Source organism: Eschscholzia californica, unplaced genomic scaffold (genome assembly GCF_041429995.1).
Source record: "Eschscholzia californica isolate CP2 unplaced genomic scaffold, dmEscCali1.0.p SCAF_3, whole genome shotgun sequence".
Classification (NCBI taxonomy): Eukaryota; Viridiplantae; Streptophyta; class Magnoliopsida; order Ranunculales; family Papaveraceae; genus Eschscholzia; species Eschscholzia californica.
Genome location: NW_028238420.1, coordinates 38,943,592 through 39,015,680, shown reverse-complemented (window position 1 = coordinate 39,015,680; position 72,089 = coordinate 38,943,592). Strand labels below are relative to the sequence as shown.

At 36.5% G+C, this 72,089-nt stretch overlaps 5 protein-coding genes across 9 annotated transcripts; 2 read left to right on the top strand and 3 right to left on the bottom strand.

Annotated features, from left to right (window-relative positions):
- Positions 1-711: 711 nt before the first annotated feature.
- On the top strand, positions 712-1,656 carry LOC147550145 (L10-interacting MYB domain-containing protein-like). The gene is made up of 3 exons (XM_086668427.1): positions 712-792; positions 913-1,032; positions 1,111-1,656. The coding sequence occupies exons 1-3, from the start codon at positions 712-714 to the stop codon at positions 1,654-1,656; spliced, it is 747 nt and encodes a 248-aa protein (XP_086524553.1).
- A 13,119-nt stretch (positions 1,657-14,775) lies between these two features.
- Positions 14,776-17,099, top strand: LOC147550144 (uncharacterized). The gene is made up of 5 exons (XM_086668426.1): positions 14,776-14,928; positions 15,216-15,305; positions 15,636-15,978; positions 16,478-16,613; positions 16,697-17,099. Exons 1-5 carry the CDS (start codon positions 14,776-14,778, stop codon positions 17,097-17,099), a joined length of 1,125 nt encoding a protein of 374 aa, XP_086524552.1.
- An 11,654-nt stretch (positions 17,100-28,753) lies between these two features.
- LOC147550143 (homeobox-leucine zipper protein REVOLUTA-like) lies at positions 28,754-37,216 on the bottom strand. 5 transcript variants are annotated; one of them, XM_086667131.1, is made up of 20 exons: positions 36,550-36,968; positions 36,332-36,465; positions 35,630-35,939; positions 35,095-35,254; positions 34,585-34,667; positions 34,408-34,498; positions 34,203-34,298; positions 33,474-33,587; positions 33,277-33,360; positions 32,713-32,868; positions 32,561-32,635; positions 32,102-32,208; positions 31,808-31,991; positions 31,438-31,626; positions 30,848-30,928; positions 30,426-30,560; positions 29,909-30,246; positions 29,628-29,733; positions 29,374-29,523; positions 28,754-29,077 (listed from the first exon to the last, which is right to left on the bottom strand). In XM_086667131.1, exons 3-20 carry the CDS (start codon positions 35,884-35,886, stop codon positions 28,931-28,933), a joined length of 2,553 nt encoding a protein of 850 aa, XP_086523257.1. In that variant the 5' UTR covers positions 35,887-35,939; positions 36,332-36,465; positions 36,550-36,968; the 3' UTR covers positions 28,754-28,930. The 5 variants fall into 5 exon arrangements, with proteins under 5 accessions (XP_086523257.1, XP_086523254.1, XP_086523255.1 ...); XM_086667128.1 differs by having other exon boundaries at positions 36,323-36,430; positions 36,517-36,966; XM_086667129.1 differs by having other exon boundaries at positions 36,323-36,465; positions 36,550-36,953.
- Positions 37,217-50,512: 13,296 nt separating this feature from the next.
- On the bottom strand, positions 50,513-55,530 carry LOC147550142 (double-stranded RNA-binding protein 2-like). The gene is made up of 3 exons (XM_086670694.1): positions 54,849-55,530; positions 52,068-52,287; positions 50,513-51,631 (listed from the first exon to the last, which is right to left on the bottom strand). Exons 1-3 carry the CDS (start codon positions 55,092-55,094, stop codon positions 50,730-50,732), a joined length of 1,368 nt encoding a protein of 455 aa, XP_086526820.1. The 5' UTR covers positions 55,095-55,530; the 3' UTR covers positions 50,513-50,729.
- Positions 55,531-66,216: 10,686 nt separating this feature from the next.
- Positions 66,217-67,130, bottom strand: LOC147550141 (protein S40-4-like). The gene has a single exon (XM_086671713.1). It carries the CDS (start codon positions 67,039-67,041, stop codon positions 66,520-66,522), a length of 522 nt encoding a protein of 173 aa, XP_086527839.1. The 5' UTR covers positions 67,042-67,130; the 3' UTR covers positions 66,217-66,519.
- Positions 67,131-72,089: the final 4,959 nt, after the last annotated feature.

The following is a 72,089-nucleotide window of genomic DNA, read 5'->3' as shown; positions in this document are numbered from 1 at the left end:
CAATTTCTCTACCTTTTTACCACATGTAGCACAAACCCATGTTGAATCAACAAAAAAGTAACCAAATTTCAGTTCTAACAAGAAAGTAGAACAAACCCATAAAATCAATTCTTGTAGAAATAGCAAAAAATGAACCAATTCTTGTATTTACTTCTTTTTTTTTGACAAGATCAAGTTCTTTAAAGAACTACCCACAAAAGGATTTTAAGAGATCTGAGCTTTGAAGATGAACCAAGCTAGAAAGAGAGAGAAATATACACAACACCCATAAACCCATAAGTTAAAGTGATGATTTTAGCCTCTCTCTCTCCTTCCTCTCTCCCTCTCTCTTAAGAGAAAAGAATGGACTACTAGACTAGTACAGTGATGGATAAAGATGGGAGAGGGGAGTGTCCCATATCTCATTAATATATTTACATAAATTCTAGTGGTATAATACAAAATATGTTTACTGCATATCTTTTTTTTGTGTTGAACTTATTTATTGCCTACTTGTTCTAACATGGTTGTTTCAATAGAGTTTTTTCGTTTATTAATAATGAGTACTGACTACAATGGTCTCATTGAAGTCATCAATACGATGGGATAAGCACAATAAGTTTGAAATTATAATGTCTACTTGTTGTTCTTTTTGTTTGTAATTCAATTAGACAAAAATAAATTTGATTTATTATTTTTTAACACTTACCAAAATTTAATTACCAATTCGAGATGGCGGGAACTAGTACTGCAAATAGGGCACACTGGACTACTGAACTTCACAAAGCATTTGTTTACTTGTGTTTAGAACAAGTACAACAAGGTGACAGACCCGGTACACACTTGAACAGAGAAGGGTATCAAAATCTTGGCGATAAATTTTTCACCAAGACAAAGAAGTCATACGATAAAATACAAATGAAAAATCACTAGGATAGCACAAAAAAATTATGGAAATTATGGAAAAAGTTGATTAGCAAGACTGGTTCCGGTTGGGATCCGATAGCTGGTACAATATCTGCTGAAGATGATTTCTGGCGTGATTTTATCAAGGTAAATTATTGTATTAATAATTATTTTAATGTTTAATATTTTGTATTCTAATCTAATTTATATTCATCTTGATCGCAGACATATCCAAAGGTTGCACAATTTCGAGACACCGGACTACAATTTGAAAAGGAACTTGACTATATTTTTGGTGGTACAACTGTTGTTGGTGAAATGGCCTTTACTCCTAATTCTGGTGTAATGCCATCATTTCTTCAGAATTTAGAAGTAGAAACCCGAATTAATGCAGATCCCCATGAAACACGGTCTACGGTTGATACTCAAACGTATGAAACGCAACAACAATCTTCGGATGACGATGTTGTGTTAGAGACAAATGAAACTCAACGTGGTACTAAACAATCATCACAAAGTAAAAAGCGAAGAAAATTGTCTGGAGCCTCTAAGATCAGCAATTCAATGGAAAAATTAGTTGAGGCAGTTGAAAACAGGACTAAGAATAGTGAAAAAGTATATACAATTAAAGAATGCATTGAGACGTTAACCAGAATGGAAGATACGATACCAGTGGGGAGTGAATTGTATTTTGCAGTCGTAGAGAGTTTCATGGACAAAGATGTGAGGGAAGTGTTTATGTCGCTAATGGGCATAGAAAGGTTACCCTAAATAGGTCTACACCCGCAAGTGCACGGGTGTCAAGTTGTAATAAATTCCGGTAAGACCGGTTCGTTCCTCAGAGACTAAGTGAAACCTATTCTAAGACTTGGAAATAAATCGGTTTTGCTTAGAAAATTGTTTTTGGGTTTTTGGTGATAAAAATATTTAAATAAAATAACGGAAATAAAAATGAACTCAAATGGGGGAGAGGACCTAGGATTTTAGAAATTCACCACATAAAATCACCTTTAGAAACAAATACTTAAAATGGTTAATTCTCTTTTTTTTTATAACTCAGAATTTTGGATAATGAACTATCCTAATTCCGGGAGATGTTTTCGTTAAAACCGAATAATACATAACAATGTAATCATTTTATTTTAAATAAATAAATCTCTAAACTACTATTTATCAATTAATAAGTATGAACCGTCAAATGATTTAACATAAGCACGATGCATCAAATCGAAAAGTATAAATAGTGAAAAGAAAATCTATTTATCAAACTAAAACGAATTAAACTATGAAGCATCAAGAGTTAATCAATAAAAATTATATCTCTAAAAGATCAAAAATGGGTTTCATCGTAAAACCTAGATGGAGAGTCTTAGCTAATCATGATCGAGATTTAAATAAATATGAATAATAAAAGAGAATGGAAGAAAACTTAACTTTTTCGCTATTTCCAAACCAAACAGGGCCTTAGGGAAATGATTTCCTTCTGTTTTTCCCAAAATTCTGCCAAACAGACCCTTAGGGAAAATAATTTTCTCGTCTTCCCGGAAACGATTTCCTGGTGAGAAAATTATTTCCCCACTGTTTTCTCGTCTTCTCCAACTCTTTTTTCTCTCTCTACTTTCTGAAATCTCCACTGTTTTCTTCTTCTGTTTCTTTCTTCTTAAATCACTCTCTCTTTCTCTCTCTACTATATCCGAAAGGATCAGAGAAAATAATGAAGAAGCAAAAGAAAACTATAAATATCAAACACAATTTCTTATTCAACTTTCTGTTACAACTCTCTCTTTACAATTCTTTCTCTCTTTCTTTATTGATAATTCTTTCTCTCACTAAAAGATTAACAACAGAAGAAGAAGAAGAAGAAGAAAAGATAAATGGTATAATGATGAACCTTCTTTCTCTCTCTCTAATGTTTCTGTTAGTTGAGCTAAAGGAGAGAATTCGACCTCCCCAACCGAGATCCCCTTCTTCTCTGTTCTCTTTCCTCTAAATAACCAAACCAACTGAGAAGATCCAAGAGAATATGTCTTTCCAAAATAGAACCTATATCTCTTTCTAGATTTAACTTTGTCCACTGTCAAGATCATCTCCATTGTTTATTTTCATTTTCCAGCCATAATGGAATCAATTCCACAATCTCTATAAATCCCTGTTTCAAACCGAGCCAACCAACCAAGCTTCCTCCCTCTTTGCTATATTTTCTTTCTCTTAAAAAGATTTGATACTCTTTTAAAATCTAATCTCAGCCAAATCTCTATACCTTTCCCGCTCTTTAGTTGTTTCTATCTTTATCTAAGAAGATAAAGACAAGATAGAAAGAATAAAAGGGATAAGAATATGCCAATTAAATTGCCAGCTAGGTGTCACGTGAGAGAAAAGTGAGGAAAGGACCCAGCTAATCGATTAGCTAGTAGTACATTTGAGAAGATCCGCTGTAGCAGGGATTACCGACTTAGTGTACACCTGAGGAGGTTGACCGTCGGATGAAAGATGACGAACACGTACGACCTCGATCCTCCCGGACTACCTTATACACTGCATCGCGTCACATGGAAGCATCCCTCGGTGAAAATCCCGAATATCACTTACTGACCGAAGGTAGCCCGAAAACGTCCAGATGAACCGCGGTCTCCCATTAGTTCTGTGCCACGTGTCATTAAGGATCAATGTTGACCTTGCTTTTGACTCAATCTTTGACCCACTATAGTTTCCTCATCCAGACTCCGATTTGACATCTGTTTTCACCGACGGAGTCGTCATGGACTCTAGTTTTCATTTAAGCACTAACATTGACCAGAATACCCTTGTCATTAAAATGACCAAAATGCCCCTCAAATGTGTCTTGATCACGATGTTTTCGCATTGAACTCCGTAAATGAGACCTGAGAAAGAAAATCAAACAAATCATCAGAGTAACCGCTCGAACTGGACTAACTAACCCGAGTTAAGAGATTCAGATGGGACATTTTCATGTCTCATCAAACATCCCCAAACTTAGATTTTGCTAGTCCTCGAGCAAAACAGAAAAATAAAACCAAACCCATTTCACCACTTTCGTAGGGACCCACGATTGCACTTAGCACGTGCAACAAGCCGTTAAACCTCTAGGTTGCCCTAGAGGACGAGTTTTGTCTCGTGAGGGTTTGCAGTGAATATACCCACAAAATTCAAAAATTTCAAAAATGCAGAAGGGTCTAAATATGATGTGGACTAAAACTGTAAAGTCGATAGAAAATTTTGAAAGCTAATAGAAACGAAATCCAAGTCAACAAGACCACACAAATGCTAAAAACTCCTTCACTAGTAATCAAGACCCGAAGTGCACGTGACCAGCCAATATGAGCATCATTTCAGTTCCGAACAGACAAGACCTCGATTACTTTCTCAATACATTTCGCCTCGACTGCTGCCTCACAGTCATACACTCAAAAATTAAAGTCACTCAGAAATGGCTCACTCAATGTGCGAGTATGAGTATGAAAGAAAACTCAACACATTACAAAAGATGGACTAAATTTTTCGTAAACGACTGATCTCATAGAAAGGAAACAACCACTAATATGGAATAGGGAAGCTAACCAACTCTTCTCACCTGATCTACTATCTAACAGTGTTTCCTAGAGGTCAATAGAAACTAATGATAATGTGAACTAGAACTCCTGAGAACTCGACGTCTTCAAATATTCAAGAACTAATTCAAGGGATAAACACTTAAACTAAACAAACACACTTTTTTTCTTCTATTTTTTTTTTTTTTTTTTTTTTTTTCAACACGCTTCTGGTAATAAAACTCAAAATACACAACATACTTTCTTAACACTTTCCTTGGGTATAATTCTCTCCACTTTGCTTCATGCCTTATTCTCAGGGTTCTAAATGATGAGGTTCCTATCTTCCTCTAGTTGACACTGTTTTCAAATTTCTCAGACTACAAGAATAAAGTTCGCTTCTTGATGACATCCCTAGTGGTTGTAAAATTTGAACTCAAGAGATCAAATGAGTTCTTCTTTCAATATTGCGAGGTTGAGTAGCTCTTCACTCTACTCGGAATTAGCTCAGAAGAGATCACTCAAAACAAAAGGAAAGGCTCAGAATCTCACATAGGTTAAGTCTCCACTAATGATCGATTAAGTTCTCTCAGAAAAGTCAACTCTTCACCTATCTAACACTCACATGGCTAGTGCACAGACAACTTCAAGACTCGAAATTCGTGGAAAAACCTTTAGCAAAAGTGTAGTCCGACCAACTAGACTCTATAACTATTAACAAGCAAAAACAGCTAGACTCGCATTTTCAATCCAAAAAAAATTAAATTTTTGAAAAATTTTGAACCCTTTTGAATTTTTGAAATAAGGACTTAGCAAAAAAATTCATTCCCCTATCCCCAAACTTAAACCTAACATTGTCCTCAATGTTCTGAAGACTATGCAAAAAAAAAAAAATAACAGGGTGAACGGAAAGATATTACCTGATTCGGAAGTCCTAAGCGTGGGTTGCCTCCCAGAAAGCGCTAAGTTTAACGTCTTCAGCCAGACGAAACAGATGATTCAAAAATATATAAAAGATTTAACCTACTGGATTACAGATATGTGATTAACTGTAAACCAATATTCGATACATCTGTGGGTCCACCCAAAACACAAATTTTTCAGTAAACGATAGTCTCACATTTTTGTGAATTGCAGAGAGTGCATGTGAGATTATCAAAGAAGAGGGGCAATCCCCAAACTTAGTGGATGCACAGTCCACTAAGTAACTATAAATACTAGGACCAACGTCTAGAAAGTCATCAAAAGGATCGACATAACAATGAAGGGCCAATATATCCGTCGAAGGCAGAAAGTCATCTGCAAGTTTAGTGGATAGAATATCCACTATTTCCATAGACGTTCTCGAGGAGACATCTGAAGTGTCCCAAAAGGGATCAACAACCGAGTCTGAGACCATGTGAAAGGTCAAACTAGACTCTAAGGGTAAGGCAATATGCTTGGGGACCGCATCAAGGTCCATGGTTTCCTTAGGTAAACAGTCTGACAAACTATCCAACATGTCTCTAGCGTCATCAATGTCCTCAAAGACATCTGCGGCCTCGCAGTTATTCATAATATCATGCCTTCTTAGCTTTTCATCTAAGACTGACTCCTTACAAATCTCAAATGTCGGAAAGTTAAGAATTGTGTCATCCCCAAACTTGCTCATTGAGCCATCATCTTGAATATCAACGTCTAGTGTAGTCCGATCATGGTGAGGCGACACGAGTGGAGGAAACAAGTCAACATCAGACCTTTCAGGCTCTAGGGTATTATCAGTAAATTCATCGACATTTAACTTAGTACTAGGGTTAGACGTATTAACCTCGTCATCGTACCTAGTACCTTCCTGAGTTTGGGGTTGTGAAACCCCTTCCTCGTCGGCGAATGACTGTGACTTAAGCATCTTTACCTGTTGAGTCAAGGACTCGATCTCCTGCTTTGTTTGAGTCGCAAATTGTGACATCATCTCAATAAGACGACTCTCGGACTCTGATCGAGATCTATCTTCAAGAGTCTCCTCATAATAAGGCTCACTAGTGTAATTAAAATAAGACTCTTGATAAAAACTCCCACCGTACATATTAGGATCATCTTACCTAGTACCTTCCTGAGTTTGGGGTTGTGAAACCCCTTCCTCGTCGGCGAATGACTGTGACTTAAGCATTTTTACCTGTTGAGTCAAGGACTCGATCTCCTGCTTTGTTTGAGTCGCAAATTGTGACATCATCTCCCTGAGACGACTCTCGGATTCTGATCGAGATCTATCTTCAAGAGTCTCCTCATAGTAAGGCTCACTAGTGTAATTAAATGGAGACTCTTGATAATAACTTCCTCCGTACATATTAGGATCATACCTGTCTCTAAAGTCATTGGCCTCATAATAGTATGGACTATAAGGTCTCTCATACATATTTGGTGTCGGACCATATCCATCACTATTTTGACCATCTCTATACATTTGTCGGTGTTCTCCTAATGTCATACGAGATCGATCAGGTTCTGGTCTACTCCACTCACTAGTCGGACCGTTTCTAGACATTTGTTGATAATCTTCAAATGTGATACCAGGTCGGTTAGGCTCGGTTCTACACATTTTTTGGTATTCTCCTAGGGTCATTCCAGTCCGGTTAGGCTCAACTAGCCTATTCCCCTCGTTAATTCGTTGATAATCTCTTAGAGTCGTACCAGGTCGGTTAAGCCAGTCTTTACGCAACTGTTGGTATTCTCTTAAGGTTATATCAGTTCGGTTGATGATGGGTCCCTTTAGATCAAGGTCATCATCATCAACAGGGTACGTCCAACCATTAGAAAAATGTGCCATGATGGTCAGGCACGATCACAAGATGAGAATTGACACTTATGTAACTAAACTTGACTCCTTTCTTTTGGTCCAAAGTTTTTTTTTTTTTTAACACGAAAACTGAGGAAGCACTACTAAGATCTTATAAAAAGTACCCACTAACAGGGGATTCGTGGGTGATTAGAAAAATTACCTCCCGTTCAAGACGGGCGACGACCTTTGTAGACGACCCGGGCCACTCTTCCCTCAAGTGTTCGAACCCGAGGCTTCGTTGGATTTTCGGTTACAATTTATAAAAGCCCTCCAATTTAGGGTCAAAACAAAAGAAAGTACTAAAAAGTCTAAGTCTCTCTCTCACCAAAATAAATACAAAAAAATAAAAATAAAAACAGTAAATTTCTTCTTTTGAGGTCCTCCTCCTTGTTGCGCCTCCTCTTCAGCTCCTTAGTGTTCTGCACACCAAAAACAGAGAAGCAAGTCAAAGTATCCAAAATTCAAAACTTACCAAAAATAAAAACTTTCCAAAATTAGAATAAATTTAAAACATAGTCCCCGGCAGCGGCGCCAAAAACTTGATGGGCCTAGAAAGGTTACCCTAAATAGGTCTACACCCGCAAGTGCACGGGTGTCAAGTTGTAATAAATTCCGGTAAGACCGGTTCGTTCCTCAGAGACTAAGTGAAACCTATTCTAAGACTTGGAAATAAATCGGTTTTGCTTAGAAAATTGTTTTTGGGTTTTTGGTGATAAAAATATTTAAATAAAATAACGGAAATAAAAATGAACTCAAATGGGGGAGAGGACCTAGGATTTTAGAAATTCACCACATAAAATCACCTTTAGAAACAAATACTTAAAATGGTTAATTCTCTTTTTTTTTTATAACTCAGAATTTTGGATAATGAACTATCCTAATTCCGGGAGATGTTTTCGTTAAAACCGAATAATACATAACAATGTAATCATTTTATTTTAAATAAATAAATCTCTAAACTACTATTTATCAATTAATAAGTATGAACCGTCAAATGATTTAACATAAGCACGATGCATCAAATCGAAAAGTATAAATAGTGAAAAGAAAATCTATTTATCAAACTAAAACGAATTAAACTATGAAGCATCAAGAGTTAATCAATAAAAATTATATCTCTAAAAGATCAAAAATGGGTTTCATCGTAAAACCTAGATGGAGAGTCTTAGCTAATCATGATCGAGATTTAAATAAATATGAATAATAAAAGAGAATGGAAGAAAACTTAACTTTTTCGCTATTTCCAAACCAAACAGGGCCTTAGGGAAATGATTTCCTTCTGTTTTTCCCAAAATTCTGCCAAACAGACCCTTAGGGAAAATAATTTTCTCGTCTTCCCGGAAACGATTTCCTGGTGAGAAAATTATTTCCCCACTGTTTTCTCGTCTTCTCCAACTCTTTTTTCTCTCTCTACTTTCTGAAATCTCCACTGTTTTCTTCTTCTGTTTCTTTCTTCTTAAATCACTCTCTCTTTCTCTCTCTACTATATCCGAAAGGATCAGAGAAAATAATGAAGAAGCAAAAGAAAACTATAAATATCAAACACAATTTCTTATTCAACTTTCTGTTACAACTCTCTCTTTACAATTCTTTCTCTCTTTCTTTATTGATAATTCTTTCTCTCACTAAAAGATTAACAACAGAAGAAGAAGAAGAAGAAGAAAAGATAAATGGTATAATGATGAACCTTCTTTCTCTCTCTCTAATGTTTCTGTTAGTTGAGCTAAAGGAGAGAATTCGACCTCCCCAACCGAGATCCCCTTCTTCTCTGTTCTCTTTCCTCTAAATAACCAAACCAACTGAGAAGATCCAAGAGAATATGTCTTTCCAAAATAGAACCTATATCTCTTTCTAGATTTAACTTTGTCCACTGTCAAGATCATCTCCATTGTTTATTTTCATTTTCCAGCCATAATGGAATCAATTCCACAATCTCTATAAATCCCTGTTTCAAACCGAGCCAACCAACCAAGCTTCCTCCCTCTTTGCTATATTTTCTTTCTCTTAAAAAGATTTGATACTCTTTTAAAATCTAATCTCAGCCAAATCTCTATACCTTTCCCGCTCTTTAGTTGTTTCTATCTTTATCTAAGAAGATAAAGACAAGATAGATAGAATAAAAGGGATAAGAATATGCCAATTAAATTGCCAGCTAGGTGTCACGTGAGAGAAAAGTGAGGAAAGGACCCAGCTAATCTATTAGCTAGTAGTACATTTGAGAAGATCCGCTGTAGCAGGGATTACCGACTTAGTGTACACCTGAGGAGGTTGACCGTCGGATGAAAGATGACGAACACGTACGACCTCGATCCTCCCGGACTACCTTATACACTGCATCGCGTCACATGGAAGCATCCCTCGGTGAAAATCCCGAATATCACTTACTGACCGAAGGTAGCCCGAAAACGTCCAGATGAACCGCGGTCTCCCATTAGTTCTGTGCCACGTGTCATTAAGGATCAATGTTGACCTTGCTTTTGACTCAATCTTTGACCCACTATAGTTTCCTCATCCGGACTCCGATTTGACATCTGTTTCCACCGACGGACTCGTCATGGACTCTAGTTTTCATTTAAGCACTAACATTGACCAGAATACCCTTGTCATTAAAATGACCAAAATGCCCCTCAAATGTGTCTTGATCACGATGTTTTCGCATTGAACTCCGTAAATGAGACCTGAGAAAGAAAATCAAACAAATCATCAGAGTAACCGCTCGAACTGGACTAATTAACCCGAGTTAAGAGATTCAGATGGGACATTTTCATGTCTCATCAGTCTCTCCCGTCCGGAGTTCGATTTGAATGGTTGCAAAGGCGACACTACAATTAGAATATGTTATTTATTCTTAATTGACACACTTTAGATACACTTTATTATATATTGCTAATACTCACGTTTGATATTGTTTAATATTCTATTATATTTCTGGTTGTGTATTGAAATTATATATATATTTCCTATTAATTTGTTATTTCGTCATCGACAGATAAGATGGATTCAGACGAAGAAGATGCTATTATTCTCGCAGTTGCTAGTGTCGCAGAGTATTATAATTAGACATATATAATTAGGAATCCAGTTAGAAAAACTATTTTAAGAGGGCATGCATGCGTATTAGAACTCTTACATGGACACCCTCAACCATGTCGTGATTTGTTGCGAATGGATCAACATGTATTCATACGACTATGTCACACGCTTAGAGAACAAGGATTTTTGAAGAGCACCAGACATGTGTCCATTGAAGAGCAACTGGCAATATTTCTCATGACCATTGAGCATAACGAGAGAAACTCAATGATGTGCAATCGCTTTCAACACTCTGGAGAAACTATCAGTCGTCATTTCAATTTTGTTTTGAAAGCAATGACTAAATTTGCAACTTTGATCATAAAACCTCCTTCACTTGATGTCGTCCCCCCTCATATTCGTCATAATTCAACGTATTGGCCCTTTTTTAAGGTAATAACATTATTTAATTACTCTTATGTAAAATAGTTTAGAGTTAATATTATCTTGAATTTTAAATTACTTTTTTATTGTAGGATTGCATTGGAGCAATTGATGGGACACACATAAGTGCCCACATCCCTCTAGCAAAACAAGTACCTTTTAGAGGGAGGAAAGGTCAGTGCACACAAAATGTGATGGCAGTATGTTCTTTTGACATGAAATTTACTTTCGTAATGGCAGGATGGGAGGGGACATCTAATGATTATAAAGTTTTGTTAGAAACAATTAATAACCCTACAACAAATTTTCCTCATCCACCACCAGGTAATTTCTCACTTTGTCATTTTTCTTTTCACAACATAATCTTATCAGTAAATGTATATTGTCTTAGGTAAATACTATGTGGTTGATGCTGGATATCCTAATATGAACGGCTATATGGCTCCATATCGTGGTGTACGGTATCATCTTCCTGATTTTCGTCGTAGCGGTCAAGCAAGAAATCTAAAAGAATTGTTCAATCATCGTCATTCATCATTGCGTAGTGTTATAGAGAGGTGTTTCGGAGTATTAAAGGCGCGATTTCCAATTCTTAAATCGATGCCACCATATCCTTATGAAACACAAGTATTAATAGTTGTAGCTTGCATGGCAGTCCCCATTTTCATTCGCGAAGAGATGGCTAATGATTGGTTGTTGCAAGAATATGATGATGAAACAGTAGAAAATGATGATGATAATGATGAAGAGAATGAAGAAGGCCATGAGGACTCACAACCAATTAATCAGCAAAACCATATACAAATGGACACTATCCGTGATTCTATAGCAAATGATATAGTTACTGCAAATTGAGAATAATTAAGTCACGAATTTTCCTTATTTGGTTGTTTATTAAATTGAAACAATTAATTTAATAGATTTATTTTATAAGCATGTATGAAATTTCATTTAATATCTAATTGTTATAAAAGTCTTTTCAGCTTATTTTTGCCAAATGCGTCATAAAAAACTTATGTAACAAAAAGTGCTTTTGTATAACATTGCCAAACGATCAAATATAACTTTTTTAAAGCGCTCAAACTTAAAGCGCTAAAAGAAAAGCAGCTGCAGAAAAATTCCGCTTATCCAAATGAGGCCTTATACTTCATACCTATTATTGTTAATCCATTGATAATTATTAGCTAAGACTCTCCATCTAGGATTTTACGATGAAACTCATTTTTGATCTTTTAGAGATATATTTTTGATTAATTAACTCTTGATTATGCTTCATAGTTTAATTTGTTTTTGTTTGTTAAATGATTTTTCTATTCATTATCTATACTTTTAGGTTTGATACATCATACTTAGGTTAAATCCTTTGATGGTGTATACTTATCACTTGATAGATAATAGTTTAGAGGTTTGTTATTTCAAAATAAACACAATTACATTGTTATGATTTATCGGTTTCAATGACAACATCTCCCGGAATCAGGTTAGTTCATTATCCGAAATTCTGAGTTATAGGAAAAGAATTGACTAGATAATAATTGATTCTAAAAGTGATTTTATGGTGTGGATTCTAAAATCTTAGACTTCCCCCCATTGATTCGTTTACCGTTTTTATTCGTTTTAATATTTTAATATCTTTAATCACCAAAACCAATTTTCAAACAAAACCGTACTAATTCTAAGTTTTAGAATAGGTTTGACTAGTCTCTGCGGATCGACCCCGGTCTTACTGGGATTTTATTACTTGACCATCGTGCACTTGCGGTATAGACCTTTTAGGGAGACCTTTTAGGCCCATCAGGCTATTTGAAGCATTTCTTGAATGCATGATAATGTTGCTCCCTAGGGTATAATTACCGATCAAACAATGATATGTGCAATTACAGAGGTATTTCGTAATACTAGACACCGTTGGTGTTTGTGGCATATAATGAAAAAATATCTCAAAAATTGGAAAGTCAATTTTTTTTTGATTGTTTAGCGTGTCTCGAACCCTTGACCTCTAGGGTGGAAGATTATACCTCTTACCACTCTAACCAAGGGTTGTTGACTGGAAAGTCGAAGTTGTTGTCATGAAATAACTAGTGTTTTACAAAGGTTCGTATATGACATAGATGTTAGAGAATTTGATTATAGATGGGATGATATGATTGAAACTTTTGACTTGTTCGAAAATGAATGGTCAGATTTCTTATACATGGAGAGACATTGATGGGTACCATGTTACGTGAGGCCATATTTTTGGGCTGGTATATCTAGCACTCAGAGGAGTGAAGGTGTCAAGTTTTTTTATGCATATGTAAATTCAAAGACGACACTGAAATAATTTGTCGATCAATGTGAGAGTGCTTCAAAAAAAAGATATAAAACATGAAACATTGGATGACTTCAAGCCTGTGACACAGATGGTCCCATGTGCGACAACCCTTCAGATAGAGGAACAAATTCAAAGTGTATACACCATATCGAAGTTCCAAGAGTTTCAACTAGAATTAACTGGACGATTATATTGTTGTGTGATTTCAATTCATGAGGCGTATTTTGGGTGGAACATAAGATAGAAGAAGACATTAAGTTTGGAGGATACGAAAAGACCAAGTCATTTTTCGTTCGATTCATAAGCTCTACGAACGAAGTCCGATGTACTTGTCATTTATTTGAGTTCAAAGGGATATTCTTTAGGCATGTCGTTTTTGTGTTATTTCAAAATGGTGTTAAACTTTTACCCGACAAGTACATTTTGAGGAGGTGGAGGAGAGATGTACGTAAGTGTCACTCAAAGATGACAGTTGGAGCTGATCTTGAAAATACTGTAGAACAAAATCGATACAAAATGATGTATAGTAAACTTATTGAGTTTGCTGAGTTGGCGTCAGAGAATGAAGATCATTGTCGAAGAGTTTCTCAATGGGTTGATAATGAGATGGAGGTGTGTAGTACGATGGAGTCGACCGATGTTAATGCTTATAAGAGAATCAACAACAACAACATTAAGCAAAATGTGAATGTGAAAGATCCATTAGTAACTACCCGTAAATGACGCCCATGACAAAATTAACTGAAACCAACTGCGAGGATGAAAAAGAGAAAATTGATCCCTAAAAGTACCCCAACCAGATGAGGTATGTTTAAAAGTCAAATATTTGTAAATGATAGTTGTTGCCTTTGTTTTTTTATTGTTTTGGATGATTCTGATACGACACTTGATGAAATTGATTTAATATCAAATGACTATCCTGCTTTGCTATGCCTCTAAATTGACCGTAATTTAATATTTCCTCAAGTGATTTTAGAGTTTATTCTTAAACTTTAATTTTGTCTTTCCTGAACTTGCTTTTGCAAGTATGATCTTCACTTTGATTTATCATAAACACAACTTTTGATTCGTGTTCAAATTTGTACAGGTAAACAATGGTTATGATTTTGCTTCATGGAAACCTCCATGTAATGATATTTGAAGCTCAGGGCCGGCCCTGGCCTAGGCGACCCAGGTGGCTGCCTAGGGCCCCATAATTGAGAGGGCCCCCGATTATATAACATTATATATATATAATATTAGTATATGTATTTTTTTTTTTGCACAAATATATCAAATGGGTTTGACTCCCACGGCTGACATTATTTTTTAGTTAAGTTTTCTCCTTTAAAAAGAGGCACTAAAGAAAAAAAATGTAGATACCAAATAACAAAGCTTCCCCAAAAATCTACTTTAAACATACTAAAATGTTGTTTGGTGAAACTAATTTAAGGGAATAAGTCATAACTTTTAAAATCAATTAACTACACATGGAAGTCTAAAGGACACCTTAATAAGAGAACAAAATCAAATTCAATACACTTATATTTTAGTTTCTTCTCTTTTCTATCTCTCTTCGAACTTCAATCTCATTCTTTAGAATCTCTACAAGGGTTTATCACACAATTACGTAGAGGTGAGTTTTTTGTTCATTCAAATTTTCTATGTTTTTTCATTTAGATTATTATGGCTCGAAAAAAATATATATATATGGCTTTGAAAAAAGAAAGAAAAAGAAATTAGATCAAGATTTGGTTAAATTACAAGCGGGAGCTATGGATAAATTCGCGAAGAAAAAACAATCGGAAACTAATAACCCAAATGAAGTGTTGGTTGAGGATGATATTGTGATTGATGTTGAGAATGTGATTGATGATGATACAGTGATTGATGGTGACAATGAAAAATTAGATGATAAACAAAACTTGGTAAATGAAGAAATTAGTCAAATTGATAAAGAAAAATTTGTTGAGGAAGAAAAAACGTAGATATCGAAGATCCATTAAATTGGGACGAGATTGACCAAAGATGTAAAGATCTTATAATAGAGAGAGGTCCTCAAAGATGTGTGGATGTTGATTTTCATAATGATGATAATGGTAGACATTTTTCTCATAAACATTACATTCGGTATTTACCAAATGGTGAAAAAATTGATAGAAAGTGGTTAATTTATTCTAAGACTTTGAATAAGGTCTTTTGTTTTTGTTGTAAGTTGTTTAAACAAGATGGGGTTAGACTCCAATTGTCTAATGAGGGAACTAATGATCGGAAAAACATTAGTGAAAAGCTTAAAAGTCATGAGGTTAGCAATGAACGCATTTTGTGTATGACTAGATGGATTGAGGCGGACAAAAGGTTGCAAACTTGTGAAACAATTGAGAAAAGTATGCAAGAGCAAATAAAAAAGGAGAAAGAACATTAGAAACAATTGTTGAAACGAGTGCTAGCCCTTGTGCAAACTCTAGCCGAGTGTGATATGGCATTTCGGGGGACCAATGAGAGAATTTATCAAGAAAACAATGGTAATTTTTTGAATTTTTTTGAAATGATGGCTAAGTTCGATCCGATTATTTAAGAACATATTCGTCGTATTGAGAAACATGAAATTCATTATCATTATTTGGGGCATAAGATTCAAAATGAGTTGATCCAAATGCTTGCAAGTGAGATCAAGAGTTTAATGATTAAAATAATTAAGGATTCTAAATACTTTGGTGTTATTCTTGATTGTACAACTGATATAAGTCACAAAGAACAAATGGCTCTCATTATTCATTGTGTTAATACATCAACTACACCGATAAAAGTGGAAGAATTCTTTTTGGGATTTTTGAATGTTCATGATACTTCCGGATTTGGTCTTTTTAATGCACTTAAAGATGAATTGGAATCTCTTAGACTATCCATTGATGATATTAGAGGGCAGAGATATGATAGTGGCTCTAACATGAGGGGAAAATACAAAGGTGTTCAAAGTAGGTTACTTGAAATTAACTACAGAGCATTTTATACTCCATGTGGGTGTCACAGTTTAAATCTTGCTCTTTGTGACATGGTAAATTCTTGTGCTCAAGCCGAATCCTTTTTTGTAGTAGTACGTCGTCAATATTAATTCTTCGGTTCATCTACTAAGAGATGAAACATTCTTACAAGGTATGTGAATATAACTCTTAAGCCCGTTATCACAAGCAAGATGGGAAAGTCACAGTGAAAGTGTCGAAGCAATAAAATACAAGCTTTAGAAATTAGAGACGCTTTAGTCGAAGTATCGACTTCGTGTGATGACCTTAAAATAAAGAGTCAAGCGTCATCTTTAGCAACACATGAACTTGAGAGTTTTGAATTCTTGCTTGGCATGACTATTTGGTATAACATATTATACGCTGTGAATTTCGTAAGTAAGATCCTTCAAAAGGAAGATATGGATATTGAGCTTGCAATTAGTGAATTGTAAAATTTCACTTTTGTTTGAAGACTTTAGAGAAAATGGCTATGAGGAGGCTATGGTGGAAGCTAGGAAAGTTGCATCCACAATGGAAATAGAACCGGTTTTCCGAACGAGACGCGTATCGAAAGAAAGAGGCACTTTGATGAGAACGTTAGTAACGAGGTAACATTTACACCTGAATAATCATTTCGAGTCAACTATTTTTTGCATATTGTTGATCAAGCTATTTCTTTTATTAAAATTAGGTTTGAACAATTTCAAGTATATGCAAACATTTTTGGGTTTTTATTCGATTTAAAGAAGTTTGATAGTATTGACAATGACAGTTTAAAGGTATGTTGCACCAATTTAGAAAGCTTTCTTAAGGATGAACAACACGCCGACATTGATGGAGATGATTTGTATTCTGAACTGAAAGTCTTAAAAAGGATTTTGCCAGAGAATGCTGAAAGACCAATTGAAATGTTAGAGTATTTAAAATTAATTGAAGGGTGTCCGAATGCGTGGATCGCTTATAGAATTCTTTTGACCATTCCGGTTACTGCGGCTTGCGGAGAGAAGTTTTTCAAAGTTGAAGTTAATCAAGTCTTACTTGCGATCTACCATGTCTTAAGAAAGATTAAATGGGTTAGCTTTGTTATCTATTAAACATGAATTAGTTGAGAATATTGACTACACAACTATGATTAGTGATTTTGCATCAAAAATGCAAGAAGAGCGGTGTTTAAGTAATTTTTGTTTCATGTTTAATTTTAACAACTATAAATTTTATTAAAAAATGTCGATTTTTTATTTTTTAACGTCTTGAAGTGTAGGGGCCCGTCAATACGTTCGCCTAGGGCCCCTCAAAAGTTAGGGTCGGTACAGTTGAAGCTAGGTCAGTAGCTCATCCTAACAGAGTGATTATATAAGCTGAAATCTAAGGTTGGTCTTTTACTTGGATTTGATTAAAACTACTAATCTTAATACTAGAATTACTGTTAGAACTGAAAGTCGCGGAAGCTATCGAACCTATCCTAGAAATTGATCCGATTATGAAGATTAATCGAAAAGCTAAGCCAAAATCTAAATATGCGAACAGAATTTAACGAGGTTCGGCTTTAAAGCCTACGTCCTCGGGCGAACAAGAAATCTTTATTGAAGGATAGATGAAGACGACTAACACAATCCGCAAGTTCGTCCCAAGATGGTACCGTATAGTAATAACCTTCTATACTAAATCTTCGACGACCGAGAAATTTAACACCGCTCAAAAAACTATGAAAAATTTCTCTCACTCTTGCTCTCTCTCTAGCTCTCTAAAGAAGAGTTGTTGTTGCTTGTGTTGGTGTGTTGATTACAAAGCACTCAACCCCTATTTATATATATTATAAGCCAAAAAATTGGAAACTGCCTATTGAGCCAAAAAATTGAAAACCATCCCAATTTGGAAACTGCCTATTGCTGCCTCTTAAACCTCCTCTTCAATTTTTAGAAACTGCCTCTTACAATTCTCCACCTCGTACACAATTTGATACACCTCAAATTTTGGACGAACACCAGGATACTCCTTGTAAGATATATCTGCTTCTTGTAACTTCATCCGACTGCACCATATGACCATGGCTGCCTACGTACCCTTTTATAGGATCAAGCCTACCGTAGTTCTACCAACCCTTCACATAAAGATTACCTTGTCGCCATTACGCCCTTTCGGGCAACTTAACACGAGCCGATTTGTAGCAATTCCAGACAATGCTGAAACTTGCTACACGTCACCACTTTAGTCAACATGTCCGCGGGATTCTCATCTGTGTGTACCTTCATGAGAGAAACATCACCTTCCTCTATGACATCTCGTACAAAGTGATACCTGACATCGATATGCTTAGTACGAGCATGATGGACCTGATTCTTCGCCAAGTGGATCGCACTTTGACTATCACACCATAAATCTACGCACTCCTGCTTAATCCCTAGATCATCCAGAAGACCCCACAACCACAATGCTTCCTTCACACCCTCGGCCATAGCCATATACTCGGCCTCCGTAGTAGATAACGCAACTGTAGATTGTAACATCGATCGCCAACTAACTGGAGCACCATGTACCCTAAATACATAACCAGTAGTAGATCGTCTTCTATCTAGATCGCCAGCATAATCCGAGTCAACATAACCGCTTACCTGACATGTGTCTCCACCAAAGCACAAACCCGTATCAGTGGTACCCTTCAAGTACCTCAAAATCCACTTCACAGCTTCCCAATGTGTCTTCCCCGGGTTTGCCATAAACCTACTAACCACACTGACCGCTTGTGAAATATCCGGACGAGTACACACCATAGCGTACATCAAACTGCCAACTGCACTAGCATACGGTACACGATCCATATGATCCTTCTCCACCGTAGTAGTGGGAGATTGTTTTCCCGAGAGCCTGAAGTGTGGTGCCAAAGGTGTTGACACCGCCTTCGCATTCTGCATCCCGAACCGAGAAACTACTCGTTCGATGTAACCTTTCTGATTCAAGTACAGTTTCTTACTTGGCCGCTCTCTTTTAATCTCCATTCCCAGTATCTTCTTTGCAGCGCCCATGTCTTTCATCTCAAACTCTTGACCGAGTTGAGATTTCAACTTATCTATCTCTACCATGCTTCGAGAAGCAATAAGCATGTCATCCACATACAAAAGGAGATAAATAAAGTCACCTTCGCGAAGTTTCTTGATGTATACACAACAATCATAGTCACTTCTGCGAAAACCATGCTTTAGCATGAAAAAATCAAATCGTTTGTACCACTGGCGAGGGGATTGTTTTAATCCGTAAAGAGACTTCCTCAAACGACATACTTGATTTTCTTTACCCTCAACCTTGTATCCCTCAGGTTGAGCCATATAAATTTCTTCTTCCAAATCTCCGTGCAAGAAGGCGGTTTTAACATCGAGTTGTTCCAGCTCAAGATCACTATGAGCAACAATACTCAATAGCACCCGAATAGAAGTATGTTTCACGACCGGTGAGAAAATCTCATTGTAGTCGACCCCTTCTTTCTGTGCATAACCCTTGGCCACTAGTCTTGCCTTATACCTTGTACCCTTGATTTCGGAAGAATCCTCTTTCTTCTTGTACACCCATTTACAACCAATAACAGACTTACCTTCGGGCAATGGGACAACCTCCCATGTCTTATTCTTGTGGAGAGACTCCATCTCTTCTTGCATAGCAACCAACCAACTCTCTCTTTCCGCCGCGGTGATAGCTTGTTTGAAAGTGACCGGCTCGTCGTCTTCCACCGAGAGTGCATATTCAACCACATTTGCCTGCCCGTAATGCCTAAGAGGTTTGTCTGACTCTAACCTCTGTACCGGCTTATATAACCGTTTCGGCCTAGTGTGTACCGAAACATCCTGCTGTTGTTGTTGTAAAACTTGTGTACCTTCCCCTTGAACCTCCTCATGATCGGGTTCATCAATTTCCTCATCCTGAGTATTATCCTGATGCTCCACCTGATCATGATTCCTAGAAACCCGTTGGTCTTCGATTTCTACTTCCACTACTTGAGCTTTAGTAGACCCAACATCACCACAGCTAGGCACCGTAGCTTTCGCCATAGCTACAATAGATGACTCATCAAACACCACATCTCTGCTGATTACAAACTTCTTGTCTTCCGTACACCATAACCGATAACCCTTGACTCCTGTAGCATATCCTAAGAAAATTGCCTTCTTTGCTCTATTGTCAAGTTTGTTACCTTTAACATGGTAATAGGCCGTACAACCGAAAACCCTAAGTCTCCCGTAATCTGCATGTTCACCTGACCACACCTCGTAAGGTATGCCGCCATCTAAAGAAGAATGTGGAGACCTGTTCACAATATAACAAGCTGTAGCAACAGATTCTGCCCACCATTCTACGCCTAATCCCGAATTGGAGCGCATACATCTAGCCTTCTCAAGTAGTGTACGGTTCAATCTCTCTGCGACTCCATTCTGCTGAGGTGTGTTTACTACTGTCCAGTGCCTCATAATGCCTTCCTGATTACAAAACTCCTTGAATGCCCCATCCGTGTACTCGGTCCCATTATCCGACCTTAACGTCTTCAGCTTTCGACCAGTTTTGTTCTCAACCATTGCTTTCCACACCAGGAATGTGTTGAATACCTCATTCTTATGCTTCAGAAAATAAAGCCAGACAAATCTCGAATGATCATCAACGAATGTAACAAAATACCTGGAACCACCCTTGGAAGGTAACTTTGCCGGTCCCCAGACATCGGTGTGTACGTAGTCTAACACCTCTTTGCTCCTGTGCTTACTTGTAGAGAACGTCACCCTGTGTGCCTTCCCGAACACACAATGCTCACAAAACTCCATGCAAGGCTTCTTCATGTCCTTCAACAAGCCTTTCCCGCACATCAAAGATAGACCCTTTTCTGACATATGCCCAAGGCGCATATGCCAAAGCCTCGTACTAGCCGTTGGATCCCTTCCACTGATTCCTACTGCTACATCTCCCGTAATTGTTGTCCCCAAAAGTTTGTATAAATTACCGTAACGAGTACCTCTCATTACCACCAAAGAACCCTTAACGACTTTTATGGAGCCATTCTCTATAATTATCTTACAGCCGTTCCGCTCCAACACACCAAGGGAAATTAGATTTTTCCGCAAATCGGGTATGTGTCTTACGTCCGTCAATGTTCTCACCACTCCATCGTGCATCTTGATACGTATTGTTCCGAGTCCCACAGTTTTACATATACTATCATCACCCAGTAAAACTGTACCACCATCTATACTCCTATAGGTAGTAAACAACTCCCTATTTGGACACATATGGTGTGACGCCCCTGAATCAAGCATCCACTTATCGAAGATTTTCTCAGACACCTCTGTCACCGAGAAACATTCATCCGCCTCTTCTGACACATATCCCGCCTCTTGCATCTCTTGTTTCTCCTTGTAGCCTTCGTTCTTTTGCTTCAACTTTCTCTTTGGACAAGCCGCTTTAAAGTGGCCAAGCTCACCACAACTAAAGCACGTTTTCTTGAAAGAGCCTCTAGATTTGGATCTAGATTTCCCGCCCTTTCCCTTTCCCCTTTCATTACTCCTCCCCCTCGTTACAAACAACCCTTGTGCTTGTTCTTTGTCTACTCCACCCGACGCCATACTGCTAGTAGCAACCTTACGAAGGTCATCCGCTAATAGCGAATTTCTCGTCTCTTCCATGCTTAGACTATCACCAACAAGCATCAAAGTTTGAACAAGGTTCTCATAGGATTTAGGCAATGAAAGTAACAATATGAGGGCTTGGTCCTCATCCTCAACCTTAACATCAATATCCTTCAAATCTGAGATAATCCTGTCAAACCTATTCACATACTCCTGAATAGAAGAACCCTCTTCAATTCTACATGTGAATAATTTGGATTTTAAGTAGACCCGATTCGTTAAAGTTTTCGTCATGAAACTGCTTTCTAGCTTTAACCACACACCCGCCGCCGTTGTTTCTCCGTCTACTAGGAACGCCACGTCCCTCTCAAGACACAACATAATGGTAGCCCGTGCTTCGAGATCTAACTCCTCCCAATCCTCATCTGACATATCTCCTGGTTTCTTTCCCGTCAACGTCTTGTGTAATTTCTGCGAGATTAGCAGATTCTTCATCTGCATCCGCCAATAAGAAAAATCGTTTTTCCCATTGAACTTCTCTATCTCATATTTCCCTGATTTGACCGTACCACTTCTCGATCCCATCTTCTTTTCGTTCAATCTCAACAAGGCTCTGATACCAATTGTTAGAACTGAAAGTCGCGGAAGCTATCGAACCTATCCTAGAAATTGATCCGATTATGAAGATTAATCGAAAAGCTAAGCCAAAATCTAAATATGCGAACAGAATTTAACGAGGTTCGGCTTTAAAGCCTACGTCCTCGGGCGAACAAGAAATCTTTATTGAAGGATAGATGAAGACGACTAACACAATCCGCAAGTTCGTCCCAAGATGGTACCGTATAGTAATAACCTTCTATACTAAATCTTCGACGACCGAGAAATTTAACACCGCTCAAAAAACTATGAAAAATTTCTCTCACTCTTGCTCTCTCTCTAGCTCTCTAAAGAAGAGTTGTTGTTGCTTGTGTTGGTGTGTTGATTACAAAGCACTCAACCCCTATTTATATATATTATAAGCCAAAAAATTGGAAACTGCCTATTGAGCCAAAAAATTGAAAACCATCCCAATTTGGAAACTGCCTATTGCTGCCTCTTAAACCTCCTCTTCAATTTTTAGAAACTGCCTCTTACAATTACAATATGTGAAAAGTGATTATAATAATACTTGTTTATAATAAAACATGGGTGGTTATGATTCTTATAATTACTCTTTTTCTTTTCATATTTTTACAGGTCCGGATTTTATTGGAATGCAATTACAAGTAGGAGTCTAGAAATAAATGAACATCGCAAAAATCATTTTTGTTCTTCTCGTAGTCTACAATTATTTTTGTTGTTTTTAGGAGTTATTTGAATGTTTTGTATGGATTTGTTTGGGCACCTTCGTCTCAGGTTCATTGTTGCATAAACTTTCATTTTTACAGCTGAATGCAAGTTAAGATCTCAGAGTTACTTCCAATTTTACAAGTGCATGGATTTATTTTGTATGCATAAATTTTCATTAATACATAAACTTTCAAGTTTTCGATTACTCATATATTCTTTAGTTTTGATCTCTCTAGTAAAATTAGATAGAAAGACAAATCTTATTTCCAATTTCAGAATCACTTACATCCACGACTACTAGACGAACATTACGATGAAGATGCTATCAATTTTTAAATAAAAAATTTTGGGTTTGAAATCACCAATACTATCCAAAAACCACTTCTATTACATCCACAAACAACTATTTCAGGAATAGTACACCACCTAGAGATTTTGATATTATTTCCTCAACAAAAAAGGAACTTTTGATATTATGAAGCACACTGCCGGAGCAAATTAAATCCCAAAAGAGATTGAATCTCAACTTACTAAGGAAACTATCAAATTATGAACAAAATCATTTTGTACCTCCATGTTATTATGAACTTTCAATTAGAAAAGAAATTAAATTGAAGTTTGGTCCTCGCGTAGCATCTGGTTAATGACTCAAGTATTAATCAAACCTATCTTGGAGCACAGTAATTAGTATTCTTTCTCATAATCATCACCCAAGTTCGGCACTCTCTCCCCTATTTGATCGAATGAAGAAGGAGAAGAAGAATGCCCAAAGTTGTTCCTGCTCGTACTCTCTCTCTAAAGTCTGGAGTTTGGAAGGAATGAATAGAATGACCTGAGAAGTAATAGAATGACGTGGAAATGCTATCAAAATTAAATCTGGGTCATTCGTTTTTAACGGTCCAGATGTAGTCAACTTTTCAAATTTGCTTTGCCACCTCAGTCCGTGAATTCTTTCGTCATTTCCCTGAGTGAACTTAGCATTCCCGATTTGTATTTTCTCTTCACGACGTATCTTGTAATGATAACTCCTGTAGTCCATTTGCAAAAAAAAACATGGAACAAATAAAAGTTAAGAAATTATGTTCCACTTACCTAAGAAAATAAAATAAAATATTACTCTTACTCATGAAGTAAAACTCTATAACCCAACAGGAATTCTTGTCGTATTTCTTTTCAACAAAAGTAATAATCGACCACTTCCAATCTTCTCCTATGTTTATTCCCCTTGCTAATAACTAGATTAAAACCCTCCTTCAACAGTAAACCGTATCAAGATAATCAAGAATCAACCTGCAAATTTTAGAGAGAAAGAGGGGTTCGGTCGAGGACCTCGCTTGTGTCACCACCTGTTTCTCTCTCTCTTGGCCATTTTCGAAATGACCCTTGTTTAAGTTATCACCAAATTACTTATTTTTGCCCCTTTCTAATATTTTAGGGTGTAAATAAAATTTACAAATTTGTTAGGCCGCGGCTTTGGGGAATAAAGAATAATCTCCGGGGAATAAATTCTCTAGGGAATCCATGTTTTTTTGTACATTCTCGGGGAAATATTTTATTTTGAGTCCAAAAATTCATTTGATCTAACATTGCCCCCTAATCTTCGTCTTCTTTATCCCCTTCACCACCACAAGTTTACACCACCACCATTGTCTTTCCTCTCTTCTCCTCTTTAACTCACTGTTACTCTATATCTCTCTCTCTCTCTTTCTTGTTGCTTTCATTTCTCTATATATCTTTCATTATCTCTCTCTCTCTCTCTCTCTCTCTCTCTCTCTCTCTCTCTCTCTCTCTCTCTCTCTCTCTCTCTCTCTCTCTCTCTCTCTCTCTCTCTCTCTCTCTTTCTCCCTCTCTCAATGACTATCTCTATGTCGTTCATACTCTAGATCTCTCACTCTCTTTCATTGTAGATCACTCCCGTTATTTATCTCGGTGTATACATTTCTTTATCTTTCTCGCAGTCTCTCTCTCTCTCTCTCTCTCTCCCTCTGTGTCTGTGTGGAAATAACAAAGTTCATAGCCACGAAACGTTTTGTATCCACGAAACGTTTTGTGGCCACGAAACGTTTTGTAGCCACGAAATGGTCTTCGGCACAAAACGTTTTGTAGACACAAAATGTTTCGTGGCCACGAAATCATCAAGGAAAATCTCACCAGAAACCCTCTTCGATGTAAAATTTCGACGAAGTGAACAATTCCCTTTGTTGGAACAATGTTTGTGCGAGAGAGAGAAAAAAAAAACATGAGAGATTGATTGAGAAACAGTGAGAGATTAAGAGAAAAATAGTGAGAGATCGATAGACATAGTTAATGAGAGCAATAGAGAGATAAACAATGAGAAGTCGGGGGAGAGAGACTAAGAGAATAAGATGGAAAGAATAAGACAATAAGAGAGAGATGGTGAGAGACAGTGAAAGAGATAGAGAGAGGGAAGATGAAGATTAAGGGGCAATGTCCGATCAACCCAATTTTTGGACTAAAAGAAAAATATGTCCATGAATCAATATTTATTCACCAAATTTTATTCCCCAGAGAATTTTTTTAATTCTCCAGAGCCGTGGCCATTTGTTATTCCCACGAAGTGGTAATGACGGGCCTATAAGTTAAGTAATTGGAATTCTCCATTGTGAAGTTTGTTGTTACAAACTGGATCGCCTGGTAGACTCTTGTGAATAGAGAATCCGTTTAAACAATCTAAAGTCAAGTTCAGCCATATGTTCATAGTTGAGTACTCTCGGAATGGGACAATTACTAAAATAACCTCCCATCTTTGTTTGCCATATAACCTCCTTCCCACTCATTTGATACAAAAATGATAGGGGAACCGACAATTGTCTGTTGATATACGTCATTGATTTGGCTGATCCTTGGATACTAAAATTCTCCCTATAAATAATGGCTTTAGGTAATTTTTACATCTCTAAAGACAATTTCACTCACGAGTATTATAAGTATATATATTTCGTGGTTCGTCCTTGTATATCAAAACCAATTGATGTGTCCATGCAGTCGTGTAAGTAAGACAGTGAGAAATGTTTTTCAATTTTCAACGTACATCGAACCCTAGACATCTAAGGTGGAAGACTTAACCTCTTACCACTCTAACCAAGGGTTGCCCGTGACAAATGTACATAAAGCTCTCTTTTCTAAAGTGAAGTCCAATTTCAGTATCTTAAAATCCAACCAGCAACTTGGCAACTCTCCTCCATTCTTTCTCTTCCTAGCTACTGAATTTCTGTTATTTTCTCTTAACAAATTTTCTGCAAATTCCAAAATGAATTACCGTTATCATTCAAAATTATCCTTTTCCTTGTAAATCTGAAATAATGTCAGTTTGACAATCAATCAGAAGAAAGACTTAACGGTTTTGTTGTCTATGAATATCACGAGACTTTCATTTTTTAAGTACCCTAACTATTTTTACTGATCTTCTCTCTCTCTAATAACTAAGCTTTGCTAGGGTTGGTTTGTTATAGTCTTTGTGTAACGGTTCACACACTAATATTTCAACCCCCTCCCCATTAAAAAATTATCACGATTTTTTTCACTCCATGGATTAGTTATAAAGCAAACTTTTGTTTCTTTAATTTTCCATGCATGTAGGCCATGCATTTTCTCTCTTCTTCTATACCCTTCACTTAAAAAACAAACAAGAAACAAGAAATTGTATTTTTTTAAAACTTTAAAGAAGAAGAAGAAAAGTGATCATCATGTCTAAAGAAGAAGATGATACAAGGCAATATCATTGTTTGAGAAAATATGAAGCCATTGTTAAACAGGTACAGATCTTCCTAATTCCTATCAGCTACTAATTATATGCATTAATTCTTGACAAACTATGTATTTTTTATATACATAATACCGATCGAAAAGGGTGAAACTCGAGCTCATCCAGTTCGTTCCACCATTCGTATCGATATATCTTCTCTTCTTTTGTTTTCAAACCCTTGATTCAAAACATTGAAATTTTACCCGGCATAGTAGGGCTTCTTCTCTATGCGTACGTAATATCATAGACCCATAACTTGAAAGCAGTGAGGCACGTTCAGAGGCGAAACCAGAGAATTAGAAATTAAGGGTTTCGGGCGAAGTAATAAAAACTCATTGTTATTGTTCGACGATTTTCTGGTAGATTATTTTTACCATTTTTTTTAAACTATAAAATGATCTATAGTCTTATATTAAAATACTTTTGGTACGCAGTTTACATTTTTCTTCTATAAAATCAGTCTACTAGAACAAATTATTTATCTACATGACAAAGGAAGAATTTTATAGGAAGCTTAGGTCGAACCCAAGAGATCCCAATCCTAATAGAGATAAACTTGGTAAAGTAGTGGTGCTCAATTAACCAATTCGTAATTCTTAAATAGTTTGTACTAGGATTACTTTCAAATAATTTTGTGTGTTTGATTAATGAATTAATTCAAAAAACTGATTAGGTTTGTGGAAAATCTGTTTTCCGGTTTGATGAGCTGATCGAAATGATGGATGCAAGATCCAGACCTCCAAAACGTCGTCGACGAGTCTCCTCCTCTGTAAGTTTCTTTCTAAACTAATTTCTTGTTAACTAACCATGCTTAATAATTTTCTTAGGAGTTGTACATATTTAAATGTTTTCTTTCTCTCTATATACATAGAGCTCGAGAGGAAGCACGACGGCTGCCACCACTACTCCCACAGTACCCGATCAATCAAATGTCGACGAGTTGTTTGTGCAGACGATAACAAGATTTATCCATGATTTAAATCCTAACTCTACGACCCAAGAACACAGTGAATCCAAAGAAGAAGGTTGATTAATTAGTGTCCTTATTCACTTCACTACTAAGATGATTATAATGTGAATATTCATAAGATTATATGTAAATCCGTTCTCATTGTACATTATATTTAATCACTTGCTTAAGCCATTATGACTATGGTTGGATGTTTGAGATTCTGTTAGTTGTGAGAAGGTCTGACGTACACGTCTGATAGGGTTTTGTATTGCAAGAGCTCCATAGTGACCCAACCAATCCTTTAATTGTAAAACTATAGTAGACGGCCCGAAATGTCAAATGGTCCGATTTTGGGGGCCGACCACAGAAGGAAAGGTGATGTGGGTGGCTCCAATTGATCAAGACATTTCTCTTTCATCGACGCCTGACCAATCGAGGCCAGTCACATCACTTTTGGGCACGTGGTCAGCCCAAAAAATCGAGTCATTTAGCACTTCACAAATGGCAACACATCATACAATAGAATACTTTTTGGGACTCATTTGAAATTTTATGCCCATATACAAAATGTTACTTGTCTATGTGTGGTGATTCAGCCAGGAAGCAAGAAATCCCACCGGAAACGCCCGAGTTCCACTGAAAAACGTAACAGCTAGAAGCCTGCCCAACACAGGTAGTGCACACCTGACCCGCCTGTAGATAGTAGTCGGGCTTGGGTTTCATCCAGAAATCCCTTACCCGCTCATACAACCGAAATACTGGATCCACAAGTGTTGCTTGTCCAAGAAGCCAGTGCATCACAACAGTGTATAAGCACCCCCGGCTTAGGTTGTAATGTAGTAAGTTGTAATGCATAGATGGGGGCCGAGAAAGAAATACAAATGACATCTTAGTTACATTGTCTTTGTTCCGAAGAACTTATAAGCAATAATCTTTCACATTTAACTACATTCCTTTGGTGAGAAGAATAAAAAAACTACCTGCCTATAAACCATTTTTCAAAAAACAAAGAATGAAGACGAAAATAGACAATAGTTGATTTAAGTTAGCGATTCATCTGCAAAATACTCCTGAAACAACAAAAGGTTCTGCTAAAAATTTCAAAAATTTTCCACATCTATATATAAATAATTTATGTTTGCGATTCATAAATGAAACAAAATAAATACATATGGAAACAGATAAAGTTTTATACAAAACTTTCCTGTGTTGTTTTCTTTCGTCTCTTCCCTAATTCTTCTTGGTAATGGAATTTGGAGTTCATAAACAATTCTCTCAAACAAAAGACCAATTGATGAAAGCAAATGCAAGGCAATGCACACTGTTATCTTCGCCTACTACTTTCCAAGCGATGACTTGCTCATACGAAACATGACGTCCCATCGTCGATACACACAGTCCACCCGGTAGATAAGCAAAACCCTACACATTATAACTCAAGATAGTTAGCTACTTTTGATGTTTTTTTTTTTTCTTTTTGTCCAAATTTTAACTCAGACTTATAAATCAGCCAGATCTAGCCATTTACACGAGTAAGGTGCAAGGAATCTAAAAACATAAAAAACATTCTAAAATTTGAGTTGAGTGGTTCAAATCTCGATCTCGACTAAAAAAAACAATATATTTTACAAAACTACGCTTTGCTTCATAACGCAACACTATGTCGTTGTAGTTTTTAATGGACCAAATTTTGATAATGACGAGAGAAGTAGACTTACCTGTTCCATTAATTTGGCAAAGTCGGAGCACAGTGCTTTTCGACCTGCCTCGTCGAATATTTTATCCAACGTAATATCTTGAAGAGACACTAGTGTAGTTTCCAGCATGTCAAGTCCTGTTTGGTTGGCGAACGTGAAGACTGGTAGCGACTACAAACCAACAAAAAGAACACCCCATTAACTTTTTACGAGAGACAAAATAGATTTATGCAGACATCCATTTTTTCAAGCAAATACCTATAAGTCTAACATACCTTTACGGAGCAGCATAAAACGGCGTCTGGGTGGTGCCAAAGAAGTTTCAGTATAGAGTCACCTTCCTCACAATTTGATCGTAACAACTCTGCTCCTAAATGGAAACTGAAAATAGAGAAGAATGAGATAGTATATTAGTTAAAGACGGAAGTCGTGGACATTCCCAATCGAACCGAGGAAAGCAAGAGAATAGCCCTCATAAACTAAGAGGACTGAACTTGTAAAAGTAAAACCGATCATTGAACACAGAAGTGGAGTTTTTAAGATTAGTAAAACTTGCCTATAGCTCTGGCAGATCCAGTGAGCAAGGGTTAGAGCTTCTGGAGAACCTGGAGATAGCTTAGGCCCGACTTGAAGACCAGGTCCAGAAGGAGCTATAGCCATGGCGACTCTCTGAACAGACGAGATTACATTTCGTACATATTGTTGAGCCATGGCAGCAATACTATCCTGGAGATGGCTCTCGAAAGGAAATTGAAAAGCAATTGTCAACACTGAACGTGTGCTGTATGTACTTGGAGATGCATCTCCGTTGCCACGATTCGTAGATGGGCCCACTTCAAGGCTGGATGCAAGATCTAATGTTCGATGTGCAGGCAATGTTTCTTGCCCTTCACCCTGTAAAATTGTAAGAATTAGGTTAAAAAAATTCATCATTTACTTCTCTAACGGAAAACCTTGAAATGTGAAGTACTGGAAAAATGAATGCAGGTTTTATGAAAAATCATTCATCTTGGCGGTTAATAAACCAATTTGGCATGATCGATCTAAACAGAGGTTCAAGAGACGAACTCAACTGATCGTGTATCCAATGGTATGATTCGAAACCCAGAGGGTAGTAATGGAGCATCATCTGGAAACATTTCATCTATCGGAGCAAAAACAAGTTCAGAGCAAGCCCCTACTGCATTCTCATCCACTCCACTGCAAATCTGCCAGATAAAATATTAACATGACGGGTATGTTTAGCAATTGCAACCAAGAATTAACCCTCTTATTTAATCTCGTATTCATCATGCTCCCTACTCATTCTAATTAACATAATTTCTAAAATAATCACTAGAAAAAGCAGAGGCTCGGTCAATTGAAGCCTGTATTCCGATTTTTAAAGCAAAACCATGTTTTTCAAGATAAGATTTTATCAATTTCTGCAGATCGCAGTCATCTAAAGATATCCATAATATTATTCGGGAACAAAATCTGAGATAATTTGAGCAACCTGCAAGAGATGGATATCCCGCGACAAAACAGCTTCTTCCTGTGTAAGAGCGTGACCTTCGAGACGAATTATTTCGAGCATCTAGAAAAATATCACCAGATAAGAAAAGTTAATGCTTTGGAATCATGAAAATGATCTATAGGACTAATATCATAATCAGTATATGAAAACACACATTGAAGCATTAGTAATTCTATTATTTTTCTCTTGTATTTTTTTTTTTGACTGGCCTCCTCGAGGATGTGTAGCGGACTGGTTATTAGCAAAAGTAAAAGCAATCCATAAGTAGGAGCACAATGGCATCTCAATGGATCTCCGTAAGAAACATAATTTGCATTTCCTCGAAATCCCCAACTAGGGAATCATGTGGAAGATTCTGTTTTTAAAGGCTAACCTATAACACATCTGGGGATCTTGGACAGATCGCCATGCAGAATCATGAAGAGTAAGTCGACAAAATCTTGAAGACTGTGCATGTTACGTGGGACCTCTATGATTTAGGAACACCTAGATATTACTAGTAATAGATCCACTTAAGAAGGCGAGAGACCTAAATGTATGTATATATATATATATATGGAGAGAGAGACCTCTTCACGTTCCACAGTGTGACCAAGTGGCATGATGATTTGGCTCCCAGAGAATCTAGTCGACCTCAATCCGCCGAATGCGTAGGACCCAGATTTTAATGACGCAGCTGAATAAGCATCAAAATTGTAATCCGCCCACTCAGATCGGTGTTCTCTCAAGAACCGAACCAGCAACGCAGGATGAACATTCTAAAAGTAGGAAGAAACAATACCTCATTAGTTTTGGATCCAACATATCATCTTTACAGAATCTGTGCAACTCGATATAGAGGTACACCGTAGAAATTCATGTCAACAGTTGATGTGCTAACACTAAAAACCCCACCAAGCATTTGGAGATAGCAGTACGGGTAATGATAGATTAACTCACTTGGAGTAGCATGGATGCCTTCACACAGAGGACACCCCCAGGATATGTAAGGGCATTGGTTGGGTTTGTCATAGTGCCCAAGTTCTTGCCAGAGTTTACAGTAACTATAACATCTTCTGAATCATCATTATTCATCAATGACCATCCATCATCATTGAAGCCATTGACTGCATCATTGAATCCCCTACAAAAATGAGATTGATTCATTCAATAAGAAGTTTCAGGATGCTTACGAATTACAAATGTTGAGATACGCATAACTCTCTACTCCAGTAAACAATAAACACAAATCACCTGCTCAGTCTTTGACTAAAATTTCGTAAAACAGCAGGCTGCCGACCCAAACCATATACCACTTCGCCACTTGTCTCCTGAGCTATTTGTCTGACATGGCGCAGTGCCTTCAAGGAAGAGATTATAGTCAGGCCTTGTTATTTAATTTCTGCTTTGATTGTGGGAAATGCAATTGTCCAAAACACGAAATTATATGTTGTATGTAAGAGCGATAGCTGGTCTTACAGAACTTTCATCTAACAAATTAAAAAAAGTTGAAATGAAAAAAGAACCAAGTAGGGAAGTTCAAAAGGAGTCAGAAAGAGAAACGCGGTTTCCACCAGTAAATCACTTTTTATACAGCTTAGCCAGCAGGATCTAGTTTGTACCATCTCTTTACAGCTTCCATTTCACCCGCATACAGTAGGGCAACATGAAACAAAACAAATTGGTTGTAATGAAAGATAATAGATTACTTACAGCCACTGTCATTTTCTGAGCCAAGACATTTGACGACTGATAAAGTGGTCGCAACACCTCAGGCACGCTCCATGCCTGCACAAGAAGAGATTAGGAAAAGAAATTGTTGCGGCATAATGTGAAAATGTAAAGGTAGCAATGAGAAACCAAACCTCAAGATCCAAGTGATCAACAATATGTATGATAGATCCTCCTCCCTCACATGGTCGAATTAAGAAACCACTGGGCAGCATTTCAGCTCTAACAAATTGGGGGGAAGCAGGTGCATTTGGCCCCGTACCAGAACTGGATAGTGATCTTTCGCAGACCTTGAGTAATATATGCCAAAAATATGACGAAGGACCACCGTAAATTATGATATGTTCATATGCTTATTCACGCTAGAATTTATAAACAAAAGAACCAAACTGAAATATATATATATATATATATATATATATATATATATATATATATATAAGTTCAATGATCAGCATCAGAAGTTATTCCAATCCATATCCAAAACCAAATTGGTATGTATCATCAAGATATGAGCTTCACTTTTTACAGGCAGTTTTGGAGTACTATGTAGTAAACGAGTACATAGAAGAGGGTTGAAAGTTACATTTCTCCTTTTATGAATGCAACAGTTTTGGTTTCTTGTAACGAAATAATTCCACTACTTGCCAACAGAATTGCAAAAAAGCAAGCGAAAATCACTATGGGGAATAACATACCACAAGACTGCCATCTTCAAGACTTGTTGTGTATCTCAAAGTCCAAAAATCTCGAGCAGGAGCCAGTGTGGTTGGTGCATACATCTGAAAGCAACTGTTAGTTAAGTAGACAGATATCCCAGAATCCAGATTTCAGACAGAAAGTACTGAAACCAAAAGAAGAGGAACAATTAAAATATCATCTGTTCTTCTGTTACCTGCATGTATATGAGTTCAATTAAACCTCCATTTCCAGCTGGAAACATGTTATACACTTCAAGATTTCGGCATCCACGAAACCAAGATGGGCGGTCTTTGAGGATTCCCGCAATCTGGAAAATAGTTAAGACTAATATATTAGCCACGTGAACCAATAGTAGCTTGGAGTGAAGTATATAACATCCCAGGGATACTCCACTAATTGCAACTTGATTTGGAGTTGGAATTGCATGTGACTCTCCTCATGACACGTAAAGTCTGCGGTCTAGCGAGAAAACCTTAATTGGCGGCATCATTTATTACTCAAATATTTTTACAGAAATAGCTCTCGAAAGACCAAATAAGGATCTACAGATGATGTGGCCCCGACTGGATTCTCCCAGATGAATGTTCAAGACTTGGTACGAATGTGCTAAATGAGATGCTACTCCATCATAGGTAGCATATTTCTACGTTTATACCAAGTAGTTTTATTCTCACGGGAATATATTATCAAGATTAGATTAGCTATTACTGTTTAGTATATTTTCAAACAAATTGTTTTTAAAGGCCATACATTGTCTATCTGGAAGTAATTTAGAATGTAGAAAAGCTAATTATGAGTTTGAGAATTTCAAATAAAAGTAGACCTTTATTTCTTCTAGTGTTTGGTTTTTCAGAGTGTGATCTAATATTTTTGTTTATGCTGATTAATTCACACCAGAAGGGAGATCAAAGCCAAGTCTTACCTTTGTTGGCTCCAAACTTACTAAACCACAGGCTCTTGACGCCACTCCACTACAATTTTGCGAAATCGCAACGATTCCAACCGAATCCGGACCAGGCTAGACAAACAAAAGCAAAAAACACACAGAAATCATCCACATGCCTCGTGAGAATTGAGGATTTAAAAGAAAAAGTTATCTAATTTAGATTTGGGTAGTAATTAAAAACCTTCATCCCAGGCATTTGGAGCCAATTGACAGCAGTTCCTGTAGCCTTCGTAAGGAACTCTGCCAATGTCTCCTCCGCAATTGAAAGGAGTCTGCCAAAAAGATGGACCAGAAAGTCATCAAGATCAGCAAATCTCACAGAGAGAGAGAGAGAGAGAGATTAAGAGAGAGAAGTTACCCAGCAGGGTTATTAGCATCCCTCAAAGAATGCTGAGGAGTAGTAACCACAGACTCACAGCTTGTGTCGGTCGTAGCAGTTGCCTGCCAAGAAAAAACAAATTATATGTCAGAAAGCCGTGCAAATCTTCAACAAAAAAAAAACTTCTCTTTTTCACTTCATTTCATATAATCCCCTTTGTCCTCGCCTATTGTTTAAGATACAACAAAAATTTGAACTCCTCAAATGAAGAAGCCTCGTCCCTTGTGAATGTCATTGGGTTCTTTTTCTAGCAAGGCTAGGAATATCAAGAATGCTCACAACACCATAAAGTAACATCTCATTGTCCCAAAACACTTGAGAGAAAATAACTTTACAGGAAAATAAAAAAACTTTCATCTATTTCTAGCAAGGCTATTCTAACTCATCTAGATGAATAGAAGTGAGGAGGAATTTTGTAAAGAAGAGGAAATGATAAACTTAAATTTTCAACTTATAACAAACAGATAATATTGTATAGACAAAACTTACATTTTGAAGCTGTTGCCTCATGTAAGTGTTTTCGTAAACCAGTTGAGACACTTGTTTCTGAAGACGATCGTTCTCCTCCATCAACAGCTTGTTCATTGCCGTCAATTTCTTGTTCACCGTCTGCAATCTGGATGCCTCTTTTCTCTGCTTCTCTCTGCATCTGTAATTCAAACAAAAGAGCCATTTTACCTGGTTAGGGGCTTTTAACAATAGGAAACCCTAGAACTACAAACCATTCTCCTGACCTTCAACAAATCAAATCAGTCTTCGGCCAATCGGCCTAACCAAATACTCGTTTTCAGATAAATAGTTTGAGAGAACTCAATCTTTCCGTCCGAGTTATACCAGACTCAACAGAGATGGTTCTCCGTTCATTTTTGGGAAAAAATCGGCAAAACTCGGTTCGAATCGGTCATCAGCAACGACCGATTCAGAACAATACTCAAAACTTGATATTCTGCATGTAAGGAAATAGAAACAAAAAAACAGAAGATTATTATTTCTAGAGAGAGAGAAGTTTTCAGAAGAATCTTGCCTGCGATTTTGAAACCAGACTTTGATCTGCTTAGGCTCGATGTTAGAGAGAATAGGACATTCGCGAATGAGTTGTTGTCGTCTCATAGAACTAGGTTTTGGACATTCAGCATAAACTCGTTCAAGTGCTTCAACTTGTTCAGATGTGTATCGTACATACTTCCCTGAATCAAGATGATGATTATGATGTTGTTGTTTCCCCATACTCCCTATACTCCCACTGCTGCTCTCTCTATGTGGCACGAGAGCCATAGCCATTTTTCGAACTCAAAATCCAAATCTGTTTTTAGAGAGAGAAAGAATCTCTGAACCTGTAGTGAGAGAAAACAAAAAAAAAACTATGAAATGAGGAGTAAAACAGAGTTTCTCTCTCTAGAAAACTTCAGTCTGTGTAAAGATCAGAGAGAAATAGAGGTTTTGATTAGACTCCTCAATCAATCAAATATATAAAAAAAGAGATTCTTCTCTCAGACAAAACAGTTTTTGAACTTTGAAGGTTTTATATTTGAACTTGGTGCTGCTATCTACCAAAAGGAAGAAACAGGAATCCGTATAAAATACAGATCGAGACAGAGAGAAAGAGAAAGAAAGAGAGAGAGAATATCCTTCTTGACGAAATCTCTTTGTCCTTGAGCAATAAAGTTGCAGATAAGAACTACTTCGACAAACAAACAAACAAAATAAAAACTAGCACCTTTTTTACCCTAGGCTTCTACTTGTGCAGCTCTTGAGCTGAAAACAACTTCTTCTTCTTCTTTCTCTCACTAACTTCAAACCGATCTTACAAATTCTTTTGATTTGTCTGCTTTAATTTCGACCTTAAAATTCAGGTACGGACTGAAAAAAGTAACAGTTCATTAAAGTTGATATAAACAACACAAATCTCACCTTCAGAGAATCAAACAAGATCTTTGTATTTACTTCGTCTGAGCAAATAACTTCACATCAAATGCTATTAACTAGCTGAAAAATTCATAATCAAACCCTATTTCTAAACCAAATCTTCAACTTCTATATTCTGATTCGTTGAAAAATCACTTCGCCTTCTTTCCAACTTCAAACCAGAAATCCTTGTTTTGCTAGTAATCAATGAAGTGAATCTACTTCAGTTTGGATGTGAGAGAGAGAGAGAAGAAAAGGTGAAGACGAAATGAAACGGTAAGTAGAGAGAGAAAATGCAAAGGTTTGTTTTAGAGAGAGAGAGAAAGAAAGTAGTGCTTAGTAAACAAATACTCTACTTGTGAAAGAAACACAACAGAAAGACAAGGTTGGTTCTTCAGTTCAACAAAAATGAGAAACAACTCGCTTATCCCGCATCTCGAGATAAACTCTCTGCATTCTTTATAAAGAATCAACTTTACTTATTTATCTTGGTCTTTCTCAGTAATGACATTTCCAACCTCAGTCGTCTTCTTCCAATTCTTACCTTTTTATCCTAACTTTTCTTATAATTCACAAAGGACCCATTATTAATTTAACAATTAACATGTCCTTTCTTTATATTATGCAACGAGAGTAAAACCTATGCTCAACTGTTGGAGATAAATTTGAAAAGAGCAATCTAGTCGTTGAAGATAAATTTGTGGATATAATCGCAACTTTAGAGATAAGTATGGAAGATGTAATTTGAACATTTGAAGATATGTTTCAAAAAGGTACTTAGTCACTGAAGATGAGAGTATATTCTAAAAAAGATATCCTCCTCGAAGTCCTCCGTTATTATATACATTTTTTTATCCCAATCTAGTAAGATTGATCTACAACGATTTAATCATGTTCAACTATAAGTCCGATTTAATTGAAGAAGTCAAGCCTCTAATCAAGTTAGTTGCTAGGATGTGAGTCTTTGTGAAGGATATACATTTCCTTTAGTTAAATAGAGCTCCATAGTAGTGGTTTGTAATTTAAACATGGGAGCGTCTATAGGCGTCTTCCAAAACTGATGTAGCCACCTCCAGAGTACCTCCCTCTTCTTATTCTCTCCTACGGTAGTTTCTTCTTTCTCTCTCAATCTTCAAACTGTAAACCAATCAAAGGTTAAACCTATAGCAATCTATAAATCTATCAACAAAAACTCATTAATCTATCAACAAAAATCCATTAATCTATCAAAGATTAAACGTCACGGAGGAAATCAAAAATCTAGATTGGTTTAACGTCTTTAAGATTACCGAAATAAAAAATCCATTAATCTTCAAGCTTAAGGTTCTTTGTGTTTGCCTAGATGAAAAACCCCTAAATTTGTGGATGAAGAAACCAACTGTAGATTCGGGGATGAAGAAGTCTTAAATGGAAGAACTGAGTTTTGTGGGATTTGGGGATGAACAATCCCTTGGCTGTGTTGGTCAGTGCGAGGCCCAAAGCATAGTCTCAGACCGGACCCAGTCCGATACGATGCTTTGGGGTTTGAACTGGTCAGTCCAAATGGAGGACACATACAGTTGTCGGAATTTGACCACGGTCAAACCCTCTTGGGAGGCGCCTACAACAATTTTAGGAGGCGCATTTAGAGGGGGTATTACGGGATAAGATGGTGCAAAGTAGAAGTGCTTCAATATTTTAGGTGGGATAAAGATAGTTTCAAGGGGTTTTTTTTTTTTGATGAAAGAGTTTCAAGGGGTTTTAGGCCGCTCTTTTTGCTCTCACGTTTTTATTATCTTATATTTTTTTTTTTTGTTGAAGTTTTTATCATCTTATATTGAACAAATTAATGGTTTAACCCTTTTCTGATATACGGGTTATGTTTTAAACCAATTGTAACTTTATTTCCCATCTATATAGCCAAATGAGGATATACCTTGAATTTTAATAAAATATATGTTTTTATTCAAAAGAGGGTTATTTCCCAAATAGCCCCCGATTTTATGACCAGCTTTCTGCCTAACCCCCTACTTTATCGAAAATATCCGGATTGACTCCTTTTTCAGTTACAGTTAAATGTCTGTTAACTAGTCATTACATCTCTCTCCTCCATCTCATCACCTCTCTCTACCACGTCATCCCTCTCGCCACCTCATCATCTTCTCCGATAAAGTCGCCGACCTACTAAATTTTCGGCGACCGGCTGGCGACCTAGAAAAGAAAAAAAAAGGCTTGGCTTAACCCTAGAATAGAGGGGAAATGAAGAATGGGTAGGAATAAAACATGAAGAAGATGAAGAATTTAAATTTGAAATTGAAGGTGATGAAGAAATGGGTAAGGGTTCGTGGCGATGATGATGATGATGATGATGATGATCATATTGAATGACACAACCAGTATTATTTGAACCAGCAGCTGAAAGAGGAGCTCTAATTGAGGCGGTGGCAGTGGTGGCATCATTAAGAAGACCAGCTAGAATCTGTCATTGACGACGTGTTGATCTTGACCGACGATTTTGAAACCAATAGAAAACCTTTGCATCACCAACAACTCCATATTTCTCAAGTAATTTTTTGATTCTTATTGTTTCATCTTTGGGTAGATTTACTATTCCACTATTGAAGATTGATTTAAGAATCAATATTTCTTCTGGTTTTGGGGTCCATCTTGATCTAACTGGTTTGGTTTTATTAGACCCATTGTTGTTATTATTGTTGTTGTTATGACTACTACTTGAGTCTGGAACTGTCGGATGAACTTCCATTTCTTATTCCTCTTATTTCTCGGAAATCAATGAAATCAACAAATTGAAACCCAGATTCAAAAATTACCCAAAAATGAATAAGAAAAGAAAGAGAGAGAAAAACCCTAACCAAATCTGGTTTTCCCCAAATCAGATCTAAGGTTTTGGTTTTCTCCAAACCCTAGAGAGAGAGAGAAAAAAAAAAGAATGAAGGAAACAAAAGGTTTTTTTTTTAAGTATGAAGGTCGCCGGCCGGTCGCCGAAAATTTAGTCGGTCGGCGACCTTATCGGAAAAGATGATGAGGTGGCGAGAGGGATGACGTGGCAAAGAGAGGTGATGAGATGGAAGAGAGAGGTGATGAGATGGAAGAGAGAGGCGATGACTAGTTAACGGACATTTAACGGTAACTGAAAAAGGGGGTCATGTGGATATTTTCGATAAAGTAGGGGGCTACGCAGGAAGTTGGTCATAAAGTTGAGGGCTATTTGGGAGGTAACCCTTCGAAATAAAAAAAAATCAGGGTAGTATCGTTATTTTGGGTACAAATATGGGCATTGTTTAAGAGTTTTTTAAGTAAAGGAGGGAAAACAGCCTAAAAGCTAAGCGCCAGAAAGCAGAAAACGGCAAGTACTTCCGGCGCGAATGGACGGCGCACATTAGCAACTTCCGTGACATTTAGGGATTTTCAAATACGCATTTAATATTTGGAAAAGTATAAATTTTATTTATTTATTTATTGAATTTCCATTTGCTTTTTGGGCATGCGAAAAAAGCAAATCACGTGATTTCCACCATTTGAACTCCCAGTCCCCCCCCCCCCATACGCTTAAATAAATTCAAAATAATCTAATTAATTTGTTATTTACATAATTTAAATTAATTTTGTTTTGTGTACATATGTTATATATTTGACCTGTCAGCCGAAAGGAAGCTTATAACCTAAGTGATAAAAACGATTAGAAAAATTGAAAAGGGATGTTTTATATTTATCTTTTCGAGTTGGATAAAAAAATTAGATAAGATTCTTTTACATGTTTATATTATAAAATTGTTCGTAATTTATAATATATTTAAATATAGTGACGGAAAATAACTTTACTAGAAAGATTTTATGTTTCTTATAAAAATAGAGTACTCTACATCTATACCCCCATATACTTTACATCTCTATCCCCGTAATATTGTTTAGTATTTGACAGAATAATATAGAAGAATACCCTATAATACATTATATAATATCAGGGTCTCTTTACTAGAACACAATTTAATTGGTGATGTTTGTTATGTTCAATGCATCTAAAATAGTTGTAAGTCACATACTTAAAGAATGACTGAGGATATTTTATAACACATATTGAAATCCGTATGTTTTTAATAATCAATAACGAGAGGAAATATATTTAATATATAAGTAAAAGTTAACTTATTGATTAAATTAGATTTCTTAATTATAAGTACAAAAACATAAATTGGGATGACATGTCACGGGATTAAAGGAGTTTAATCACTATTCCAATTTCCAAAGACCTCTAAGAATAACAGCTTCTCCTAGCTTTCAATTGAATTTTACAATCCAATGTTTAGATGATAATTAATGTTAATTGTTAGTTTTAAGAAAAACGATTTGTAGTGATAATTACTCGCATGAGAAACATTAATCATAATTAGTGAAGTCACATATTCTGTCCCAAACCGAATAATTCAAACAAATCATACGTTGGTATATCCATATTGATCATTGCATGGTCTGGAGACAACTTATGATTTTTCATTTCCAAGAAAAGTGGAACTAAAGTTATCTCATTGGATTGTCAATAAAATCAATTTCCGTTTGCCTCAAATAACAATAAATATGTCTATACCCATTAGTGAATTACAAATTTAAGCAATTATTTTATGTATCTAATTTTTTCTTTCTTATCTTTTTCAGTTTCCCGGTCTCTTAACAATAGATTTGATTCTTCACTTTATTATTGTAATATTGTACCTGATGTTGTAATTTACTTTTGTAAGTCTCGTATTTTAATTTACTTGTTTCATATTGTATTCAAAGGAGTCACAACTCTCAAAACCATGTAAAATCTATTGGATTTAAATCCTACATATGAATGAAAATTCTAGTGTAGCTAAAAAAAACAATAGATTTGTTTTCCTCGACTAGTAGAACATGTTTTCTACGAAAAAATATTAATTGTTCAGATTTATCTATACAATGAGTGAGATACTATCTTCTTGGTTTATTTTCAGTAGTGTAGAAGTTTTTTTTTTTATGAACAATAGTAGTGTAGAAGTTAGAAGTACAATGTAGGAACCTAACAGAAATTTTGTTTGTAGTTAGCTTTGATAGTTGGTTTTGGGCCCCTATAGCTACTCGGTAAAAAGTCATCCAGAGATGATCAACTTTCCAAAAGGAATATTTTATCAGTTAATTACATAATTTCTAATTTCCTTTTAAACATCTTTGTTCTCTAAATTTCGTACTTAACAACCCATTTAAAATTATAATTTTTGGGTTCGTAGTCCAAGAATCTACACCTAAACACACATTTAGTCCACCCTAATATTAATATAGGATTTTAAGTCAAAATAATAATTATAATGGATATTTAGTCTAAATTGCCCATCTCTATAGAAAAAACAAATCTCTATCATTTCTATTTAATCATAATACCCATTATAACCTTTTATTTAAGAAAAACTCCACTTTTGAAAACCAATCACCAAAATTCTCTTTCTTTTTTATCTCAGATTTTTTCGTTTGATTTCAAACTTATTACCTGTTTCGCAATATACACGTTATTTAGTATCAATGACGTATATTTCTACAACAAAACATATTTAGTATAGTTAAAATATGTCTAGCTGTTCATAAATAACGTGTTATTTCTTGTTAAAGTTTCATACTTTATTTCATTTTTTTTATGTGTTACATACAACACATTATGTATCAACAATATTTATTCTAAAGGGGAAAAAACTAAAATCCTATATTGCGGGAAGATTGGACCTTAATCCCTTTTTGATTTTTATTTTGGGCCTAAAACCTGTAGACCCTTAAAATTACTGTAAGAAAATAGTCGATTGAAAGTCTACTGACTTTTACTTTATCTCTTTTATTCATTTATTTTCTTTCTCCCCCCTTTCTCTTACCAATAGCTCTTTCGCTCTCAGAAGGAGAGACAAATATAGTCATATGTATAAGAAACTACTCCATTTATATTAGTAAATCTTTTATTAATTGTCATGTGATTTGAGGCAAGGCAATAGCATGCTCTCCTTGTTCATCAAAGAGACATCATAGATACAAATCTTAAAATTCCTTTGACATTGATAATTGCTCAGTAGGGTAATGTGGAAAATATAATTGTCAGTGTCTTACGGACATAGGTTACACCTGGTATTTAAATAAAACAAACTGAAATTCACCAATCATATCATGACAACATATTTTTTGTAGAGATGTGTTGGAGAGTTTTATTGTTTTATAAGGACATTTATACTCACATTGTTTACTTAAAAAGACTTCACCTGAATCAACTTGTCATTTTTTGATATATATATATATATATATCTTAGTACAATGTATTGCACGAATCATGCAACGCGGAAAACAGAAATCAGACAAGCGTCAAATTTTTATATAACGTATATTTGTGAAGTTAAAATCAACCGATGACGTAGTATCTGTTCGTATATCTTGGAGTTCGACAAAGTAGAATAGTTCATGACTCAATTGTTTCAATTAAATTTTATTCAATATTTTTTGTAGCGAACAGTCAAAACAAATAATCTACATTATCAAAGTATAAATTGTTAAAAAAAAAAAGAGTTAATTCCTATATGGCCCCCTACTTTGTGACCAGCTTCCTTTATGGCCCCCTTTTTTTTCGTAAATTCAAATATGACCTCCTATTTTCAGGTAAATGTCATTACTACCCTTCTTAATAATAAATTTAAAACATTAAAATAAAAATATTTCCACCTCACCCCTCTCTCTCTCCACCTCATCTCTCCCTACACCTCACCCCTCTCTCTCTCCAACTCACCCCTTTCTTCTCCGGCAAGGTGGCCGGCCGGAAAATTTTCCGGCCACCTTCAAACCTAAAAAAAAAAAAAAATTTCTCTCTCCTTCTAATTTTTTTTAAAAAAAAAAAAAATCTCTCAACTCTCTCTCTCTAAAACTCCGGCGAAGGGAAACCCCCTTCGCCGGAGTTTTTAGAGAGAGAGAGAGATGAGAGGAGGAAAAAATTTTTTTTTTTTTTTTTTTGGAGGTCGCCGGCCGGAAAATTTTCCGGCCGGCGACTATAATCGGAGAAGATGAAGGTGAGTTGGAAAGAGAGAGAGGTGAATTGGAGAGAGAGAGAGAGGGGTGAGTTGTAGAGAGAGATGAGGTGGAGAGGGAGAGAGGGGTGAGGTGGAAATAAGTTTTTTTAAATGTTTTAAATTTAGAATTAAGAAGGGTAGTATTGACATTTACTTGAAAATAGGGGGCCATATTTGAATTTACGAAAAAAAGGGGGCCATAAAGGAAGCTGGTCACAAAGTAGGGGGCCATATAGGAATTAACTCAAAAAAAAAAAAAAAAGATTCATTACCATCAAAGACTAACCCAACCAATCAAAATATAAAACTCAAAAAAAAGGGAAAGGTAAAATTTTCTTACTCTATCTACACTTGACTTTAGATCTACTCCAACCTAAGAACTCCAATCAAAGAAAACCAAGTAAAGAAAAAGAAAAAGGATTTTAAACATAGAAAGAAAAAAAAGTAAATAAAGTTTGATCAAAATAACAAGATGGATCTAAAAGCCTTTTATGCGCCATATATAGTCTTGTCGGAATTATTACCCATGTATAAGTCACCTCCAACATAATAATCCTATGTAGATCCCCCCATCCTTTATTCCTCTCTCTCTCTCTCTCTAATTTTACTTGAACAATCAATGGTTTATGATGAGTTTATAAACAAGTCAATGTGTGTGGGTGTATCTTTTTTTTTTCTTCTTTTAAGTTTTAGTGATCGGATCAACAGTCCTTCCACTTTGTCTCCCTCTCTCTCTCTCTCTCTAAACTTTTCCTTTTCTACTTTTTATGTTCTTCTTATTAGTGGGATGGTTTCTTTCTCTCCCTCATTCTCTCTCTAGTAGTATTTCTTTGCTTTAATTACAGGGAAAGAATAATGGGCTATAGGCTTTCTTAATGGGCCCACCTTTAGTCCAATCAAGGTCCACCACGAGTCCAAATAAAGGCCCACATGTTCCTTTTTATTTTACTTTCTCTCTCTAAGTAAATGGGTAATGTGGACTTGGCTTTAGCAGAGGGATGTCGTTCCAGTGGAGACGAGACCCCACCATGCTACCCACGACACTGCTAAAACTATTGCATGTGTTTTACTCACGCATGGCTTCTCTCTCTCTCTCTCTCTCTCTCTCTCTCTCTAAACTTTCTCTCTCTAACTTTGCTTGTTTGTCACACATAGTACAGAGACCCCCCTTGATAAGGTGTTGACATCATTGATCTTCTCATGCTCTGTTTTCACGACACTATTAAAAAGCTATGCGACATTTATAGATAAAAGATGATTGCAGTTCTATGGGTAGTTAGAGAATTTGCTAAAGCTCAATTTAGACAATTTTGTGGGTCAATGATTTAGGATCAATGCGTGACTTTCGCTAAATTTGAATTTGATTGATTATTTTTGGCCGAAGTTACTATGGGAAGATATGTAAATTTTGAAAGATACGAATTTCTAAATGGAAATTATAGATTTTGTAAATTTTTCGGGACAACAAAATTTTTCTTGTTTCTCATTTGGCGCACCGACTTTTAGTTAACACTTGCAACCACCACCTCCGACCGTCACCACAATTTCTCTCTTCTCTTTCTTTTTTTCTCTTCTCCTCCCACTACCACTTACCTTCTACTTCACTAGAATATATATATATATATATATATATATATATATAGAGAGAGAGAGAGAGAGAGAGAGAGAGAGAGAGAGAGAGAGAGAGAGAGAGAGAGAGAGAGAGAGAGAGAGAGAGAGAAAAAGAAGGAGGGGAGACAAAACAAAGAGAGAAAAATGATTGTGGTGGGAGGTGATGGTGGTCAGGAGGTGGTGTTGGAAGAGAAAGATTTAAAAAATAAAAATATAAAGATCGTCGACAATGCCCATTTACCGGTAACCAATTCAAGGGCGAAGAAAGAGTGGTGGTGGCCTTGTGGGTGTTGTTTTCGGAGTACCGATTCAACGAGTTGACTCAACGAGTCTCTAACCGAATCATTAGTAAAACTAGTTACTACTTCGATTTTATTTGTGAATCAATCAAAAACACTTTCTTTCTAAATTAATGGAGAATGACTAAGGACGAAGATAACAACTCAATATCTTTCGTATTTCTAACCAATAATGTTTGTTATCTAGAACAGATGATTCATAGTCGAATCTTACTATCGATTTAAGATCGAAAAGAGAAATTATATTCCTTCTGTGTTTTCTGATTTATTACTTTAAATCAACACACTTATCAGAATGTCTTTGATTAAGAAATCATATGAACTAAAAAGAAAAAGAAAACTCAGAGGATAAAAAGAAGAATATTTTTTATCGAGGCGAGGTATTCCTCTTTCCTTAAGACAATTGACGCGATGTATAGTACCACACAGTTACCGGAATTTGTCTCCTAAGATACAACGATTAACCTTTCGATTGAATGGTATTTCGAATCCGAAAGCAGTCAAACTTGAAAGTATACTAACATATGGCTTAATGCAAATAGACCGAACTTCTTTCTTAGGAAACTCCTTGAAAACTAGCTAAATATTCTTCTTAAATACTCTAATGTGATCTTCTAACAATGTTTGATGCTTTGAAAAAAAAAAACAGATTGAATTTTGGAGTTCATTTGGGTCCTATAAATAGGATTCAAATACACACAGTCATTAGGGGCGCGTCAGTTGGGTTAGGGACGCATCTGTTGAGAAAGCAAAGTGACGGTTCACTTAATTTGCAACAGATCATGTCGGCTGCGATTTGGGATCTACCTGAATCGCACCCAACACGAGGGTTAGATGGCCGTTAGATTGAGGTTCGCAAGATGTTCCACCCCATTCCCGACAGGGCTTAGCGCGAGCTGTTGGATGAACGCGGACTCAACACGCGCCTTTAGATCTGAACGTGCTCTCTTTGCGCAAATGACCCTCAAACCAACATTTCTTTATTGTTGTTTGGTCCCTAACTTAACAAATTTTCGTCCAAACTTCAGACTTGAACACCTCATTCATCCGAAATCGGATTTGCGTGATTTTTGGCTCTAAGCTTAAGAGTTCGACGAGACGAACACAATGGCATGCTCCGTTTCTGAGTTTGACGATTTGAACCGATCTGAAATATGCTCCGATTCCAACAGTGGGAAAAAAAAGAACTTTCATTCAAAATTTTGTATCCCGAAATATTTTCTTGTTTCTCCAAAACATCGACGTTATTTTTTTGACATTTTTTGTTCAACTGTCTGGTGTAAAATGCTTATCTGAAATGCATTGTGTATGGTACGATCAACTCAATATTTTTGTCAATGTTATGAATATCGATAATTTGCTACAAATAAAATAATTTTAAGGGACGAATTCTCTTTGATGTTATAGAGATTGAAATATAAAGGACCACTCAGTTTATAACTCCTTCATTTTATTGGTAAGAATGTTTGCTCTGAATTCATATTCACTGTGATCACCACCACCACCAAGTACTACCATCTCCCTCTTTGGGCGAGGACTTTACTGAAAATAAATTCTTTTGTTTTGTCACAGGCGAAGAGATTATCCTCACCTTGGGATTTTGGCTCGGAAACCCAAAACCCGCCCATGACTGCCCGAGTCCGAAGGGTCTGTGACCGTCCGATGCCCGAATCGATCCGTACCCGCCCGGCCGAAAGAGTTTAAGCGAACGAGCGCAGGCATAGGTCCTTATCCAGTGATCCGACCGAGTCTGCCTGGTTATATAGACTGCCCGAGTCCGAAGGATCTATGATTGATTTCAAGCCTTTAGATCAGGGTTAGCAACAACTGTTAGATTTCGAGAGTAAAAATATATAACCTTAGAAATCACTTTTCTTAATCTTGTCTTCGCCTCTCTACTTCTCTAGTCCCTTTCTCCTCCAAAATCTCAATATCTCATCAGTAACCCTAGAACCCACAATACATCGATCGCAATCCATGAGAAGAAGAATAGAACTGCTCGTAACCCATGAGAAATCTCAATGATGATCTTTTAATTTTATATTCATGTACTTCTTGGAATTGTAAAGTGGAAGTTTAAAAGCTGTATTTAGCTACTAAACAGTTTTTATTTTAAATAAAATTTCTTTTATTTGTTTATTAGTGACCGGCACCCGACCGACGATACCCGGTTTGTCCGACTATCAAAACAGTCACAGACGGACACTTCGTTGGAGAAAAATCTGAAATGTCCACCTGTTTTGTCTGGATGTCCGAATGGACGCTTAGGACTTGTGCCTGTTCCGCCAGGACCGGTTGAGTTAGTGTTTGTTTTTCGCTCGTCCGGACCGATTCCCACCCCTATCCTCACTTATTAATATATATGGTGCAATTGTGAAAGCACATCTATTAACGAATATCATATCACAGGCTGAAATAGTTTAGGGCGTTCGGACATAGACTCATCTGTTTAAATTTCAATGCATATTATGAACTCAAATAGACCCTCCAAATTACCACAATTATTGATGAACAATAGTGTTATTTAGTGTACCACCTTTTGGTGCAGCCATTTTACACCTCTTAGATTGGTGAGACAGTAGAATCAAATCTTAGCCCATGATTTTCTCATGTAATTAAGTATAAAATAAAAGTAGGTAGGATGATCTTAAGATTTTTTTTTCTTTTTTTATATTCTCTACCATTGTTGTTATAATGATACATCAATACGATGTCATCAGTACGATAATTACCGAGTCGAATTCTTACAGAAACAGATTTAAAGTACAAATAAACTACATGACATAAAGTCCATCTAATTACTTTAGGGTTATTTTTCAAATGACCCCCAACTTTGTGACCAGCTTCCTGTTTGGCCCCCTACTTTAGCAAAAATACCTATATGGCCCCCTTTTTCAGTTATCTTTAATTTTCCGTACTCTCTCTCCTCCATCGTCTTTACCGCCAGAGGTCGTCGACCGGCCAAATTTCCGGCAAGCGACCTTCAATTTTTTTTATTCTCTATCTTCTTTCTTTTTAAAGATTTTTTTTATTTCCTCTCTCTCTTTAAACTCCGGCGATGTCTGTTCATCACGAACATACCCTGATCTGGTCTGTTCGTGATGAACTGACCAAGGTCTGTCGAACAAACCTTCAATGATAACAGACCTTCGGCGAAGGGAAACCCCTTTCGTCGGAGTTTAGAGAGAGAAAGAGAGAGGAAATAAATAATTTTCTTTTTTTTAGAGAGAGAATAACAAAAAAATTGGAAGGTCGCCGACCGGAAATTTGGCTGGCCGGCGACCCCTGTCGGTGAAGACGATGATGTGGCGTGGTCAATGATGTGACATAGAGAGGAAATGAGATGGAGGAGAGAGAGTAACGAAAAGCTAAAGATAACCGAAAAAGGGAGTCATATGAGTATTTTTGCTAAAGTAGGAGGCCAGGAAGCTGGTCACAAAGTTGGGGGTCATTTGAGATATAACCCTTACTTTATTTACACCGTAAGAGTATTATGACGGTGGTTGTAATGTTCCTCTAAGAAATGATTCAGACGGATATTTAATGACTAAAAACAATTTCATTTCTTGTATAAGAAAAAAACTAAACATGACACTTAAATAGAAAGGAAATAGTAAGTGCATAAATGATTTTTGACGACGGATAAAAAACCGTCTAAATTAAAGTCAAACTTTGAAAAGCTTTTAAGGAAAAATGAGCCATCAAGAATTTTGTCAAGGATATCTTTTGTTTTTTAAGAAATCAACTACGATCTACGTTAGTCGTTACAAGGCATTGATACATCATTAAGATGTAATTAACACGATAACCGCCTAAGTTAAACTAATAATTAAAGAGACTTAAAGCCCGACAAGAAAGAACCTAAAGCCCGACAATATCTACTTCAGTGCCTACATTACATGAGATAAATCTTGGTGATAAACTACTTTCACCGAGACTCGATCCCAGACCTCATTGAGTTAAGAGGGATGTCCTACCGCTACACCAAAGAGTGATGGACAAAATTTTGTCATTGCAACACTCAAATAAATGAAAATTAGAAATACTTGGAGGTTGTTACCGAAAAATAACTATAATCCTTACTGTAACAAAACGTGTCTCGAACACTTCAATTATCTAGATAAATGAAATACACTACATTGCGAGGGTTTAGATATAAAGAATTAATTAATATCCACCTAAAGTTCAATGCTCATAGTGGAACCTAAGTGGGCATGGTGCTTCTCATCTCCAACAAATATTACCTTTTTTTTTTATATGTGGTTAGGATAAGAAAGCCAAAAATAAAATAAGTTTGATCACTTGTGATATAGCTCAATTATTTTTCTTGTGGGGGCAACTTCTTTTGTAAATAAAAAATGTTCTTGATTCCTTCTAAAAGTTGAAATTTTTATTGTTCTAATAAATTAAGATAAAGAAAATTAGATCAATTCATGTATGGTTTATAAAGTAGGATTACAACTACTATCTATATAATATTTGTACTTTCTTTTTCAAAAGAAAATCTATTTATATTAATGTTAATTATTGGTAGAATCTTCTTTGAAATGAGAATGGGTCGATAAAGAAAGAGAATTAATAAGATTATGTTTATTCACACCTTTCATAATAGAATAATCCTAGGAGGCCAAAGGAAGAAAATATTGTTATCAAGTAAGATAATCTAATGGATGGGAGAAAGAATTTAGATCACTCCTTTTATATAGTTATTAAGTCTAAAAGTTAATTAGATACAATCACCTCTATGTCGAATCCATTTGTCTACCGGGCTATGAAGATCTTTTGGGATTTCAATTTTAATCAAGACCCATAGTTACGAAGAAAGAATAAAATTATTGAAGACAAATTGAATCTCTGTTGTGAATCTCTTTAGTGTTGATACCTAGTAGCTATTAGGTGGTCTCTTAGTCTTGGAGCATTCACCAACAAAACCATGTACAAAATGTACAAATGCATAGACCATATCTATAACTTTTGGAACATAGAGATCGTTTCATTGACACAATTACACACTAATTCTTTCACAGGAAGATATGAGATTTAAGATGAACTAAAAAAAGATAAAAGACATTAATGGCAATGGAAATGAGTTACAGATTATCATATGTATGAGTAATGCCTAGCAAATAACATATATTTCTAGAGTTTTGGTACAGGTTGCTATATCTGCTATCTAAATCTTCAATATGGAAGGGAGGAAAAGAGAAAAGTTACACAAGACTGAACATTTCCTTGAGGATGCTTGTATTCTTTTCTGCTAAAATCAAATTTTGAGCTTTTTTAAGTCCTCTACTGTTGAAGATTCTTGCAGGTCATCTTCGCTAATCTTCCGACTCTCTTCCACCCCGGCCGGCGACGTTGCTGGAGAAGGAGAAACAGATGGTTCCTCTGTCTGAACTGATGACTTTGCTGCTAGGGGAAAAACAGTCAGTTCCTCCATCTCCTCAGGTAACTTTGCTGGTTGGGCAACTGGGAAAACTGGTGGTTTCTCACTCTTAAGTAGTGACTCTGCCGGTGTTGTAAGAACTGAGAGAACTGGTGGTTTCTCACTCGTAAGTAGTAACTCTGCCGGTGGTGTAGGAACTGAAAGCACTGATGGTTGTTCCACTACCCGAACAGGTGAAGCAGAAAACACTGGCACAGCCTGCCTGATACAAACTGGGGAAGAAATATGAACAGGCACAGGCATTGGTCCCATTAATGGAGGACGGCGGGGAGGTTGAGGAAGCTGAGGTGAAGTAAACACTGGTATTGCTGTTCTTATTGTCACCTGCGGAGCTACTCCATGATACGGTGACCTTAAATGTCTCATGGGGATATAAGGAGCGGAACCCATTGTCGGAAACTTCTGAGGCTGGACTCTATGAGTTTCAGTTGGTTGGCTCCTTGAACTTGAGGTGCTCTCATTAGTACATGTTGTCTCAGGTCTATTTCTTTGAGATGATTTGGGGCGTATTAAGGGGAGTATTTTGGAGGTTGTCACAGGGAGAGGCTGTGAACCTGAAGGTCTCTGCGTTTGCATTGGGAATTTTTTAGGGAATTGTGAGGGAGCATGCACCAGTTTTTCCTTTAGAAGGTAATTCAGTAATGCCCGAGCTACAGTTATCTGTTCCTGTTCATCATTGTTCTCTGTCTCAGATGATGACTGCGAAGATTGCTTTGCCACTGTCCAGAAAAAAAGTTTGAGGGAAGTAAGTTCCAATTTCTACCAACACCCTCTGAAAAGACACCATGATTATAATGCAATCGTGATTTAACAATCTGAGTTGTGCCTTGACTTGTCCAAGTTGCCTTGACTTGTCCAAGTTGCCGGCTCTGGTTAATTTTAGGTCAGTATGAGTTAAACATAAAATAAGTTTGAACCAGACTTAGTACTGTGCATAAGACTCAGACAAGGCAGACCCAGATTTCAGACAAGTGAAGCCGCAAGCAAGTCATTTCGCAGAACAGAAAGTAAAATACCACCTATCTGGGGCTCTAACCAGATCACGCTACCTCTGTACTGAGGGAATATAAATTTGAGCATTTTACATACTCATCTTTATACAATAACCTTCAAAAACGAACTCTGTGGTGAGTTTTGCTAGAAGTTGCAACTTACATTGTTTTAGAGAGGACCAAGCTGCCATGGCTGCATTTTTCTCTGCTTGTTTCTTGTTTTTGGCTGGTTCACCTGTGAATATGATTCCAGCTAGCTCAACCGTGCCGGTAAAAACGGGCAAGTGTCCAAGACCTGAACGGAAGGTTGTATATAACGGTAGAGGAGCTCCAACTCTCTGTGCAATTTCTTGCAAGAGATTTTTGTAGACGCCTGTCTCATCCTGTTTATTAAATAGGACAACTATATTAGAGGAACAAATCTTGTTGCAGCTTGCAACTATATGCTGAATAAAGGGGTGAATGATAAAATTCATACTAATGCTAGTCTACTAAAAAGAGCTATAATATTTAATGATGTATCTTCTTAGGATATTCACTGTTTTAATGGGTCTCTCTTCTTCTTCGTTTCCAGGAGTAAAACATAGTTGATAGCTCATACCCGAATAAATAGATCAAAATGAACTTTCCTGAAAATCAGTGCTTTCTGTTTATTACTCTATGTTATTAAAGTGACCAACTACTCTTTATAGTCCTTCACAAATCGTCGGTCACCTTATGACATTTTGTCTGACTCGACTAATTGCTGTAATCAGCTAACTAGCTGTCTAGCTAAACCCCTTAGTAGGAGCTGAGCATTAAAATCTTTACCAAACCAATCATAACAAAAATTACCTTATTTAGACAAAATTTTAATGAGAAATGTACATGAATTGGGAGCAGCTAACAATTTCTTTTTGTCAAGTAGTTAGGGCTAGCCGTAGTCCTGGTTAGGTGACTAGCCACTGACTCTAATATTAACTACTTAAGATATGAATCAACTAACACACCCAACAAGTTACTAACACTACCTAAAAGAACCTCTAGTGGGATACTCAAACTCTAAAACTTAAAGTGTCACTTCGAATTCTTAGAGGTTTTCTTCAAACACATTTTCCAATTGGACACTCTACTAGACACTTCATGATGATGTGGGGGTATTTATTATAGAGACCCTAAAGAGGTAAGAGCATCTCCAATGAGACACTCTAAGAAAAACTCTAAAAGTCCTAGTTGTCAAGTGTGGATTAAGATTCTCTTTCCTAAATGTCAAAATAGGCAACTGTATATTTTTTTTTTATCTCCAATTGACATCTCTAAAATACATCTATTTAATACACATGCCACTCTTAAATTCAATAGGGAAAAAGTAGTTTAAAAACAAGAGTTTCTATTGGTTTAAAGTTTTAGAGTCTGATTAGGTGACACTTAGAAACCTCAAGAAGACACTCTAATTTTAGAGTGTCTTTATTGAGATTCACTATGATAAATGCATCCACATCATAATAGAGTGTCCCGTTGGAGTAAGTCTTTTAACAAAAACTATCAAAATCCTAAGTGGCACTCTAAATTTTAGAGTTTGAGAGCACCTCCAATGGAACACTCGAACTCTAACACTTAGAGTGCCACTTAGGATTTTTAGAGATTTTGTTAGAAAATCTTCTCCAATGGGACACTCTATTTGACACTCCATGATGACGTGGGAGCATTTAGCACAGAGACACTCCATGATGACGTGGGAGCATTTAGCATAGAGACACTCAAGAGACACACTCTAAAACTAGAGTGTCTCCTTGAGACTCTCTAGGTGTCACTCTAAAATTTAAACCAATAAATTTTTTTTCTTTTTAACTACTTTTTCCCTATCTAATTTAAAAGTGACATGTGTATCAAGCAGAGAGATTTTAGAGATCTCCATTGGAGACCAAAAATATCTAGAGTGTCTCTATGTTGGCACTTAGGAAAGAGAATCTTCATTTGACACTTAACACCTAAACTTTAGAGTTTTTGTTAGAGTGCCCCATTGGAGATGCTCTAAAAATTAGCATTTTCTTGAGTTTCTCTACGTGTCACCTCATCAACTTCAAAATTTAAACCAATCGAAAACTTTCTTTTTTAACTACTTTTTCCTATTAAATTTATAAGTGACATGTGTATCATATAGAGTTACAGAGATCTCCATTGTAAACATAAAGAATTTAGAGTATCTCTATTTTGCGACTTAGGAAAGAGAATCTTAACTAACATTTCACAACTATAATTTTTAGGTTTTTGTCTTGAGTCTCACATTGGAGATGCTCTAATATAGTGTAAGTAGTGAAACTCACTTTAGTTGATAGGTAACATTTATGTTTCTCCACTGGAGAGACCAGAGTTCGGATGTCATCATTTCTAAAAAAACGAACTATGGATTACTCATAATTGTCGATATTGTCAATGACTAACCACGGATCCTTCAACATCACAAGGTAGTGGCATCTTCACCTATAACCTAGGATATAGGTGCTGCCTAAGCAAGGTGAGACTAAGTGTCGTCTTCTAACACGTGCTACTCCCCTATGAGTTCCCTTACATATCCTACTACCTCTCCCACAAGCTTAACCAGCAATGCTCCAAATGCTGAAGTTCATGTTGTTCATTGAAAATCTCAGAGTACCATACAGTATTTGGGCGTTTGCCCTTGTCCTTCAACCGTGGATAGTCTCTCGCTAATCAACCCACTCGAAAACGAAGAAGAGCTACACAAACTCTGCTAAAATTAGTAATGTCTAGAGGTGTACGATTAGCCATATACTTACCTTAGTCGCAAATTAGCAGCATCATTGTCAATTTTTTCACAGGTTTCTTTCTATATATATAAATGTCATGCATAATCACTAAAAATTGAAGAAGGGTAGCACAAATGTCACATAATGGAAACCCTAACTGCAAAATTTTGAAGTGAAAGCTAAAAATCAGGACTCACCAGGATCCTTGCAGCTAGAGAATGTGAAGGACCTTTATTAGATAGAGAACTTAGAGCAACCTCAGCAGCTGAGTGCTCAGCTTGCCTCAAAGTCGTACAGAAATTAGGGCTTTCAAAGGTCTCCCCATTAAAATTAACAGTAGCCTTAAATCTAGGAGCATGATCAGGACCTTCCCTTATACATGAATATGATGGAAGGTTAAAGCAGCTTCTCTGTGCCAGCTCTTGTAGCTGGTTCTTGTACATCTTTCCCTCTCTCTCTCTCTCTACAAACACCTCTCAAAACAATAATAGATCTACAGAAAACCAAATAATCAAAACTAAAAACAATTTAATGGGTGGTGGGTAGGATCTAAAAGTGGTTTTACTAGCTATAAATGGAAGACAAATTGAAACTTTAAATGGATTGGTTTGGGGAAATGGTTTTTCCTTGGTGGAATTAAAGAGAGAATTTAGGGTTTACAAAGATCAATTAAGGCTGTCGTTGGAAAAGTGTAATGAAAAGAGACCATTTTCAGTGGGTGGTGGTGGTGTGGTTGAATAATGACAGTAAAAGTTGAATTGCATTTTTGTTCTTCTCTACTTAATTTGGTTTTTTCATCTTTTAGTGTTTTGTATTAAATAAGTCTTATTTTTGGTAGTTCAACGCTGACTGAAAAATCAACTCTTCTAGTGGAAGTGTGCTAGATTTCCTGTTTCTTTTTTTTTTTTTTTTTTAAGCCAAGGGAACCATTTCCATTAATAAGTGACAAAATCACATTGTTTACCTGGATGATATATCATTCTTATTCTCTCTTATGAAAACTTCATGAGAGTTACATACCTTTAAATGCAAAGTGCCTCATGAAGAGAAAGAAATGGGACTAGACACAGACTCAATAAAATGACCCTAAAGGTCGAGAATGAGAAGACCCTAAAGGTCGTGAATGAGAAGACCCTAAAGATCGCGAATGAAAAGACCCTAAAGGTCGACAAAAAGTAATACTAATACAAATACTAAAATAACTACTGTAGTCTTCACCGGAAAGTCGTCTCCGTCACCGGAAAAACAGTTTTCATCATCGGAAAACCGTCTTCATCGTCGGAGAACCGCCCCATCACCGGAGAACCACCACCACAGGGGAACTGAACTTGGCCTCGTTTTCTCTTCTAATGCAGCAGTTTGATTGATGTAGACGCAGCGGAGTAATTAAAGAACAATTAAATAAACTAAGAATAATTAAAGAAAACGATAAACTAAACTTAAAATCTTAATAACTTCAATTGATTTTCTCTTCAAGGTGAATAATAACATAGACTAGATCCACTTTTATAAGATAATAAACCTTCCTAGATAGACTCAAACTAGGATTCCTAAAATAATAAACTACTCAAACATAGAAACTTTAAAATAAAGAAATATCAAATTATAGTAACTTCTTTTCTACTAAATAAACTACTATTATGACTTAATAGGGTGTGGGCACGCGTGGACGTGGGCCCACAGGCCTATGCGCCTGCATCAGCACCCTGTTCCCCAGAAGGTTCGTCCCGAACCTTTTCGATGAAGAAAACAATTTGACGCAACCGCATACGATGAATTTCGCCATACCGATCCTTAATTCCCATTTTTCACGAAAGGTCCTGAAAATTCGAAGAAGACAAAAATGGACCAAATCACCGACTATAATCTGAATCATATATTGCCAAGATACTTGCAAAAGCAACATCATCATATAAAGGTCCAACAGATTGCGACATCGTCCGTCGTCTTTTAATTTGACGAAAGAAACCACATATACCACCTTTTTTGTTCTTGGAAAAACAAAGAATGACGTCCCTCCATCCGAAACGCATAAGACGGAGTTGTAAAAAACAACTTTAGATATTTTCCCACGTTCATCTTCGTGAAGCTTATAAACCAAAACTTCATCACAAATTGTCAAGTTTGGAACCACCTTAGCCAGTATATCACAAAAATTCAATTTTGTAGTAGAAGTATTTTGTGAAGCAAGAACCGGTGTCCTATTAACTTCTTCCTTGAATGGAAAGAATCGAGTAGGTGAAACCCCATCAAGGGACATTGTATCGAAGACGTGATCGGTATATTCCAATAGGTTCCATGAAGACAACCTAAAAGTTGTAATAAGTTCATGATAATGAGGAGGTAACACCAATGACGACACAATTTGATGTGGAAGAATTTTGTGATTCGAAACAACTAATTCTTCTCTCGAAATTATATACGGATCAAATAAATTGCCGGAGCTTGTGTTATTTAATTGGACCTCTTCTTCTTTATTTGTCTCAACGAATTTCTCTTCATCCCTCATTGAAAAACTAGTATTTATTTTATGAAGAAAATTTCTTTCAACAGTATCGACCATGGAGGTTGAAGGGTTTATGTATGTTAGTGGGAAAACCGGTGAGAGTGGTGATGTAGGGTTAATGTGAATCGGGATTGGGGTAGTGTTAGGTTGTCCAAGTAGGGAATTTGAAGTTGGTGTTGTGGTTGGAAGTGGTAATGATGCTTGAATGGAAGTAGTAGAAGAAGGAGTAGTGGTAAAAGAGGGAGACTTACATATGCCTTCGAGTTGTTTAGATAGCTTCATGATCGAATCATTGACTTGATCGAATTTTTCCATAGTTTCCTTCTTGTGATTTTCGAAAGCTTCTTCAAATTTTGTAACCGATGATAACTTTTTATTGATGTTGTCCCATTCGGAGGCAAAAGTTGGTGTCTTCTCTTTGATTGTTGGAGTAGGAACAGTGTTATGCTCGAGTGGGTGGTGGTAGGTTGAAACGTTGGGTTCTGTTTGCTGGGTACGTGTGAAGGGTTGGGTTTCTAGTGGACGGTTGTGGGTTTCGATGTGTTCTCGTGTGGGTGTTGATTGATGGGTTGTGGTGTGTGGGTAATAGGGTATAGTTTCTGTTTGGGATTGTAGTTGGGTAACAGTGAAATCGGGTAGGCGGGTATAGGTTATGTTGGTGCTTTCGGTTGGTCGGGTATGGTAAGTTGGGTGGTGGAAACGGTTGTCATGGTAGGTGAACGGGAGGCTGGTGTGCATGGATGGGGTATGGGTAGGTTCCATGGGGCGTGTGTAATCAGTAGGTTGGGTTCTGGTGTGGATATCGAAGGTTGGATGTGTAGGTTGCTGTTTGATGTGGGAGGTGGCTGATGTTTCTATGATGAACGGGGAAGTGGCTGAATATGGAGTGGTGGTGTATGGTTGTGTTCGTCCAGTGTATGATGGTTGTGGTGTTACGGGGCAAGGGTTTGTGATGGTATGTCCGAAAAGTGGTGTTGTGTTTGTATCGAAGGGGGAACTTAGAACGGGTAAACCAGATTGAGTGTGTAGGGTGGTTTGGTGTGTGACTGGCGGATAAGAGTACGGAGGTGGTGGTGGTTGTTCGATATAAGAAGATGAAGAAGGATAATACGAATAAGAAGACTTACATGGTTTGTTTCCGGGTTCCCAAACATATGAACATGTCGAATGCTTTTTTGGGTTATGATGATTTTCTTCTATCTTTATTTTGTTTTCGTAGTTGTGTTTTGAATAGTCCCATTCATATTCAAAATCATCCATACTCGACTCATCGAAGGTTTCTTCCTCATAGTGTGAAAACTTATCTTCTTGTCGATCATTGAAACAATTATCTTGGTAAGATAAATCATCTTCCTCGTAATTCAATCTTTCTTCAAACAAACTTTCATCACCATAAGATGAAGAATCCATTGATATTAGAACTAACCTTCATGATAATAATACTAAAAAAAAAATCCAGAATTTTGATGGCTCTGAATACCACTTGATGTAGACGCAGCGGAGTAATTAAAGAACAATTAAATAAACTAAGAATAATTAAAGAAAACGATAAACTAAACTTAAAATCTTAATAACTTCAATTGATTTTCTCTTCAAGGTGAATAATAACATAGACTAGATCCCCTTTTATAAGATAATAAACCTTCCTAGATAGACTCAAACTAGGATTCCTAAAATAATAAACTACTCAAACATAGAAACTTTAAAATAAAGAAATATCAAATTATAGTAACTTCTTTTCTACTAAATAAACTACTATTATGACTTAATAGGGTGTGGGCACGCGTGGACGTGGGCCCACACGCCTATGCGCCTGCATCATTGATCCAATTGTACACCCAATTTGGATTTTCCAAAACAAAGATAGTAGTCATCCATATAGTTATACAAATCAAACAAAGTTAGGTCTAAAATTTCTAAAGGAGAGTCATCAACCCCATCTTTCATCTTTTCTTCATTGTTCTTCTTCTTCTTCCAATTAGACATATTCTAATTGGGTTCATCCCTGGATTTCTCCAATTGAGGGAGAAAATTTCTGGTTAATATGTCGAACTGTTCCTGGGTAATACTATCTTTTTTTCTTTTTCTCCCATGTTTCTGCCTATCAAATCCAACTGTTGAAGTCTCCTTAGTTCATAAAATTGGGCTATGAATTCTTCGGCTTTCGCATCATCACCACCATAAAAATATTCATCTCCTTCAATCACAAAATCACAATTATTGTGTTTATCTTCGCTTCGATCTAGTTCTTGAAGGTTTTGAGCGACATTCCAATTATTAGGGTTTACCAAATCCTAGAGAAAATCGGAGGGGAATGGTGGACGTAATGCAATATTTTCCAGATTCTCTTATTTTAGATCTAATAAGATAATGCAATCTAACAAAGAGGAAGATCCGGAAGAGGAATCCCTCCTCCGGAAAACAACAAAGATCTTGCTAGATTTCCTGTTAGGACTACCTTTTATAAAAATTTAAAGGCGCCTCCCACAAAATATTAAAGGTTCCTTTTTTCTGACATGTTCATCCTAAATTTGTACTAGGGAAGAGCTTTTAACCATTCTCTACACTTTTCATGTGTTTGATTTAGGGGTGGCAAGTAGAGCCTTGGGCGGGAACCCATTCTGAAATGTTGGGTCCGTCCTGGGAACCCGAAACACAACTCAAGCTGTCGAGCATACTGAAGTCTGATAAAAGCTACAAGAAACAGGATTCGAGTCAGCTCTGCAATTTGAACCATAGACGAGAGGTTTGCAAAAATATGCTCCACACTTTGATCGCTGCTTTGCCTGAAAGAAATGGCAGCTACGCGGAAAGCCAGATGTCTCTAATTATTTGTTTGTCATATCTAGAGATATGATCATATGTAGGGGTGAAACAGGTCCATGTGGACTGGATTTTTGACATATTTGAGCGGGTACTTAATATAATGGTTTGATTTTTATATGTAACAAATCAGAGCAAAAGTTCGTACGGATAAAATAGACCACCTATTTAGAAACTGGTCTTTCGATTCAGTTTTCGGCTTTAACCTAATTTAAACTTTATTTAACCAAATATTAACAATGAAAAGACTATTTTGAGACTATGTGCCCAAAAGATCAAATGGATATGATCCAACAGTGACAACAATTTGTGTTATTTCCCTTCACTCAATAGTGTATCGAAACTAGATTAAGAACAAGAGCAATGGACTTCAATAAAACATGATGTCTACTACGTTGATTATTCAAAAAAAAATCAATTGGAATGACTTAAAAAATTTAAGCATTTCAGTATGCCAGTAGTATATTGATTATATATTAATTACTTTCTGTTTATCAGACCTAAAGACCAATTCAATCAAAAAATGACTGACCATTCTAAATCGGAGTTTTTTAGTCCGGTCTGGTTAGGTTTTCACCGGTCTTTCGATCTTCGCAGTCTTTAGTTTCGCCCTTTATCATATCTACTATGAGTAAAAGGTTTTATTAATGGTTTTGCCATGTGGCCTCCAATAAGTCGGGACTCGCCACCGCCATGTAAGTTTATATAAACAACATAGACTTGCCCTTGAAAGGGATTTGATCGTTACCATTTAATTATTATAGACTTTTAACCAACAACACTTTACTGACTTGAGCGCCAGAGTTTCTTTCCATGTTCCCTCCCCCCAACTTCGTCACCCACGGTAAGTAAGAACAGTAACTCGAAGTAACATGGGCGATAATCAAGACGATTTTCAGGAAGCTACTTTTTCACGTCATCAATATTCACAATCTATCTAGAAAAGAACCCATAAGCAAGGATATTTTTTCTCTCTCTTGGTCTCATGTGTTTGGGAATAAGTTTCCCAAACCAGATGAGAGAGAGAGAGATGTAGGGATTTACACCCTTCTACTAGTGTTTATAGCGGAAATATGACATCTAATGTCTACACTAGTATTCCCAGGATCACATGCAAAACTAGTAATTAATCTAATGGAGATAGTAGATTACCTTAATCGCTTTTCCCTCGAACTAGTTGAATTGATTGAAGAAGACCAAGAGCTTCAAGTGTAGCTCCTCTACTTGGGACACGAGCAATCAATTTGATCTCCCACCTTGTTGTATAGCTAGCACACCAATGGTGGTTGGAAAAGAAGAACACCTTCTTCTTTGACTAGATTGATAGTAATGGGAATTAGCTCACTTTCTCCTCTCTACTTGATGTGGTAGAGTAAGAAAGCTTAGAGAGAAATTCCACACCTTATTCTCTGCGCTAAGAGTGTTTATATAGAACCCTAATAAGAATCCACCTCCTTTTAGGTTTCCTAAAACACCCTTTAGAATAAGATTTAGGGAAATAGTCGAAAATAGCAACTATTGGTATTTTCTCAATTCCCTAAGGAGGAGGTGCCCAAACACCACGAAAATTGGCAGATATAATGTTTATTATATCAGCAACTAACCCTCCAAAATTCAGCCCAATCCGAGTCCTAGAAGTACCCGAACCGGTCTAGGCCCAAAACCCTGTTTTTGGCCTTTTGTACTATCTTTGCCTAATTCCTTTTTAGGCCTATGAGATATGTTTATGGGACACTCCCATGATTATATCTCACTCCCACTAGTCATATCCTAGATCAATTTGTCACTCTTATGTGTAACCCGTTGTAGGATCCGATCGAAGTTAGCCGCGAATTACTTCGTAATTCGACGATCGTAGTTGGTCTCTAGCTACAACTCTACGATCCCTAAATCAATCGGACTTGATGATCTTCCACATCAATTGTCCTATCCGACAATTTTTTCGCATTGTCACCTTGGTCGAAGGACATCTCCTTCAACTCCTTCAGACTCCCACTTGGACTTAGAACAAGTGCAATGCCTCGATTCCCGTGTCAATTTAGTATCCCATCTGGTACGTCACGTCATTCAGACTTTCTTGATATCCGAGTACAACTGTAAAAGACAAACGATTAACTTTAATCCGTTTGAGCGCGGCCACGCATTTTCAGTTGCTACTCATCAAGTGGCCTTGAGACACTTTGTACCTAATGTGATTAGGGTGACACAATCCATTCTTGCGCTCCCACTTAACTTCATGTCTATCCTGTCCTTCCCAGTATCCGTCTTTATAACCTCCTTTTACGGCGCGGCGTTTAACGGAACCAAAGTCGGGCATTCCTTACATAAGATGAGTGGAGCACTCATGTTTTGAGGAATCTCTCCAATTGTCTTTATGAGAAGTATTGACGTTCATCACGAGTGATGTACTTCTCATTTGAGGGTTATCCAGTGTATAAACCTTTTACACACCCACGTAGTCGAATAGAGTATACTATTCATATAGCCCATGAAACTGCGCTATCCCATCGACTCCCGTGCTAGTCTTCGTGAGTCATTGTTGTCCATGCAATGACATGGACCAGGGATTTTTTGATAATAATTATTCCAAGTTCACTTAATAGGGTCTCATTCATCAGATCACGTATCTGACAAACCTATTCGGAACGTTTTATTATCGATGGACTGTCGTTTAAACACTAAACCAAGTTTAGACGACTGGTGAAATAATTCTTATTATTTCTGATAACGAGAGTTGTAAATCTGAGCCTCTTCCGTAAAACTCCTTTTACCCACTCAGTTTTACTTGTCGAGGTTTAAAATTATACCTCATGCCTTAGACTGTGTATGAATCTCATACTATGTCTAAGGTGACAGTTTAGTTTGACCACCTTGGTAGTCGGTTTTAAACTTTGCTTATTATCAATTAATTTGAAGATTACTATCTTCAACCTTGATAATATCTAGTAATCTTTACTAGGGTTAAGGCCTTTAATTCTTTGTGTAGTATTTGCAACAGTTCCTGGCTTAAAACACTTTTAGCCTACTTTCCTTCCATGTCTGGAAGTTTGCTACGATGACATGTTCAACTTTGTACTACTTCATCCTTTAGCCTTCTAGGATGTACTAAGTAGTGTTTCGGTTTTCCAATCCGAATTCGGATGTTTAAATGCTAATCATGTCCAACATGATTGACTTTATGTTTTCGAACATAAATGTCTCTCTCATGCGTGCTAGCTCATCGGTGTCTTTTAGACTCCGAGTTTTGCAACGCCCTCTGTCATGAGTTTTTGGGTCGAAATTCTTTTAGACTTTCCGAGTCTTAGATTTTCTGTTTCGGATCTCAAGCATCTCAGCGTACTGAGTCTCTCTAATCCTATCATCCTTTTGATCTATGCTTATAGATCTTCAGATGCCCAAAATGGCATTTTATCCTTTTGTGTGTGGTCCTTTATTGAGTCAGTTCGTTACTGTTATACAACACCTTATGTCGTACTCAATCTTTTGTATGTACTCTGCATACGGACCCGGAAGGTTTGTTTACTCCCACTTACCTTCTTGAAACTCGTGATTCAAGATTTTCTTCATTTTCCAGGAATCTAAAAGGTGCAACCCTAAAGTGCAACCCTAACCCACAGTAATCTTAAGGTGGGAGGGAGAAAGATGAAAGTAGAAAAGAAAAGGGAGAACAATATTCAAACCTCAAACATTAACATAGATGTATAAAACAAACTGGGAGGGCATAGTTGTTGTAAGGCCCCATATCACACAAGATCTCTTCACAATTTGTGCTTAATTTGAGTTTCTACCGTGATTGTACGGAAGGACTTTATCTCCTCCTGATAAAGATGAAAAGAAAAGAACAAAAAGATTGTCAAACTTCAAATCAAAATTGCAATGAGCGTGCACACCGCCTTTACTTCATTTATAATGCCTGCACCGCAGTGCCCACCCTCCCACAACACAAGTCTGATGGTTGATATACAAAGACATACTAATATACTATAAAACATATAGAGAGATTTTGACATTGACCTCCACTTTCATATCAATACTAGGATTACGCTCCGTTTTTTTTAACTTTTGATTTACACCCCCAATATTGTAAATGTCGTTAAAGTCTTGTTAAGTGGTGCTTGTGCCATATGCACATGTGGTGTATGGCGGAAATACCCTCTTTAATTCAAATTTCCTCTTCTTTTTAGCTGCAAAACCTAATTACTCCGTTGTTCCCAAAACTCAAATAAAATATTTCCATTTTTTCTTTAGATCATCTTGCTTCTTTGTTCATCTTCATGTCTTCTCTGTCTAGGGTTGTCTTCATCTCTTTCTCTCATGGTAGGCACATTGAAGAGTATTTGTCTGTCATCTTTTATTTTATTATTTGTCTCCCATGTTTCCTATTCTCTCTACAAATAAACTTAGAAAAATTTACCCCAATGTCTTCCATTCTAAACAGAAAAGTTGAAGCCACCACCACTTTATCAGTGAGGCTTTTATTGCAGGATTCTTCTTCCAATCAAATAATTATGCTTTAGGAGATTTAAATTTTAATATGACTGAAGCAAAATTGTTATCCGATATGGATTTAATGGTTGTCGTCGTCTTCGCTTCACTGCTTGTGGTATTCCATTTTTAAGAATTAAAGAATAGTAAGCGGCCACGACATAATGGAACAACCCAAACTATTGTTGCTAGAACTCGACAACTTCAACTCTCAAAACCCTATTGGAACGAAACTTCTGCACTTCCATTTGCTCATCCGATTTCTCAAATTAAAATTCAAGTAAAAGATGATGAATTTGGTTCTCAAGTAACTAGAACTATTTCAATTTCCGCTCAACAAACTAGAAACATAGAATTAATTAGTGGTGGTCACCAATAATTGTCCATCGGGTAAACCCCCAAAACTAGATTCATCTCTTAGATTTTAATTGGATAATGAGAGGATTTTCAGACAAGAACATGTTGGGAAGGTATTTGTCATTGCCATTTTAGAAGATCATCACTTGATTTATATAGTGAGTGGAGGTTTTATTGTAGTTCTAGAAATAGAGTTTGAATATGGAGAGAAGTTTGAAAATTAGGATTTCGGGAGATGAAGATGAATTTAAAAAGGGGGGTATTTTCGTCATACATTGTATGTGCAACTAGCACGAGCGCCACTTCACAGAACTTTAACGGCATTTTCACAGTTGGGGGTGTAAATCGAAAATTTTAGAAAAACGGGAGTGAAGTCTTAGTATTGCTATTGAAGTGGGGGTCATTGTCAAAATCTCCCAAACATATATGAGAAAAGAAAGTAGTAAGTAATACAGAGAATATAGGATATACTAAATTAGAAAAGCACATAGGAGATGATGCCAATGCCAACCGTTAAGCACCAAAAGCATTTTTGAGTTCATTTTATTCCTGCTCTTCTTTACAGTTCACCACTCCAAAAAGCTAAAAGATGTCGACATGGACCACTCTATCTTTCTAACCCTAACAAACCCTCACAATATCATATTGTTTGGAGATAGAGTTTCACTCAATAATCATGTAGTTTCAAATAGTAATGCTTTAGTCTCACCTCTAAGGCCACTCATTCCGAAATGAGGAGATCTCAAGGTTGATCACGTAAAATGCAAATCGAGGATCTATTGAACTTTTTTTAATAGAGGATTCATTGAACTTGAGTATAAATAAAATATAACTAGATTAGTTGAACTTTAGACGCATTACAATCGTTTTTAAAGACAAATACATATTTGGCATTTAAGCCTCAAATATGACAGATATATATATATTAATGTGCGAGTCCAAAGGAGGCGAGTCATGTGAACTTGTTAATCTTTTATATTTCTAATGGATTTATAAATATATTAATTTACTCACACTAAGGCTAATGGATTTATAAATCAATATGAACCTGTCAGTCGCGTGGCTTTGAGGTGCTATAATTGTGACTTGTACGATTGAAATTTGTTAATAATTTCATAGTTTTATATATCTAACCCAACATAGTTTATATCACAAGTAAGGTTGGGCAAAATTCTCGGGCCGAAGATGTTACAAAGTTAGATTTAATCCAAACCTAAAGATGAATCAAATGTCAAACAAGAGGGGCGAAACACATCAAAGGGGCGAAATCCATCAGAGAGACAGGAGAATTGACTAAAAAATATAGATAATTTATTCGGTATACAGCTAGAGTAGGCTTTAACTTGTAGTCTAATATTACTCTATCAAACAACAAAACTTGCAAGCAAAAAAGGTTACAAAAGAAAACTTACATTAATCAATTAAAACACAACTACATTAAAAAAAAATTCAGAACTTTAAATATACCTTCTATCATGATTCAAGATCACCACATAATCTCAAACAAATGAAACATTTAAAATACAAATTATGGGTAAGTTAGATTTAGAACAATTAATGATTCACTAGGTTCATTACCAGTAAACATAGATTAAAAATGTAAAACAAAACCTAATATCACTAGTATTAATTAAAAAACTAGTATTAGATTTTAGATGAGCTCTTACTTTTTCTCTCTCTCTCTCTAAAACTATTTGTTAATCTTGAAACCCAATTTTCTCCCAAATGGCATCTCTAACTCTACTCAAATCCCTACCTTTTAAAGTCCTTCCAACTCCTTCATGAACTGAGAAAGAAGAAACTCTGTTTTTCTCAAATTGTTTTGCGAAGAATTCACAAGGAGGAATTCTTTTCTGATGATCTTCATCATCATCAGATTGATCATCATCATCATCGTTATTCTCTCTCCTCTGATTAGATCCATATTCTTGTCTAAGAATCCTTGACCAATTGGGTACGTTAATCGGCAATGATGATGATGTATTTCCACCTGGTAAATCGTTATTAGGAACGATTTTAGATGATGATTTTTTCGAAAATCTTGAACTTCGAATTGGTTTTTTGAATTGAAGATCTGTTGTTGTTGATGATGAATGATTTGAATTCCAATTTTCGGATTCGTCAAATTCGAACATAGTGTCTGAAGTAAATTGATTTTCTTTCTCTAGGGTTATGAAATGGTGTGTGGTTTTAGTGAAGTAGTTCTTCTTGCCGGCCATTGAAGGAGAAAGTTTGAAATCAAATGGAGTAACTTTTGTTTTCTCTCTCTAAAAATTTCTTGTGTTTTCTGAATATGATTGATTGATTTGGGTTTTTGCTCTACTTTTATAGAGACAGAAACGGATAAGGTTCACTCAAGTCTCTCTTTCATTTCGAGTATTTATAATTACCATAAAACCCAACCGATTATTGAAAAATGACACCTGTTATCTCTTTTGTCTTCTTCGCCTAACTTTATGATGGATTTAAACATCTTTTGTTTCCACTCTATAAAAGTAAAAAAAAAATCTTCATTCCTCACATAGTATTGAAGTCGTGGGCTTCTCGAGTGTTAAATTTTTTTTTGGTATGGTAGCTACGCGCGAGTCTATACCCCATTAAATTTATCTCAATGTTTATAAATTGTAGATTTCACTTCGAGTGAAATGGAGCGTAGGACATAGATATTACGGAGTGAATGTCGAATCACTGCACTCTCCTCCTCCCCCCCCCCCCCCTTCCACATTCTATCTTTATTTGTCATGGCAATGGTCTTTTCACTGGAATGTCACCAATTATTTTGGGGATATCCCCCAACTTCTATTTTGGGGATATCCCCCAACCAAGAAGTTGATTTGATTATGAGGAGGGATTTCTCTTTCGCGGAAACATGTAGAAGGAGAGAGAAGAGGGGAAATATAGTGAGAAAAAAAAGAGAAAAATGATAATTATGGTAGTGAGAGAGTGGCAATCGTAGAATGATTACCTCGGAGGGCAATTGTTGAAGGAGGTAAGATCAGATGAAAGATATTAAATGTCGTCAATAATGGTAGTTTATCAACAGCCTTTAACAACGTCGAGAAAAAATGGTGGTAGGGTTTGAGAGAAACAAAGATTTGGACAAAATTTCTATCTAAAATTTTGTACTCCCGAAAGCTCCGATGTTTCTCCAAAACGGTTGTTGTATTAGTTTTACATAGACTGTTGAAATAACGAAAGTTCGTTTGTACTTGATATTGGCTCCAAAGCCATTTCATATCATGAACATATTATATCGTGAATTGAATAAGCTCGATAACTACGTTGAGTCTTAAAGATTATACAGAGACCTTTCAAGTCATCCTATGAAACCAAAGATCTATTTATTCCTAAATCAATTTTTATTGATAATCAAATTCAATAAATTATCCAATACACAAAAGTTCAACAAATTATATACTACCTAACCACTAATCGAGGTGGTGGTCTAAAATTCTTGGGTTAAGTAGAAGAAAACAGGATAAGGGTAGTTTCGTCATTTACGAATAATCCAAACATTCCTTACTTTCATGGGTTGTCGCGAAGCATGGTCTGCGTTTCCTCCTGGTTGGCTGGTTCTAGGAAGGAGGAAAAGTGGTCCCTTTTAGGCGATCGAGATGATGCCATCTGTACACGTAGTCTAAATTATACACGTGTCGTAATCTCGTGCACGTATCACTAATCAAAGGGTGCAAGATGGTGATCGAGATTAAGCCAGCTGTTCACCTACGTCTCATTGTCACACGTGTCTACATTCTGTGCACGTAATCAAGGGGGCATCATGGCACGTGCAGTTGGGTCAGTCTCTTCCTCATTGGCGGACAATATTTTAACCTTTACCTCGTATAAGAAATTAATATGCCCATGTGGCACACATATTACCGTTAGATTAATTATGATGTTTAATTAATGAACTCTCAAGTTAATTAGAAAAATCTAAATTAATTTAGTTTTTGGTAATTGTAAATAAATTGTTTATAATTAAGATATGGTAGTGATTATGTGAATTAGTTCGTGTGTGCAGTGACAAGTTAATAGACTAAAATATCACAGAATGTCAAAGATAAGTTCTAAAGTAGGAGCCTTTCAAAATCGAAATCCATTTTCCACAATTGATTAGGGTGGAGTGTGAAGTTAAAAGTAGTATTAATTTGGAAAGATCAATCCAAACTTATCCAATAATTTTACCTTATCTTCTTACTCATGTACAAGTAGATGTAACTGCTATTCATCAAACTGTTATGAGTAAAAACTTGTAAAAAAGAATTTGAAGTGAAGGGTCCTACTAATATTTGTCATATTTCTCATAATCTAATTGGTATTGTAACAGATAACATTATGGATAAATTCCACAATATAAAATTTTGATATATGTTATGATCCATGAAACCAAAATGGAATGGATGAACTTCCGGATAATTAATTGGTTTTTGCGGTGAGTCCGTGCAAGGTCCATATCTCGCTTGGCCACGTGTTGTCCTATGTATTTGAGTATGGTCATAAAAATTAATAAGTTATAGACTTATAGGCCTAAAATCAATTCATCAATCATCCATTCTATGCTATGTGTCCTAAAGAAAAATATAGTTTGATGAATTTCCATGTAGGATGTCTTGTCGTTTGTTGTTAAGTTCTCCATTTTTTCTTGTCAATTGGAGATTTTTTTTCCATCCACGTCCCATCGACGCATCAGATTTCTCTTAATTAACGTTTTTACAGAACAAAAAATAAATTTAAACAACTTAAAATGAATGACCTCTAGCGTTCTCAAATGCCTCCCGGCAAAAATACTTACAATCCAATTTAAATTACACTCAATTTAACTTCATTTAATTGTTAAAACAAATCATCTCCAATTAAATATTTTCAGTAATTTTGTTAAATTAGATTCCAAAATAAATGGTGATGTGTGTTTCAATTCATTCACATCACAATTGCAAACGTGGCAAAAAAAGAATCTCCTTTTTTTTTTTTACCGCGGGCAATTCCGAGGTGTTGACATAAACTCCAGAAAGCCCTGGAGGTCCCAGGTTCGAATTCCAGAGAAGGTGGAATCTTTGGTTATTCATATTGGGATTATTAGGGTGTAAATAATGTTGCTGGGCTTTAGACCATGTTCTAGTTGGGCTATAGGCCCGGTCCTGTTATTGTTTGAGTGAGCGGTTATCGAGCTTATCACATCTATGATGTATCAAGTGCCAATGTAACGACATACGTAGATCGTAGTCGGCTTCCAAAAAAAAAAACACAAAAAAATATAAATTTCTCTTTCCATTTCTTTTATTTTCTTTATCTTCTCAAATTTACCACTTTGATCCACGTCTAAGGGCGGGATTTTGACTCGGAAACCCGGAACCCGCCCACGAACGTCCGACTCCGAAGGGTCTGTGACTGTCCGATGCTCGAATCGGTCCGTACCCGCCCAGTCGAAAGAACTTAAGCGGACGGACGCGGACATAAGTCCTTACCCCGGTGATCCGACTGAGTCAATCTGCCCGACCGGACCCGTTTATACCCGTTCGTTTATCCTACATGTTTTACCCGCCCGCCTATATAATTGATTTTAAGCCTTTAGATTTGTAGGATTAGCTACAACCGTCAGATTTAAAGAGTAAAAATATATATAACCATAGAAATCACTTTTCTTAATCTTGTCTTCGCCTCTCTAGTTCTCTAGTCTTTCTCTCCTCCAAAATCTCAATATTTCATCAATAACCTAAGAATCCACATCGATCGTAATCCATGAGAAGAAGAATACAACCTCTCGTAATCCATGAGAAATCTCAATGATTATCTTTTAATTTTGTATTCATTTACTTTTTGGAATTGTAAATTGGAAGTTTAGAAAGTTGTATTTAGCTACTAAACCGTTTTAATTTCGAATAAAAGTTTCTTTATTTGCTCATTAGTGACTGGTGCCCGATCGATCGATACCCGGTTTGTCCGACTATCAAATCGGTCACGGACGAACACATTGTTGGAGAAAAATCTGAAATATCCGCCCGTTTTGTCCGGATGTCTGAATGGACACTTAGGGCTTGTGCCCGTTCAGCCCTGACAGGTTGAGTTAGTGTCTGTTTCCCCACGTCCGAACCGATTCCCTTCTCTATTCACGTCCAAAACCTAAAATCATAATGGGGACAGAATATCAACATTACTTCAGAGATCTTAAGAAGTATGGGCGAAAAACTCTTACAAAAAGTATTTAAACGGTTTAACTACTAAAAGTGTTCAAACGGTTGTTACTAATCTGTAAATCACATTCCAACTAAATCTCTAAATTGAAATGGACAACTTGACTTATTTTTCTCATGCCCGACTTACCTGTTTTATTATACTAGATTGGAATATTCTACATGAGTATTTTGATTTCTCAATATATCGTAATTTAAATTTGGGAGTTCTCCTAATGAAAACATTGTAGTTTATTTGGTATTTAAATCGTAAGATATGACCTTCAAATCTTAGAAGGAATTCGCAATCACTCGTACAACAACAAAGTTACTACTCGTTGAACTATAAGCACTGTACTTTTTTTTTTTTTTTTTTCGAAAATTGACTACGATGTACGATAGTCGTTACAAGACATTGATGCATCAAAGATGTGATAAGCATGATAATCGCCAAATTTTAACAAGAACACTCCTAAAGGCCAGCTAAACTATGGCTAAAGCCGAACTAACTATGGTCTAAAGCCGAACTAACTATGGCCTAAAAGTTCAACTACATTGTTTATACCCTAATAACCCAAATTCAACAACCCCAAGAATTCCACCTCCTCTGGGATCAAACCCGGGACCTCCAAGGGTATTTGGAGTTTATGTCAACACTTCAAACCACTTCAAATGTAATCAATAATAACTGGAAAGTTTGTGACATTGTAAATTTGTAATGGAAGCCCAACATTTGTGCAACTTAATCCCTTCTTTGTTTTAGAATGATTTAAATGCACTCACCATTTTTCTTATATATACTAACATCAAATATATCTTTTTTTGTTCAAATTAAAAGAGATGCTAGTATAGATAACAAAATTGTGTTTCAACAAAAAAAAAAAAAAAAAAGATAACAAAACGGTGGTGCATTTAACCTCCCCAAAATATTTCTTGGGAGTCCTATAGTGTCTTTTACAGTACTTCCTATCAAAGCACCATCTGGCCTCTGGTGTCTTTCATATGGGCCATATGGGAATGTAAGTGATTGTCCCACTTCAATAAACCAAGCCCAGAAGTCACCGAAACGAACCAATTGTGGATTTGAACTTGAAAGT

Coding starts and splice junctions, on each gene's coding strand:
- LOC147550145 (XM_086668427.1), top strand. CDS start 712: ATGGCGGGAACTAGTACTGCAAATAGGGCACACTGGACTACTGAACTT. Junction 793..912: donor TTTACTTGTGTTTAGAACAA/GTACAACAAGGT, acceptor AAAAATCACTAG/GATAGCACAAAAAAATTATG. Junction 1,033..1,110: donor TCTGGCGTGATTTTATCAAG/GTAAATTATTGT, acceptor TCTTGATCGCAG/ACATATCCAAAGGTTGCACA.
- LOC147550144 (XM_086668426.1), top strand. CDS start 14,776: ATGGATAAATTCGCGAAGAAAAAACAATCGGAAACTAATAACCCAAAT. Junction 15,306..15,635: donor AAAAGCTTAAAAGTCATGAG/GTTAGCAATGAA, acceptor TTGGGGCATAAG/ATTCAAAATGAGTTGATCCA. Junction 16,614..16,696: donor ATGAGAACGTTAGTAACGAG/GTAACATTTACA, acceptor TATTAAAATTAG/GTTTGAACAATTTCAAGTAT.
- LOC147550143 (XM_086667127.1), bottom strand. CDS start 35,886: ATGGCTATGGCTCTCGTGCCACATAGAGAGAGCAGCAGTGGGAGTATA. Junction 29,734..29,908: donor TGGATCTGCCAGAGCTATAG/GCAAGTTTTACT, acceptor CTCTATTTTCAG/TTTCCATTTAGGAGCAGAGT. Junction 29,524..29,627: donor TTTTATGCTGCTCCGTAAAG/GTATGTTAGACT, acceptor GTTGGTTTGTAG/TCGCTACCAGTCTTCACGTT.
- LOC147550142 (XM_086670694.1), bottom strand. CDS start 55,094: ATGTACAAGAACCAGCTACAAGAGCTGGCACAGAGAAGCTGCTTTAAC. Junction 52,288..54,848: donor CTCTAGCTGCAAGGATCCTG/GTGAGTCCTGAT, acceptor TTTAATAAACAG/GATGAGACAGGCGTCTACAA. Junction 51,632..52,067: donor TTGGTCCTCTCTAAAACAAT/GTAAGTTGCAAC, acceptor TTTTCTGGACAG/TGGCAAAGCAATCTTCGCAG.
- LOC147550141 (XM_086671713.1), bottom strand. CDS start 67,041: ATGGCCGGCAAGAAGAACTACTTCACTAAAACCACACACCATTTCATA.